At 45.9% G+C, this 70,782-nt stretch overlaps 2 protein-coding genes across 5 annotated transcripts in view; both read left to right on the forward strand.

The window, feature by feature from the left end:
• Window positions 1-2,957: 2,957 nt before the first annotated feature.
• Window positions 2,958-42,721, forward strand: LOC121436595 (E3 ubiquitin-protein transferase MAEA). Of its 4 annotated transcripts, none has more exons than XM_041636623.1 (10): window positions 3,404-3,503; window positions 4,450-4,636; window positions 26,820-27,002; window positions 27,917-28,120; window positions 30,825-30,947; window positions 34,626-34,702; window positions 38,182-38,290; window positions 39,947-40,080; window positions 41,016-41,211; window positions 41,690-42,721. In XM_041636623.1, the coding sequence occupies exons 3-10, from the start codon at window positions 26,895-26,897 to the stop codon at window positions 41,783-41,785; spliced, it is 1,047 nt and encodes a 348-aa protein (XP_041492557.1). In that variant the 5' UTR covers window positions 3,404-3,503; window positions 4,450-4,636; window positions 26,820-26,894; the 3' UTR covers window positions 41,786-42,721. The 4 variants fall into 4 exon arrangements, with proteins under 4 accessions (XP_041492559.1, XP_041492556.1, XP_041492557.1 ...); XM_041636624.1 differs by having other exon boundaries at window positions 3,423-3,503; window positions 4,484-4,636; XM_041636625.1 differs by lacking the exons at window positions 3,404-3,503; window positions 4,450-4,636 and adding an exon at window positions 2,958-3,103.
• A 6,278-nt stretch (window positions 42,722-48,999) lies between these two features.
• LOC121436465 (UV-stimulated scaffold protein A-like) overlaps window positions 49,000-70,782 on the forward strand; it is a 36,333-nt gene continuing 14,550 nt past the window's right edge. Inside the window, exons 1-7 of the mRNA XM_041636399.1 lie at window positions 49,000-49,112; window positions 55,099-55,429; window positions 56,527-56,647; window positions 57,443-57,838; window positions 58,797-58,909; window positions 59,134-59,262; window positions 70,132-70,237. Of these exons, the coding sequence (XP_041492333.1) occupies window positions 49,015-49,112; window positions 55,099-55,429; window positions 56,527-56,647; window positions 57,443-57,838; window positions 58,797-58,909; window positions 59,134-59,262; window positions 70,132-70,237 (1,294 nt within the window). The 5' untranslated portion in view covers window positions 49,000-49,014. The remainder of the gene's footprint in view (window positions 49,113-55,098; window positions 55,430-56,526; window positions 56,648-57,442; window positions 57,839-58,796; window positions 58,910-59,133; window positions 59,263-70,131; window positions 70,238-70,782) is intronic.

The following is a 70,782-nucleotide window of genomic DNA, read 5'->3' on the forward strand; positions in this document are numbered from 1 at the left end:
TTGAATGTATTATAGTTTAGGGGCCTGGTTTCTCAGTCTTTGACGACCATGAGGAGACATTTTCCTTCCCCACGTATTCCCTGTCATCATGCTCTGACCCATCACACGAGGCCTAGAGGCAGAGGAGCCAGAAAAAAAAAACAACTCAAACATTTTATCATTCAGAGAAAAATAGTTCCAGTGCAATTTTATCTTCAAATACAGGAAACTCTGGAGCAGAGGTTCTCAACCTATGCGTCATGACCCTTTTGGGGGTCACATACCAGATATCCTGTGTATCAGATATTTATGATTCCTAACAGTAGCAAAATTACAGTTATGAAGTAGCAGCAAAATAATTTTATGGTTGGGGGTCAGCACAACATGAGGAACTGTAATACAGAGTTGCAGCATTAGGAAGGCTGAGAACCACTGGTCTAGAGTGAAGGATCCAAGCAGACTGTGTAAGGTCTACAGCTTCAGTGTGCAAACGGTCACTTTACTGTTGCTGAACATTCCTGATTAAGTTCAAACATGATGGCTTGGTACAGAGATGAGCAGCTAGGAATCAGACAGCCCCTGGTAGGAAGACAAAGAGGTAAAAGAGGCTCCAAGTAGATCACTCTACTTTGTTTGTTTGTTTTTGTTTTTCAAGACTGGGTTTCTAGCCGGGCGATGGTGGCGCATGCCTTTAATCCCAGCACTCGGAAGGCAGAGGCAGGCGGATCTCTGTGAGTTCGAGACCAGCCTGGTCTACAGAGCTAGTTCCAGGACAGGCTCCAAAACCACAGAGAAACCCTGTCTTGAAAAACCAAAAAAAAAAAAAAAAAAAAAAAACAACAACAACAACAACAAAAAAAAAAAACCCAGACTGCCTCTGCCTCCTGAGTGCTGGGATTAAAGGCGTGCACCACCGGCGGCGGCAGATCACTCTACTTTTTACTTAAATTTCTAAGATGGCTGACTTCCTGTTTCTTCTCCCTCTTTAAAGACAAAGGCGTGTCCCCTGACTCCCACAGAGGAGTTGGGTGAGACTTTCAAATCTCCCACTGGAGAGCTCCTGTGGTGGGAACCAATCTGCTTCCCTATATTTGGATCATACAATCCCCTGCCAGAGCCCAAATCAGCCAAAGGAGAAAGGGAACTCGCTCCATTCCCAAATACAAAATCCCCTATCATCTGAGCAGACTCTGGCGCCATCTTTTGGCTTCCTCCCTACTACGGAGAGCCGTGTCTTTTTGTGTTTGTCTATGTGCTTCTGCTTTCAACAAACTTGGTTGAGTCCTGAGACCTTGCTTACCCTGCCTTTTTATTCTTTAAATTAACAGTATAAGAATTCATTCCTACAACCCTAGACACATCATCCTGACAGCATCAGAGAAGAAGTCTGTTTTGGGTTAGCTTTAAATTCATGAATTGGCCTCTAAGAGGGCAGTGGTGCAGCAAATATTTCAGCACTGAACACAAACGTGACCACAGCAGAATCAGACAGGATGGCTACAGAGAAGAGTGTGGAATATGGACTGGAGGACTGGGGACTTCTGTGCCTCAGGGTCTCTGATTTCTCCATCATCTCAGGCCAGATAGGACTAATTCTAAGACTAAAGACTATCCAGTGGCGGGGGTGGGGAGAAGATACCATCTGGGAAGGAACCCAGAGCCTTCTCGAGAATCAAAAATGGTCCTAGCTTTTGATCAGCTTGTGTGAGGGGAAAAAACAAAACAAAACAAAACAAAAAAAAAAACATTCAGTAGCTGCAGAGTTGAGATGTGAGCAATTTATTCAAAGCAATGTCTCAGTATTCAAAAGAATCTGCATGAGCAGAGTCTGCGCAGTGCGCGCACACACACGGACTAACATTGTCCTCAGCTCTCAATCCCCTGCTAAAATGGGAAGCCCTTCTAAGATGCTTCTTCCCTCCCAGCTGTGACAAACTGTGACTGAAGTTCTCACGCATCATCCAGCAGGTTCTCCCTTCACTGAACGACACCACCAGAAGTCCTTTCTTTTCTAATGCTGCACCTAATGTCTAAAACATTCCTGAAGAATTGAGTTCTGAAAGGCGGTGGTAACACACATCTCTTATCCTAGCACTCGGTAGGCAGAGGCAGGCGGATCTCAGTGAATTTGAGGCCAGCCTGGTCTACAGAGTGAGTTCCAAAGTAGCCAGGACTATATGAAAGACCATGTCTCAAAGAACAAATACAAAACATAATTAAGTTCTATAAAACACAAAAGATGATTTAATGTAGAAGTCATTTCCTAATGAATGAAGCCTAACTTCATTTTTAATTTTCAAAGTAGGTGAGAGGGCTGGAGAGATGGCTCATGGGTTAAGAGCACTTCATCTTGTAGAGGACCCAGATTCAGTGCCTGGCACCTATGTGCTTGCAAACTTTCAATCCAACAACAGAAAGTGAAATGCAGAGAAAGGAATCTAATATGCCACATTCTGTACAGATAAAGGGGTTCAGTGACCTCAGGTTTATTGTCTGGCCACCAACCGTCAACTTTAAAATAGAGGAAGAACTTGAGCAGAGGTAAGAGTTATAATGACTAAACAATCCTGGTCAAGGTGTGGTCTGGTTGAGCATTAGTTTTCTGTGGAGTGGTTCAAAAGAACTCCTTATTGCCTGAGGGGACAAGCTGATTCGCAGGTAATCACTACTTGTGCTTTAGGGTGCAGCCTAAGTCACAAATAATTACCCTCACTTGGGGGCCCTGGAAGGTCAACGTTGTTCAGTTTCCGTTCCTTGCTAGATGTTAACTCAATACCATTGCTCCAGGAATCCAACTTGACAGTCACTGGACACTCTAGGTGCCTTTCGGACCCGATTCAAGGAGTCAACATTTTTTAACAAAACCAGTTGCCGAGCGTTCCTTATTGGTATCACCTGCAGGAAAGCCCAGCTGCTCGCAGGCCCCGTCCTACTCTATGGTAAACATCCACTTTTATCTTTCATTAGGAAGCCTGTGTAAGGACTCCAGCTCTGCTAATCCATGAAAATGGAGACGAAGGAAAGTAGTTCCCGGATGGCAAAAACCGCACCTCTGAGTGACCACCAATAGATGATGGCCACCAAGCACTGAGACAGGGCCAGTGGCCACTACCAGAAGTGACCGGTGAGTGGGCAGGGGTGTGGGCGTTTACAAGACAGCTACCTAACGCGCGCTACCCAGCCCCAACCGCCAAAATGCACACGGCGTAGGTGTCTAGGCTACCTAAGCCCGCATCAGCGGACTAGGCCGGCTGACAATTCAATGAGGAAGCCGCTCTCTAGAGTCGTCGACGATTGGTCGAGCCCGTGGACGGTGACTGGCCCGGGACTTCTTCCTCTCGAGCGGTCCAGTGACATGATTGGTGCAGGCGCTCAGCCGCTCCGCCTGCCCCCGCGCGTCGCACGTCACTACCCGGCGTGCCGCGTACCCGCCTCCTCCGCTCGGCCGGCCCAAGATGGCGGTGCAGGAGTCGGCGGCCCAGCTGTCCATGACCCTGAAGGTGCAGGAGTACCCGACCCTCAAGGTGCGTTCTGGGCGCGGCCAGAGCCGCTTCCGCACCTTCGAAGGCGCCGTGGGGGCGCAGAGGCTGGGGCGCGGCGGGAGCCGCTTCTCCAGGGGCTGCACGGCCGGGGGCGGGGTCGGGGGCGGTGGGGCTGTGGCTCTCCGGGGCGTCAGGCAGGGGCCGGGGCCTTTCGGCGGGGCCCCCGGGAGCTCTCTGCGTCCTGGGGACCTGATGGCGCTGGGCGGCGGGGTCTGAGGACCCCCGAGGTCCGGGCGACGGCGCCTGAGCCCCGCCTTCCGCCTAGACTCTAGAGGCTGCGGGCATTCCGTGTGCGGGCAGCAGGGCTACGGCCGAGGCTGCGGGCACTGGAGAATTAGGGGCCCCTGGTCGCGGGCGTGGGTCGCGGCGGTACCCGGCGTCCTTCCGGAAGCTCGGCCTGGGGCGTGGCGGGCATGCCTTGGTGCTAATTAGGGGGCCAGTGGGGAGCATTGGCGACCCGGTGGCACCCTGCCTCGCTGGCCGTCCCCAGCGCAGCTCTTGCCCTTGGTTTCCGGGGCGTGACCTTGGGTGGTCGCTGCGCCAGTGCGTTCCTCTAGGACAAATGTTCACTCCCTGATGGACGACTGGTAGTGGCTCTTCGGTTAAAAGGGGGTTTGATGGTGGCGGATGGACTGGCGGTGAAGCACCGGGGAAGAAAGCCTTCGGAGAACAAATCGGGTAGTTTTTAGGAAGGCCGGCCGAGCCTTGGGGTTCTACATTCCTCCAGAGGGCCGGGCAGCTTTCTTCTGGAGCGCTTGGCAACGTGTCTATCTCTGTGGTGACCGAGCGGTTGCCGTGTGGCTTGGCGGTGGGTGGGTAGTTTAGCCGAGATTGAAGAGCACAGGTTCTAAGCTCGGCTGCCTGCTTGTGCTTAGGGAGCCCCGGAGTGCGTATGGGAGGCACCTGATTGCTGGCATTCTCTCATCAGATGTAAGCCCTAGGGAGCGTTTGTTTCCCACTAGGGTGAAGTGAGCGATCACGTATTGCACACGGACGTCTTGGCATTCACTGGAAGTTATCTGCTGTCATTGTCCCTGTGACATCTGACTGCTCTGGTGTAGTTGGTCTTCACAGGAGGGCAGAAGCAAGGCCCTGCTGCTCCTCTTCAGCAGTAGGTGAGCAGCCATATTTAATTGCTGTTTTGTATCCCATGCTTTATTCGCCCAAGGAAAGGAGCAAACAATGCTGGCATCCCAGCCTCTTCGCCACACCTTCAAAACGAAGGGTTATGGGGGGTGGGGGGGACAGACTCGTGACAAACTTAGGTCTTGTGCGTGCTAAGCAAATGTTCTGCTACTGCACTATACCCTTAGGCCTTGTTTTTTTTGTTTGTTTAAAGCAGGCTTCTGTTGGCCTTGAACTCTCAATTCTCTTTGTACTTCCTCCTGAGTGCTGGGACTGTAGTTAGGCGCAGTTTTCTGGCATTGTTGGATTTCTGTTGATTGACAGATGGAAACCCTGCAGCTCCTAGTTGGCTGTACCTGGGAACTGCTATCAGTGGACCTGTAACCACTTTGGGGCCTAGTCAGGGCCTACAGGCCTGTTGCAAGGAAGTTGCTTTGGGAGAACGTGGTTTTCTGCTTTGGCTGGTGAATTTAAGACCCACAGACAGGAAGGGTTTCCAGAGCTCCCTCTCTGGCCTACTGAATGCCTTAGGCAGTGAAATGGATGGCCAGGAAAGGATTCTCCCAGTCTTACATCTTCTGGTGATCATGAGTGCACTTTGCATTCCAAAGCAGTTGTACAGCTTCTGAGTAAAATGATTACGTGGATCCTCATGCAGGTACAGAGAGGTGGTGGTGTCGTTAAACAAGATTGCTGTCTCTTTCTTTTTTGGAAGAGTGACAATAAGCAAAGATTTGTGGGTAGAAATGCTACTTCCTCCAGGAAAAAAATAACACTTCCCTCCAAGTCCTTTAGGTCCTAGCATATAATTTCTGTTCTGTTGACAGTGTGTCTTTGCTTTGTTAATGTTTTTCCTATAAGTTACTATTGCTTGTTTGTTCTTTGTTTTTTGAGATGGGCTCTCATACCGTCTTGGCTGGCCTGCAATTCACTGGGTAGCTAAGGATGACCTTGAATTTCGGCCGCTCCTGGCTCCAGAGTGCTGGGATTTCAGGCATGTGTACCACACCCACTTTATGCAGTGATGGATATCAGATCCAGGACTTTCTGCACGGTTGGCAAGTACTGTGCCAACTGAGCTACATTTTTTGCTTCATTTTTTTTTTGTCATTTTTTTCAAGAGTAATTAATGCTGGGTACTGGGAAGTTTTAGAGCTTTGATTTAGAAGTATGTATTGGCACAGAATCGATCAGGATGCCAGGAGAAATGTATTTGTGGACAGTCTTAGGAACGTCCAGGTGCAGGTGTGACATGGTGCGTTGGGATCCACAGGAAGTGAGGACTGGGGGCTGGAGGGCTCCTGAACAGTCGTGGGAACGGAGTATACTAGATAGACCTTTACACTTTTTTATTCACTGAAAAATTCGTAATTTATATATTTTTATCATTGACAGATTTTTTTACCTGCCAAGCAAGGCCTCCTCAGATGTGCAGGCTTGACAACTGTAGGTGGGCTTAAGCAGTAGACTAAGATGTCTATTGTGCAGTCTCAGGCCCCTGGCAGGAACTCTTTTTCTGTTTTTCCTTTCTCTTCGTTTTCCTTTGAGGTGCTATTGCTGACATGCCCTGAGCATGACTCTTTCCTGTTCCTATATTTCCTCCATAGTGGTGAACTGATACAGGCTTCTTTTATAGCCCTTGGAACCTTTAGGCTTAATTTCCCAGTTTCTGGGGCCAGGAATTTCAGGATGCTTCCTAGTATCTCTAACCTCTGCCCACCAGGTGTAGGAGTGTCTTCAGAATACCTCCAGACATCACCAGGTTGCCCTGGGTACAAAGTCACCAGCATGAGGATCTCTGGACTGAATGTTGCTTTAGGGGACTTGTTTCTGTGTTCTTCAAAAGCTCTGGAAATGTGGTTCATAAGACATCCTCTAGTATTCTGACTGCAGAATTTTCTGCTGAAGTCTGTTCTGATGCCAGTTTGTAAATGACAGCCCTTTGAAGCAAGGGGAAACTGGGATTTGTGGCTCAACGTCTTAAGTTTAGATCCCTTGTTTGATTTAAGTTTTAAGCAATCTTTAGTTACAGAAGATTTTTCTTCCTTCAAATTACTCTACTGAAGACACCACTCCATCAGTATTCCTACTTCCCTCCAGATAGCTGTGGCCTAGTGCCATGCCAACCTTCTCTGCTCATCACCTAAGTCAGGAAGCAGCTGTTCAGTCCAGTGGCAGGAGCTGAAAACACTGGGACAGCCAGCTCTGACCCCAGCTCCTTCCTGAATCTCACCTGCTGTCCCTTTCCGCTTTTGGACAGCTAGTCAGGTGTCTAGCTCCTGCAGTTAGTTCTCTTAGACACACAGACACAGCTGCTGATCTGTTCTGTGCTTTACAGAAGCCTAGGTGTGTTTTTGAGCATAAACTCATGTGTTCTTGGAATTTTTACAGGAATAGTTAAAATTTCAGTCTTGAATTTGATAAAAGACTGGTGGACCAATTACTGCTTTGCTAATTCATATCTTGAAATATCACACAGAAAGTGTGATACAAGCCCTGTATTATAACTTAGAGCACTTTTGCAAACTTGGTTTTGGCTGGATTGGAAGGATCATCAAGTATTAAAGCTGCGGATAATCATAAAAGTTTGACTTGAGACAGGCACACACTGCATTAGGTAGTAGGTATAGCAGTATCCTACAACAGTCTAGATCTTCTAATATGCAGATTTGAAGCTGCTTTTCTCAGTGGGCAGGCTATATGATACTAAGAGTACTTGGTGCATTCTTTTTGCACTCTTAAGTACTTGGTAAATTGTAATCTGCTTACTCCTTTATGCACCAAACCCTGCCAGATCTTCAGCGTGCTCTCTATTCTAGTCTGAAGCGTCCTCCTTTTAGAACCTGCCATCCATTGGTGGGCCCACCTGGATTCCTTTTGTTCTTTAAGAACTCTGCCTGATGCTCAAGTGTTCCCACCTCTCACTCACCTTGTCTTTGATTTGTTGGACATTTGAGTGAATGAATCTGTTTCAGATGGGTGTCCCATTGGTGTACCTCTGTGTTTCTGAAAGGTGGGTGCCCACTGAGATTAGAAAGGCTTGAATTCCATGATAACTTCTGGGTTTTTATTGCTGTTTGGTTGTTATCTTAAACAGATTTTTTAATTAGGAAAACAAAACACTTTGTAATACCTAGTTCTCTGTGGTGGGTGGATCATGATAGAGGAATTGCTAAGTTGAGGCACCGATAATATGGCTCAGTAGGTAAAGGCACCTGCTGCCTGCCAAACCCGATGACCTGATTTTGATCCCTGGAACTCATGTAGTTGAAGAAGAAACCAGTTTCCCAAAAGTTGTACTGTGTTCTCATATACTGTATTAACACTCATGCTTCTACACACATGTACAGACATAAAAAATAAACTTCTGTTTTTGTTTGTTTTGAGATAGGGTTTCTCCACGCAGCCCTGGCTATCCTGGGATACTCTGTAGACCAGATTAGCCTTGAATTTAGAGATTTGCCTGCCTCTGCCTCCCTAGTGCTGGGATTAAAGGCTTGTGCCACCACCCTCTGGCATTAACTTTTTTTTTCTTTCTATTTTTAAAGATACCAGTGAAACCAATGTGAAATTGAGTAGTGGAAGGGGACTGGGCTCCTGTGACTGACAGCCTGAGCCAGTGATCATGGAAATAATAGCTGGTGCTGCAAAGCCTTGTGAACTGTGTAAAGTCTTGGCTGACATTGCCCCAGAGGCCTGCAGTCCAAGAAGAAAGGAGACTGACTGACCTGTATAGTCAGTGTATGTATCCATCTGTGGAAGTCCCATGACTACCAGTCTCATGGGACTGTGTCAGAGTTCAGACTCTGCTGGTGGTGTGCAGTTACAGAATCGTTAGACGTCGGAACCATTTGAAAACTTCAAGAGAGTTATTCACTGTTGTCACAACTAGTAATTATTTGGCAGAATGTGTCTAAATGGAGAAAACTCTGATTTTTTTTTTTTTGGTTTGTTTGTTTTTTAAAGGTGTGGGCCTGGCTTAACTTTCCTGACTGTGAACCTCTGGTGCTACCCATTACCTACCTCTATCCCAGGTTATCCTTCCTCATGTCCTATCATCCATCCTTCCATCCATTCATCCATCTTGAGCCAAGGTCTCTGTAGGCCCAACTGTCATGTACCTTGCCATGTAGACCAGGCTGGCCTCCAACTCATACCCTGTCCCCCAGCCTCTTCCTCCTTTTAGATACTCTTTCCTACCCATCTGTCTTCTCAGACCTTTCCCAGCTCAATTGCCCATGCCTATCTTGACAGTTGTGGGTCCATGTGCCCCACACTAGATCTTCAAAGTGTCTACTGGTGTTCCTTCCTGTCCCCTCCCTACTGGGTTGGTCTGCCAGTTTTTAGACAAGAACTATTGCTGCTCTCTCTACCTTCTTCTCTTCTTCCTGCCTTCATACTGTTGAACCACATGTTTCTTCAGGTTTTCTTCTTTCTTTCTGGGCAGTCTATGGTTCTTTTACTGTTTCTTCAATCTTCTTTTTACTAGCTTTTTGGTGTCACCAGTTAACCCTGAGAGGTGGCCTTAGTGCATGCATCATCACTGCCCAGCTGATTTTTGGGTATTTGGGATAGTCTCACTGTATAGCTCTGGCTGCTTTGGAACTCGCTCTGTAGACCAAGCTGGCCTGAAGCTCAAGAGATCCTCCTACCTCTGCCTCCCCCAGTACTGGGATTAAAGGTGTGCGCCACCATAATAACCATCTTAATTACTCATTTTTAAAGATTGATTTTTAATTATGTTAGGTGTTTGTGTGTCTGCATGTTGGTATGAACATATGAGTGCACATTCTCTGAGAAGGCTGAAAGTATCAGATTCCCATATCTAGAGCTACATTTTCCAGTCTTGTCATGGGTGCTGGGAACGAAGCCTCAGATCCTCTGGAGCAGCAAGTGCTCTTAATCGCCGAGCCATTTCTGAAGCCCCCACCCCCAGTTTTGGTTTCTTTATAGTGTTAGTCACAGTTCTACAGAATTATCTACACTTATGTCTTTTTTCTTTTCCTTCTCTTTCTGTCAGACATCTCCTTTAGAATATGTTTTAGTAAGCCTTGTGGTGGTGGTGAATGGCTTTAATCCCAGCACTTGGGAGGCAGAGACAGGCAAATCTCTGTGAGTTTGAGGCCAGCCTGGTACCTGGTCTACAGAGCGAGTTCCAGAACAGGCTCCAAAGCTACATAGAAACCCTGTCTTAAAAGAATATGTTTTGATCACTGCCATATTCCTAGCACATCCAAGAGTACCTGGCACAGAGTCACTATAAACAGCCATTGGCCAAATTAATTTCTTTACTGTCTGGTTGGAAAATTCCTTAAAATTTTATGTCACTTTTGTGCATTTATTTGAATTCCAGAATGCAAGCATATGCATCCTTCCTTGTTTCGTTTTGTATCTGTTCTCTAACCTACTTTTGCTCTGGAATTGCAACATCGACCTCCTGCCCCTAGATGTCCAGCATTCTTACTGCTAAATTTCAGCCTAGAGTCAGCCATCTGTGGATTCTGCGTTGATTCAAGCAGTTGCCCCGCTTCTGAAGGCCCGGACAGCTCACTTGGAGGGTCTCTTGCACACAAGTACTTTCACCTTAAACTCTTCTGCTTGTGCCACTCCCCATGGGCTGTGCTCAATACTTGGTTTCCATTGTGGCCTGCCTGCCTATGCCCATTGTCTTGTTCTGATGATTAGAAATAAGTTATCTGTCCCCTATCCTTGCCCATCTCCATCTCTCACAATTAAAAGATGTACAAATAATGACTGCCTTTTAGTTATCCAGTGAGCAAATTGTCACATTCTCTCTTAGCTTATCTTGTTTACTATCTCTGGAGTAGCCTCACCTCTGCTTTTGCCCACATTGCCCTTGGTCATGCTATAACTATATTTATAGTGCTTAGACCCTATGCTGTGACCATGTGTCCATCTATAGCAACCTATCAGCAGGTATCCTGGTGTTCTACTTGACCTCCATAGTCTTGAGGCACATTCCTGTTTGGCTTCCACAGTAGCCACTTGCCTGACTTTCCCAGGCTCACAGCTGACTCTCATTCTTTATGGGGCAGCACCCAAGCTCGACCCTGGTAGTTGGGATCTTAGTGATCACATGAGTGATAACTGTAATGACGCTGTAACATGCAAAGACAGTTGTTAAAAACTTCCCAATTGTGAAAAAGCCCAGTACTGGATAGCTACATGCTAAAACACTCCGCAATATCTAAATCTAAGCTCCCAGCACTTGGGAAATGGAAGCAGGAAAATCAGGAGATCAAGAAGAGACTGTAGTCAGTCTGGGCTGGCTGACATTCCTCAAACCAGTAGAATCGCACATTAATGTCAAATGAGTTCTCCCAGAAATGCAAAGTTAGCTCACCTTGTGGAAATCAGTATAATGGACATATTAATGGAATAAAGGACAAAAACTACACCATCATCTAAGTGAATACAAAGTAAAATCTTTTCAAGATGAAAATACCAACTTTCTCAACCCAATAAAAAGTCTTCAAAAAAGCAATTAACATAATGCCTAGTGGTCAGAGACTGAAAGCTTCCCCTAAGATACAGGACAGATGTCACTCCTCAGCACTTCATTTAACTTTGGCCTGGAAATTGTGGTCAGGGCAGACAGACAAGAAGCCATATCTTGGAGACTGGAAAGGAAAAAGCAAGACTATCTGCAGATGACATGATCATGCAAGCTGAAGGAATGCCCACCAACACACAAGCTATTAGACTTGATGAGTTAGTTCATTGTTGTTGCAGAATACAAAAGCAATATATAAGAATAAGTATATTATATTTTGTATTTCTGTACCTTAGAAGGGAGCAGCCTAAAAGGAAATTAAGAAAATTTGATTTACTGTTGTACCAAAATAATACAATATGTAAGAATAAGGCAGGATTGTTAGGATAGCATTACTGCCTGAATTAATGTGCAGACTCAACATGATCTACATCAAAATCTCAGCTGGCATTTTTGTAGAAATTAGCAAGCTGTTTGTAAATCAACAGTATGACTCAGGAACCCAGACTAGTCAAGGCAACCTGATAAGCAGCAGTTAAGAACTTGGAATTTTGGGTTTCAAACTTCTTATGGAGATGTAAGATTGCATGATATTGGCAAAAGAATAGACATAGCAAGAGGGGTGGTGGTGGCACATGCCTTTAATCCAAGCACTTGGGAGTGGGAGGCAGAGGCAGACAGATCTCTGTGAATTTTAGGCCCTACTGGTCCAAGAAGACCAGAGCTACACAGAGAAACTCTGTCTCAAAACATAAACAAAACAAAACAAAAAAAAGAATAGATATAGCTACCAAAATTAAAGTAGGCATTTGTTTGTACATTGCTGAGGATTGAACCCAACACTTTACTCTTTACACACAAAGCCAAGCACTGTACCAATACTGCACTACACACTCAGCTTTTTTTAAAAACAGAATCCATCTTTTTTTTTTAGAATACTTATTTATTATGTATACAATATTCTGTCTGTGTATATGTCTGTAGACCAGAAGAGGGCACCAGACCTCATTACAGATGGTTGTGAGCCACCATGTGGTTGCTGGGAATTGAACTCAGGACCTTTGGAAGAGTAGGCAATGCTCTTAACCACTGAGCCATCTCTCTAGCCCCACATTCAGCTTTTAACCCATATATTTAGAGTAATTTATTTTAGCAAGTATGTCAAGACAGATCAAGAATAGTGTTTTCAACAAGTGCTGAAAATAACTGGGTTTTCACAAACAAAATGTAGTTGGGTCCCTATATTACAAAATATCCAAGAGCTAAAAATAAGTCAAAAGAACTAAATGAAAGTTCTAAAATTATAAAGCTTCTAGCACAATATACAAGATAACTCTAACCTTGAGTTAGTCTGTGGTTTCTTAACACCTGAGCACAAGGAGCCCCAAATAAAAGACTGGTTTGTGGGAAGCTGCGAAAATGAAAAGACTGTCATTCAAAGTAAGTGTGCCCATGTCCAACCCCTAAAAAATGTATGCTGAAGCCCCAGTCCTTGTGGTGTAATCTTTGAGAATGGTTCAATTTGGAACAGATAAAATGTGCTATATATAGCCAAGGATGAGGAACTTTTTTTTTTAGTTTAGCATTTTTGCTTTAAACATACCTCATCCAAGTTTTATTTGTTTATTTTGTTTGTTTGTTTGTTTGTTTGTTTTTCGAGACAGGGTTTCTCTGTATAACAGCCCTGGCTGTCCTGGAACTAGCTCTTGTAGACCAGGCTGGCATCAAACTCACAGGGATTCACCTGCCTCTTCCTCCCGAGTGCTGGGATTAAAGGCGTGCGCCACCACCACCTGGCCCCAAGTTTTATTTTTAACCTCTTGTCACATTTGCAATTTTTAAATATTTTAAAAGTTGTGTGTATGAATATTTTGCCTGCATTTATGTAAGTGTACCCTGTGTGCCTGGTGCCTATGGAGTCCAGAAGAGAGTGAAGGATCAACTACAACTGGATACAGACAGTTGTGAACCACCTCGTGGGTGCTGGAAACCAATCCCATGTCTTCTGCAAGAGCAGCAAGTACTTGTAACTGTTGAGCCATTTCCAGTCCTCCATTTGCAATTTTTAAAATTCTTTGATGTATTCATGTGTGTGTATATATATATATGTGTGTGTGTGTGTGTGTGTGTGTGTTCATTTTTACCTTCCCTATCCTCTGATTCTCCTAATCAGTACTAAATCTACTTTCTTTCAACAAGTCCCTTACTTAATCTCGTTTTATATTTTGTGAACCAGTGAGTATAGAGTTACTTGCAGGAGGATGGATGGGGGTTATCTATTGGAGCATGGGCAACAGTGCTATATACCACTGAAGAAATAACACCCATTCCTCCAGCAACCTCTAGTTGCCAGTAGCTCCTCAAGGAGTGGTGTGGCCTCGTGAGCCCCTTTGCAGTCCATAATGGAATGCTGATGGGCCCCATCGTGACCACAGCTGCTGTGAGCTCGTAAGTACAACCACCATGTCATGTCCAGAAAACTGTTTCACAGCCCTCTCCCCATCCTGTGGCAGTTACATTCTTTCTACTCCCTCTTGAGTATGCCTCGAGCTTTGGAGGGAGTGGCACAGATGTCCCATTTGGGATCCAGCACAGGACGGTCATGTACTTTCAACACTTTGATCAGTTATGAGTCTTGTTAAACTGTTGCTCACTACACAGAGAAGCTTCTCTGACCAATACTGAGAGCATCACTCGTCTATAGTTAATAAATACTTAAGCAGTTTGACAGCTTGACCACAAAACAGCCTTAATAGGTTCCCTAAAAGGAAACCAGCCATAGACTTTTGACCAGGTTTACAGTACCAAATGTGAATTCCTCCTGTGTAGTAGATCTAAAATCCAATCAGAAAATGGTTGGTTACTAACCCTCATAACGTTCATACTGCTATTGCAAAAGTGGTCAACTCTTTGCTGGCAGGCTTCATAGCTGAGTAAGTTTGTTGATGGCTATTTTTCCTCTCCTAGCAGCCTGTGTAGCACCTTCCAACACTGTGAAAGTTATCCAGAAAGAAGGAAGTTTCCAAGTCCTGGCACCAAAGTGTGTGGTGTTTTCAGCAATGGGGTCATAACCATCCAATTCTGATTGGCAGCCTTGAACAATGGCAGTAAAGTAGCCTGTATTGTTTTAGGGACCTCTCGCACTTCAGTGGCCAACAACTTAGGGGAGGCACTCCACACCTGGTACTAGGATTTTTATTTAATTTATGGCTTTGGGAGCAGTATAATTTACCCATGCAGGGTGACTACATTCAAACCTTTTTTTTTTTTTTCTTTTTTTAAGACAGGGCTTCTCTGTGTAACAGCCCTGGCTGTCCTGGACTAGCTCTTGTAGACCAGGCTGGCCTCAAACTCACAGAGATCCACCTGCCTCTGCCTCCTGAGTGCTGGAATTAAAGGTGTGTGCACCACTGCCTGGTTCAAACTTCTTTTAATTACAGTTTTCAATTAGCTTACAAAATAGGTTTTCATATGACTTTTTAATACTCAATTTGATTACCCTTCCCCCACCCCTTCTCTTCCCCATCCCTCCTTACACCTTTTTACCTGTATTTTCCCTGTTTACTGTCATATCACATGTGTTCTATCAACTGATCGTCTTCTTCCATTCTCCTGCTCTTCCTTGTAAGTGCTGGGATTACAGGCATGTGCCACCATAGCTGGTTTGATGTGATGCTTGAGATGGAGCATAGGACTTTGTGCATGCTAGTCAAGCATTGTACTGTGAGTGACACTAATCCCAGCCTGGATTATTGTGTTTTTTGTTTGCATTCATTTATTTTGTATGTACATGTATGGGCATGCATGAGTAGAGAGAACAGCTTTCAGGAGCCAGTTCTCCTTGTATGAGGTTCCAGGCATCGAACTCAGGTCGCAGGCTTGGGAACAAGTCCTTTTGCCCACTGAGCTGTGTTCCTACTCTCTAATGTTTTCATATGAAGATAATTGGCTAAAGCACTCTGCATATATACCAAAAGAAAATGTGGGGTTATAGCAAGCAAGAGAATTTTTGCTAGATCCAGCACTGCCAGGACCTTGCTCCAAGATTTTCAGCCTTTTTAACTTCTATAGTTGAGTGTATAAGCTGAGCTGACCAAGATAATTGTTCACAAAATAGGAAGAAACATTTGCAAATCACCGATCTGATAAGAGCACGTGTTGAGCTATATGAAGAAATCTTACTGTTGAGTAATGACTTAAATTTTAAAAATGAGCAGACATGGTAGATAAAGCAAAGTTCTCACTATGCAGACTTGAGGACCTGAGTTCAGATCCCAGGACCCCCCGCATAAAGCCTTGTTACGGAAGGCTACCTGTAGCCCACCTGTAATCCTAGCATGTGGAAGACTGAGGCAGGGTATCCCAAAACAGCTGGCTGTCTCTAGACTAGTCAAATTGACAAGCTCTGGATTGGGCAGGAAACCCTACCCCAATAAAATAGAGACACCATAAATGTCAACCTCTGGCCTGTACACACACTTGTGCATATGCACCTACATGCATTCCAAAAACAAAAACAATTTGAAGACTTTCTCCAGAAAAGATCCACAGATAGCCAGTAAGCACATAAGAAGGTGCTCAGTGTCTTTAGTAATCAAGGAAATGCAAACCAAAGCCACTGGGACACACTACTTCCTTCTGCTATAATGGGGTGGGGAGATGTGGAGAAATCGGAAACCTTCAGGTGCTGTTGATGGGAGTGAAAAACAATGGTGCCTCCTTTTGAAACACCCTAGGCATTAGGTAGTTGCTGTCTATACAAGGTACAAAAACTTTCACAATCTTATTCATAATTGCCCCAAAGTACATGCAGTCTTAATGTGTGTGCATAACAGTTATTAATACAGGATTGCTCATCATCTAGAAAGAGAGCAAAGCACTGGTATATGCCACATCATGATCAGTCTCAGAAACAACAACAACCAAAAATAGACAGACAAAACCTGTTGTTCCATTTGTGTGAGATTTCAAGAACAGAGACGGAGTCATGGCCTATGCTTGTGTCTTGAGGAATGGCCGTGATGTGGTTATGAAAACACTCTCTTATAGATGGTGGTAATGGTTTCACAACCTTGCAATTACAATCAAACCTCCTAAGTGTTATCTTTTGAAGAGGGTCTTAGAGTATGTGAATTACATAAATAGTAACAACATTCCTTTTTTAAAATTGTAAGTGTTGGCTTGACTGACAAATGAAGTGGCCTCATGGCCAGATCTGTTGGTTGGCTAGGGTACACAACGCTCTGCATACATGAGCAGTTGTTTTAAAGTCTGTTCAGTGACCAGGTTAGGAAGCCAGGCATGGTCTGTGACTCACATCATCTCCACCTGTGTCCCTTCCTCATCAGTGATGTGAAGCCCAGACTCAGAGGAGTTGCCCATCACATATATGTACTACATTCTTTCAGGGCCGCTGTGAACTTGTGTGTCTGGAGAGCACTGGGAATGTTACATGCTCTGAGTTAAGATGAATCTGGTTTTAAAGACTTAGTACAAAGTGGGGGATGGGCACCGTGTACCAGCTGGATACAGATTGGGGTCCTAAGTGTTCTGTTCAGTTCTTCAGCTGATTGGATGAGACCCGCACCAGAGAGGCCATCAGTTTTACTGAGGACTGACTTACTCATCCAGAAACATGCTCACAGACACCCAAAGTCTGTGGCCAAATCAAGATTCTGCCTAGGAATAACCACTTTTCTTTTACAGTTTTCCTTTATATTTCCTGGTCACAAAAAACCAGCATTGTAGGTCTTCCATATGTCGTTTTGGATGGCATTCCTGCTGATACTCTGGCCTGTTTTGAGAATAGGATTTTTGCTATTCTCATTTTAAATTGTTTGTAAGCACTCCACATTTCCCCTGAAAGGAGTCATGCTAGATGTGTATATTCCAGGGGCTTCCTTCCAGTCTGGCTTCTGTTCTCTTTCCTAGGTTGTTGTCTACAGAGCAGAAGTTTGGGTTTGGTAAAGAGCGTTGATGAGTTTTTCTTCACAGGTTGTGTGGTTTGTGTCATTTACAAAGCTTGTGTCCTCTTAAAGATCATGACAATGTCTTGTTTCTTCCTCAAATGATTAATAGAAAGTGTCAGCTCCTATTTTTGGATATGTGATCTGCTTCAGAGTGGTCTTGATAGATGTATTACGCATGGCTTAGTTTTCACTACTTTGAGGGGAGTTTCCAGTCCTGCTATTGTCATAATGACTACAATTTCCCTTGGCCTTGTGGCTGGACATGTATGGTTGATGTTGGACTCTATTTGTGGTTTCTCCACTCTCATTTGGTCTATCTCTAAGCTCAGACCAGCACCTTGTTAAGGGAATCACAAAGGTTTATAGTTACTTCTTTTTGTTGTGGTTTGGTTTGGTCTATGGTAATGGTGTTGACATGGGATCTTATGCAGCCCAAGCTCAAACTCACTAACCTTCTGCCTTGGATTCCATGCCACCATGCTAAGCTATAGTATTAAGTCTTGATATCACGTACCATTGCTCATATTATATCAAAATTGTTAGTTGGTTTCTTTTGCCTCAGACTTACTATGTAGTCAGAAAGGATCTAATCTTGAACTTCTTATCCTCCTGCTTCCTCTTCCTGAGTGCTAGGATTGCAGGTGTGCACCACCACCATGCAGTTTGTGTATGCACTGTTGGGGAACAAATTCAGGGTTTCGTGTACTCTGGAAAGCATTGTTTGTCCCAACTGAGCCACATTCCACCCTGAAATTTAAACTTTTTTTTTTTTTTTTTTTTTTGGTTTTTCGAGACAGGGTTTCTCTGTGGCTTTGGAGCCTGTCCTGGAACTCGCTCTGTAGACCAGGCTGGTCTCGAACTCACAGAGATCCGCCTGCCTCTGCCTCCCGAGTGCTGGGATTAAAGGTGTGCGCCACCACCGCCCGGCTTAAACATTTTTTTGTAGTAAAAGCACAACATAGAATTGTTAAAGTGTACAGTGTGTGCGCTCTTACTTGTGTGTACCCTCATGGTGCATGAGGTCTCTGGAAAATTCAGTCTTATAGAACTGAAGTTCTGCCATTAGAGAATTACTGTGCATCCTACTTTTTTCTCTGAGAGCTTGTAGTTTTTAAGAGTCTTGTTTAGTAGACTTTGATCTTTTTGGGAGTCTTGTTCAATGACAGTTTTGTCATTTTGTGGTTAGCTCGTCTTACTTAACATGATGTCCTCAGGTTTCATCCATATTTTGGTATGTGGCAGGACTTTCCACTGTAAGGCTGAATTATATGTATATGCTGCATTTTCTTCATTCATTTGTCAGTGAATACCCAGATGGCTGCTGTTGGGGTTGTAGTAAACATGGTATGCAAACATCTTGTAGATTTGATGCACACTCAGAAGTGGGCCTGCTATCATATGTGGTTGTCTGTAGTTGGCATTTTCTTTGGCTACCAACCAACTCCCAAATAGACACTTAGTATTAATTATGAATGCTCAGCCTTAGCTTAGGCTTGTCCCACTAGCTTTTTTTAACTTAATTTAACCTGTTTCTATTCATCTATGTTTTGCCTCAGGGCTTTTCACCTTTCCTTTATTCTGTATGTCCTGCTTTCCTGCTTTGTCTATGTCTGGCTGGGTGGCCCCTAGTGTCTCCCTGTCATCATCTTTCTTTTCTTTATTCTCCCCTGAGCCTAAATTCCTTCTACTTACTCTCCCTGCCTGGAAGTTCCTATTCCTCCTCCCTAGCTACTGGCCATGTAACTTTTTATTAAACCAGTCAGGTGCCTTAGGCAGGCAAGGTAAAACAGCAACACATCTTTATATAGTTAAACAAATGCAACTTTTGTTTTGTTTTTTGTTTTTTTCAAGCTTTCTCTATAGCTTTGGAGCCTGTCCTGGAACTCACTCTGTAGACCAGGCTAGCTTCGAACTCACAGATATCAGCCTGCCTCTACCACCCAAGTGCTGGGATTAAAGACGTGCGCCACCACTGCCCAGCTATACAACACATCTTTACATAGTTAGACAAATATTTTGCAACACAAATGCAACTCATCTTTGCGTAGTTAAATATTACACATTTCCCCCTTGTCTAAATAAAAAGAAAGGTTTTAGCTTTAACATAGTAAAACTATACTCAATAAGAACACTTATAAAGTAAGAATTGTATTTACAATATCCAGTCCATTTGCACTTGACAAATTCAGAGAAAATACTCCATTATCTGTCCTATCTTGGTGAATCCAAAGTTGTGTATCTAATTTACTTTCTATCCTAACTCGTATTACCATCCCCAAATGATCTTTTTAGACCTCAAGTCATTTTCTTAGATAAAAGTTTAAGCTTTTATGTTTCTCAACCTTTTAGACTTTACATTTCTTATGTAAGTTTCTTTTCTGAATTTGGTAACAAGAAAAACTGTAACTATCTCTTCTTCAACTCCATCAGAGACCCAAGAAGGATATATTACATGAGTAAACAGGAAGTGCAGAACAAGCAACTTCCAAAATTATAGAAACGAGAGCAACTGGCTGCCTGGACAGTCGCCCAGAGTTTCTCTGCAACATTGGGGCATCCATCTTTGGCTTCCAGGCCTAGAATATCTGACAGACTTTTATATGAAACATTAATTTGAAGGACTGCTGTATCTTATCTTGACCAAGTTTAGGGGTCTTTTTCCTTTGTGTTTTTCCTGTCCAGTTTGTATAGTATACTGTCTGTATTTGAGGCAAGGGCAGTTTCTTGCTCAAATGGCTAGCTTTACCACAATGAATGTGAGCTCCATATTATGGAGGTTCTTCTATACTCATCATCCTTTTATTAAGAAGATTGGTGCTGCCAGGAGCAACGTGTCTGACTGTCATGAAAAGCATTAGGTTATTAAACATCTTAAATGCCATATTCTGTAGGTCTCTGAAATGTTTGAACATCGTCTGTCTATCTAAAATATATCTCTGTTTAACCTTGTAAACATACCTAATGTAACTACAAGCTTGATTATTATAGATAAGTAACTACTAACCTGTATTTTTTAATTATCCTAAACAGAAATAATAGCTTTCAAGGACTAGAACTTTATATTACATTTTTAAATGAGCTGCATAGATAGCTTAAACAAGAGTAGAAAAATATATATGGTATGTCAAAAATAACCTTAAATTTGTATCCATATACATACATCCATTCCAGTGTGTAAAATATTTGAGATGAATAGTTAGTTGTCTTTAGTCCTATATTCCTGTATTCCCACTAAATGATAACAAACATCCATAACCCACCGAATGACCAAAACCATCTATCCCACTTCTTGGGGATGTAGGCATTTTGTTCTCTAGACTCCTTCCTGTTGCCAGAGGGTGACAGCATCCCCAGGGGATCCTGAGAAAATTGAGATAATGGTCAAATCCTAAGAAAACTAGCAGTAACGTTTTTTAATCTAGTCTCTGTGTAATGGGAAAGTGCAAGGCTTATCTGAAGTCCTGGCTAGAGTAGTCTGTGAGGCTGGACCATCTCAACTGTCTGCCTTGAAGTTGTTGTGACTGCAGAACTCTGAGGAGACCGCAACAATTGTTCATGGTAATCCTCTGGTAGTTCACCATTAACGGTGCCATTCCTGTCCTCACCAGCAAGACACTTTGCTAATACATGGTGTGGTTTCAGTGTGGTTTTGTTGTTATTTAGAGACGAGGTCTGTGTGCCTGCCTCTGCTCTCCTCAGTGCCATCATGCCTGGCTACATTTTATTTTGGTAAAAGCCATCCTAACAGATATGAATGAGGCAATGCTTCATTGTGGTTTTAATTTGTATTTTTCCACTCGAGTGATAATAGCATCTTTTATTTGTTTACTTGTTTGTTTTTAGATTTCTTTTTTTGCTGAGCATGTGGCACATGTCTTTAATCCCAGCACTTGAGAGGCAGAGGCAGGCAGATCTCTGGGTTCAAGGCTACTCTGTTCTATAAAATAAGTTTCAGGACACCCATGGTTACATAGATAAACCCTGTCTCTAAAAACTAAAAGAAAAAAAATGTTTCCTTTTTAATCCCACTGTGTGTGTGTGTGTGTGTGTGTGTGAGAGAGAGAGAGAGAGAGAGAGAGAGGAGAGAGGAGAGAGATAATGATAATGGAAGGAGGGATGGAGGGATACAGGGATGCATATAGTACCCTTAGAGGCCAAAAGAAGGTGTTGATCTCTGGGAGCTGGAGCACAAGCTGGTTTGAGTTGCCTGGTGTGAGTTCTGGGAATGAGCCATGTCTCCTCCCCCCACACCCCATCATTTATATTCTTGCATAGCATCTTTAGAGACTTTACACACTTTTTTTTTTTTTGCTGAGTTTAAGAGATATTTTTCTTTTTTTTGAGACAGGATCTTTCTATGTATCTTAGGTGTCCTTGGAATGTGATGTGTATCACCTAGACAGGCTTTGTACTTATATTCCTACCTTCACCTCCAAGTACCAGTAATGCAAGTGTTAGACACGTGGCTTATATACCATCCTGCAGGTTGTTCTTTATGCTGTTGTTTTCTGCTACTTGTAAACATCCTTGCTGCCTCATTTGTCTTTTTTGTGAAGAGTATATATTTAGTATTTTGCCTTATTTCCGCAGTTTTTCCTTAAAGTCTATTACATGTATAGGCATGTTAGTTACCATCTTTTTTAGTATCATGTCCTGTGTCTGTTGTCTTCCCTTATAGATTTCCTGTTTCGCCTTATTGAATACTGTCTTGAGACATTTTCCTCCCAGAGAAAATTTGTGCTTGCTGAACTTTTCAGACTTGCGTATCTAGAAATGTCTTTAGACTGTCCTTATCTGTGAGTGGTGATTTAGCTTGGGTCTTAATTCTGCTGTTCATTCTCCAGAGCCCTTTGGAACTTACAGTTTGGAATTACCTGGCATAACTCAATAAGGGGAGCATTTGTGTCTGGAAAGGGGCAGAGAAAAGAGGACTGGTTTCCAGGTCTGGGAAAGGTATGGGTAAAAGGAAGAAGCTGGTTTGGAAGCTCCTTCTTGATTGTTGACTATACTATGAGACATGTTCTAAGAGGCCCTGAGAGTAGTCAGCTACTTTACTCATTCTCTAGTCTTAGATGAGATGCAGGCACCTGGCCTAGGCCCTAGGAGGAGCAGACCATTATGCTGGAGTCTGGGGAGGGGGAAGGTAAGCTAAAGAAGGGAGTAAAGAGGGGTGCCTGACAAGCATGTGTCTAAGTCTAGCCAAGGAAAGTTGACACTAGGCTCTTCTAAGGTTAGACTCAGGCGTGATGGCTGGCTGGGAAGAGATGTTCAATGCAGAACCCCAGAAGGACACTCAGCTGACAGTATTAGGAACTGTCACAGTACCTTTCAGGTCTATGCCATCATATTAGCCCAACACAGACAACCATTATGGGTTAATGCAGGATGTAAGAGTTAATAAGAGGTCTGAGCTATTGTAGACTGTTGTGATCCAGCTGCCCTCACTCCCCATGACCGGCAGGGGAACTTCCTTGTGGTCTGTAATTGACAAGGATGTTTGTGTTCTTTCTGGCCGGTGGGTCTCTACAGAAGGAGTAGAGGTATAAAAGGTTGCTGGGCAAAATACAGGTTGCTGTTCTTCCACCTAAAAAGAAGCCTCCATGTCTCAATCCCGGCGCACGCACACACACACACACACCCCCACCCCCACCCCCCACCAGTCTCGGCTATCCAGGCTGCACTGGCCGCAGCAGTAGACCTCTGTGTGTTTCTTTGAGACTGATCAGCTGAGGGTCCAGGCAGGACAGAAACTTCAGTCAACATGTGAACCATTTGCAGTGCAAGCCATATGCTGTGCAGCCTTCCTGTAGATTCCACATGGACATGGTGGTTTTGTTCACACCTCACTTCAATATACTCAGTCTTGGATTTTATTTTCTCAAAAGATTCTCAACAAAGCCATGGACTTAGAATAGATGACTATCTACCATCTCTCTAGATAACAGATGGACACCCTGAACTGATGGGGTTTTGCTGTCATTACCTGTGTTGGTAGACCATCTCAGTAAGTATGGAGCAACGTAGATGTGTTAGTCCCAGCAGTCAGCTGATCTGCTGACATATTTTATAACACTTGAAACCTGCAGGTGTTATATGCTAGGTTTCACTCAGGCATGGGGCGTAAGACTTGGCAGAATTCTGATTCTATTGAGAGTCTATTCACATCACCCAGTGCCACCTAGATGGAGCTTTATGCACAAGTTTATAATTACATTTTTATATTTATTGGAATATAGTTTTAATGTGTGGCAGATGGTATTGTGTAGCTTGGGTTTTGTTTTTGTTTTCATTTTAATTTTTATTAACTTGGTGTTGCTGTATTGAAGGAAAGTGTGGGTCCAGGTCAGAAGAGCAACTGTCTAAAGGATCGCCAGCAAAGGGAGAAAAGGTAGAGTGAGGGGGCTAGTGGGACTCCTTTGCTCACTCAGTGCTCCTGCCTTGTAGTCAGATGTTTTTGTTTTGATTTTTAAAGAGTTGCTTATATAATTTTATATGTATATCTGAGTGTATGGATGTATACCATGTGCATGTAGGTTCCTGAGGATGCCTCAAGAGCATGTCACATCCCTGAAGCTAGAATCACCGCAGTTGTGAGTCACCTGATATTGGTGAGGTGAACTGAACCCAGGTCCTCTATAAGAGCACCAAGTGCTTTTAACAGCTAAGCAACACCTGGTGGAATTTGTTAGATGATAACCCATGACCACAGCTGGGAACTGGTGTTTTCCCTCTTGGAAGCTCAGTATTTTTTTTCGTATACTTAGGACTGAATCCCAGAGCCTGGCAGTACATGCAGGTGTGAGTCTATGTTTCACACTATGGCAACAGCTCATTCTTCTGATAGCATTGCTCCTGACAGAGGAGTTTTAGCGAATGCTGCTTTCATTTGTCTTGACTTTATAACTTTGTATTTTGATATAATGTTAGGCAAAACTAAACCCTTTTCCTTTGGCCATAAAGAACAGGAACCTGTGTCTGCAGCCTACTGGTAGTATTTGTTTTCTCTTGTTATTGCACAGAATAGGCTTGCTAGCAAGACATTCTTCAGGCATCCAGCAACACCCAGAGAAAGTATTCCTGGCCACAGGTTGGGCTGTGTTGGGGCCGGGGAAGCTAGGTACATGAAGCCTCTAACTACATACTCTGCTCTTTGGTGGGCTGGAATGCATTGTGGTTGAAGAATATGCGATTGATTTGCCTGCCAGAATTCTACCTCCTTGCAGGATAATCCTTAAATTGGGTGGCATGTAGGAGAGTTGGACCGGGCAAAGGTGCCAAGTGCTATGGTGGCTCAGGGACTTGGTGGCTGCCAAAGTCTCACACCGGGTCTTATGTCTTTCTACTTTCCCATTAGGTTCTTCCTAAGAGTCTGCAGTAGTAGGAAGGCATTGGACAAAAACAATTTTGAATACATCTCTCCATTGAATAGATAGGAATAGAGGAATCTCTTTTGCGTGTGTGCGTGCATGCATGCGTATCCACACATATCCCACTTCCCCCCTCCCCTTTGGTGAGAAGTGCTGAATCCTCAGGAGAACATATCCATGAAGACAAACAGTGTTGGCTGAGCAAGGTAATGCAGGGTACCTTGGCCACCCATACTGTGACAGGCTGACTATTTAGGAAGCGAATCACAGAGCCCCCAGAGAGGATGCTACAGCCTGTGCTATTCTACCTGGCCCAGAAGCTGTACTGGCCACACGAGTCTCTTGTTTCTTATTACCCTGTTGAGACATTTGCTATTTGACAACTTCTCCATGTTCATTTCCAACACTGCAGGATTTCCTCGCTCACCAGCAAGAGCTCACTGCCATTTTGCTGTACCTTCCTCACATGTCTCGACTAGTGGAATTTACCTCTTGTACCAGTGAAGCCTTAGGTTAGATAGGAATGGGTACACATTGCATGTTCCTGCCTGAAGCTGCCTGCCTGGGGAGTAACAGTCAACACAGGACTAGAGAAAAGTGGGTTTGGGATTGGGGGAAGTAAACCTAGTCCTTTCCCCATGTCTGTCGTTGTCTTTATGTTACCTGCTCTTAAATAGCCTAGGTTTCATAGTGAACCATGTCTAGGTCTCTGTTTACATTCCTGCCTTTATCAAGCCTCACCATAATCTTAATGGCTGGCTGGTGCAGGGTCCATGAGTTTGCCCGTGTTGCTAAGTGGGTTTAAGATCACAGGTGAGCTGGGTATTGAGTGTGGTGGTGCACATCTTTAATCCTTTCACTATGGAGGCTGGATTTCTATGAGTTCCAGGGTAGCCTGGTGTACAGTTTCAGGACAACCAGGACTAAACATTGAAACCTTGTCTCAAAAAAGAAAATAGCTAGCTAGCTAGATAAAAAAAAAAAAAAAAAAATTTCCTGCAGGTGAGTTTGCTGTAACAGCAAAGTTGATCCTAGCAGTACTTGACAGCAGTACTTGTAGCCTCGCTTGCCATAGAGGTGGGGCATTGCTCAGGTACAGCTTAGTGTGTTATGTCCACAGTCATGGGCCAGGAAATGAGAGAAAAGTGTGACAGTGATGTTATAAGGAGGCCGCTTGTTCGTTCCCAGCTGCTCAGCAGCTTAGACCCAAAATAATCACACAGAAACTATAATATTTAAAACACTGCTTGGCCTATTAGCTCTAGCTTTTTATTGGCTAACTCTTACATATTAATTTAACCCATTTCTAGTAATCTATGTATTGCCACATGGCTGTGGCTTACCGGGTAAAGTTCCATCTGGCGTCTGTCTCTGGTGGGGCTACATGGCTTCTCTCTGACTCCACCCTCTTCAGCATTCAATTTAGTTTACCCCACCTACCTCTATTCCCTGCGCAGGCCCAAGACAGTTTTCTGTATTAACCAATGGTATTCACAGCATACAGAGGGGAATCCCACATCACAGTGATTTTCTGGAAAGACAGAAAAATCATAGTGACTTGACAATTCTTTGCATAGTGCTTACTTTGTAATTTTTCTGTAGGAAATGGTAGTTTTGGTTTTTTTTACAATTAGGATAATATTTTTTCATGGAGGAGAAATGTTAATGTGCGTTTTTAATTTCACATGAAATATGATGACTTCACATTAACCTGAATGATATGAAGGTCTTTGGACTCACCCTGCCCTACCCAGTGTAGTGTTTACCTCCAGTTTCCTATGACTTGATGGGAAGCCCCTTTCTCTCATCTTCTTTTTTTTTTTTTTTTTGGTTTTTCGAGACAGGGTTTCTCTGTGGTTTTGGAGCCTGTCCTGGAACTAGCTCTTGTAGACCAGGCTGGTCTCGAACTCACAGAGATCCGCCTGCCTCTGCCTCCCAAGTGCTGGGATTAAAGGCGTGCGCCACCACCGCCCGGCTCTCATCTTCTTTTTTAACTGTTTGTTTTTCTAGATAAAAACTTTGCTGTTATTTTGTCTGTATACACTTACTTTTTTTTTCTTTTTTGTGAAAAAAATGTTGCTTAGCATTATTCAAAGACCAGGGCAGCATGTGTCTTGGTGTCAGTCTCAATTCCAGGCTCTGGAGCATGTCTAGTCATGCTTTGTGGGTCCTGGTCCAGGATGCTGGGAGATGTTTTTAGAGCTCAGGGTCTTAGACTTAGCACGGCCTTTGCTGCATGTGAAGGAGACCCATGTGCTGTGCCTGGGGTGTATCTGTGCACTGAATGTCAGGGCTGAGATTCTTTCTGCCTTTTCTTGTCTAGGTGCCCTATGAGACACTGAATAAACGCTTCCGAGCTGCCCAGAAAAACATTGATCGGGAGACCAGCCACGTCACCATGGTGGTAGCTGAGCTTGAGAAGACCTTGAGTAGTTGCCCAGCTGTGGACTCTGTGGTCAGCCTACTGGATGGTGTGGTGGAGAAGCTGAGTGTCCTCAAGAGGAAGGTTTGTCTTCTGGGAATGGCTGGGAGATCAAGACTTAGGCAAACTGTGGAAAGGATGTTTAGGCCTCATGCTGCTAGATAGAGAACTGAAAGTGTCCTAAGCCCCACCTATGAGGAAGCTAGGGCTTGCAGACACTGATATTTCATCCCAGAACTTCCTGGAACTGTCAAAATGACCTAGCCACTGAGAATGACCTTTAAAGATTTGAGTAGTCCTTCAAAACAGTTTCTCAAAGGGGTTAGAGAACTCAGGCAACAGAAGAGAATCGTCAGTCCCAGTCCCAGGTAGGGGTCAGATGTAAGAAAAGGCCAGGGACTGCACCTGTCTAGGAGCATTGTCTGAGCATGAGAGGGTTATATTAAAAGTCAGACCAAACATGACACATGCTTTTAATCCCCACATTCAGGAGGCAGAGCCAGAAGGATTTTTGTGAGTTTGAACGACAATCCTGGTTTACATAGCAAGCTCCATACTACTAGCTAGGGCTACACAGTTGGACCCTATCTCAAAGTAATGAGTCACTTTATAGTCAATAATAAGACAAGGAAAGTACAATAAATTTCAAATTTTAAGCATCTGACAATATAGCTTAAACCCAAAAAGATATGCATGCATTTTAAGCCCTCCCCCTTTTTTTTTTTAAGGGAAATTGGGCCTCAAATGTGCTCAGCAAGTATGTGAGTGAGGTAGTGGGTGGTATGCCATGTCCCTCTTAATAATTACTGTCTCACACAAATTCACCCCAGACAGATGTAGAGCCTGATTTCTTCTTTTTCTACCATATAGTCCAACAACATCTTAGTTTTACCTTTCCTTGCTTGTCTTCTTGCAAGTATTCAGAAGAGGTTGTAAATACGTATGTTTTCATTGCTGCTGGTAGGCCAATCATCTCAAGTGTGTTTGCTGTGACTTAGGCAGTAGAGTCCATCCAAGCTGAGGATGAGAGTGCCAAGCTCTGCAAACGTAGGATTGAGCACCTCAAGGAGCACAGCAGTGACCAGCCAGCAGCAGCCAGCATGTGGAAACGGAAGCGCATGGACCGCATGATGGTGGAGCATCTCCTGCGCTGTGGCTACTACAACACAGCTGTGAAATTGGCTCGCCAGAGTGGCATCGAGGTGGGCTCTTTGAACTCTTGATCCCCTGCTTAGGAGTGAATATCATCGCATTCCATTCTGTTTCTACCTCTTATGGTGCCCCAACAGTCACTGAAGATCACAGGATAAAATTAACTTGCTTTTAGCCAACTTGAACTCGTTGGCCTTGTGGTGCCTAAGGAGGCATGAAGGTTGGTGTTCTTGACAGGAGCTCCCTGGAGTCAGTGACATGCCCATTTAGCCAGGGGAAGGTATTGCTGCTTTCTTACCCCTGACCAGTGACCACTGTTTATAGCCACTGCCACTAGACATTGAATACCCAGCCTGTGGATGGCCACCAGAGTGTGTCACTGAACCCATGGGTGGTCACATGTTTTTTCTTGTTATTTTTTTTGTAAACCATTATTATTTTAAATTTTTTATTAAATTTATCATACATGGGCTGGAGAGATGGCTCAGTGGTTAAGAGCATTACCTGCTCTTCCAAAGGTCCTGAGTTCAATTCCCGGCAACCACATGGTGGCTCACAACCATCTGGAATGAGGTCTAGTGCCCTCTTCTGGCTTGCAGACATACACACAGACAGAATATTGTATACATGATAAATAAATAAATATTTAAAAAAAAAATTTATCATACATGTTATGACACGTGTAGAAGTTAGAGGACAACTTTTGGAAGTCAGTTTTCTCTCTGCCATGTGAGTCCTTGGATTGAACTTGGGTTGTCAGGCTTGGTGGCAAGCATCTTGTTCCAACTGTGCTATTTCACATCATCCAGACCATTAGTTTTAATTGCTTTGGTATTAGCTCTAGTCTGCTTCTTGCGATAGTTTATCTTGAAATAGGAATAGTAGGAGTCTTATTACGATTTCTTTTACTTTAAAGGCTGTGTTGTGTCTGCACCATGTTCAACAGCAAGTTCCACATGCTCTGCTCAGCCATGTCTCTAGAAGGAGCTTCCCATAATTTCCACTTTCTCCCGTCAATGGTCATTTCCTGTATATGTAGTGTCCAGTGCTTGGGATATGATGCTAACTGGGACCGTTGTCATGGGATTTGTCAGAAGAAACATCTGGTCCCTGTAGATTCTGGCCAGAGCCTACATACTACACATGACTCAGCTAGGAATCAGCAGTTCTGTGCTCTTACTCTACTTGTTATCAATATGTTTTGTTGGAATATAGCCCAGAAATTGTGTCTTCAGGCTGATGAGACGGTTCAGCAAGTAAAGGCACACTTGTCAAAAGTAATTTTGATCCTGTGAACTACATAGTGGGAAGAAAGAACTAGCTCCTGCAAGTCATTTTCCATCCTCCATATATCTGCCCACTGGTATACAAATCAGTGTGATTTTTAAAATTTCCATTTTCTTCAGGTAGCTTCCCTGCTTTTCTCATAATGTGTGTACATCTCATTGTCTCAGCCTCTCAATTCTTGCTAATCTTGTTGGACACTTTTTTTTTAATATTTACTTATTTATTATGTATACAATGTTCTGTCTGTGTGTATGCCTGCAGGCCAGAAGAGGGCACCAGACCCCTTTACAGATGGTTGTGAGCCACCATGTGGTTGCTGGGAATTGAACTCAGGACCTTTGGAAGAGCAGGCAATGCTCTTAACCTCTGAGCCATCTCTCCAGCCCCCTCTTGTTGGACACTTTAATGAAGAGCGACCCTGACCTTGTACGAACCCTCCAGACTCAGCAGATTTTCTGTCTTTGGCCCTTTTTTAAAGAGCATAGGGACTGGGGAGAGTATTATATCACACACACACACACACACTCACTGTGGAGGCATTGTGCCCTATGCTGAGGACTTGAAGAAGGTTGTACACTGGTTTGTGGTTTGTTTGGGGTATAACTTTTGTTGCTGTACCAAAATGCCTGACAAAAGTAACTTAAGAAAGGTTTAATTTGCCGGGCGGTGGTGGCGCACGCCTTTAATCCCAGCACTTGGGAGGCAGAGGCAGGCGGATCTCTGTGAGTTCGAAACCAGCCTGGTCTACAAGAGCTAGTTCCAGGACAGGCTCCAAAAAAACCACAGAGAAACCCTGTCTCGAAAAAACCAAAAAAAAAAAAAAAAAAAAAAAAAAGAAAGGTTTAATTTGAGAGTTACAGGAGATAGTCCATCATGCCAGAGAAGGCATGGCAACAGAAGCAGGAGGCAGCTGTTTGTGTGTGTACATAGTTAGGAAGTAGAGATGATTACCGTTACTCAGTTTGCATTCTCTGTTTTCAGACTTGATACTTGTTGGCCCCTGGAATAGTACAACCCACATTTACCATGAATCTTCCTGCCTTTAAAATTTACCTAAGCTAGGTGGTCCCTTACAGATATGCTGAGATTAATTTCCATGGTGATTCTAAATCTCATCAAATTGACAAGGTTAACCACAGAGTGCCTGTACCCTGTACTATCTATAACAGTCTGGTTATGATCCTTGTTGATCTTTCTTTATTACAACAGGATGGGTCTGGTTCCCCTAACCAGTAGGCATCTGCCACATGTAAGCTTCCCAGTCATCACAGACCATTTCTGCTCCTGGAATCTATTCCCTGGGTACTCTATATGAGCAGTGCCCCAGACAGGTCGAACCGGAGGCATGGGTGCAGTAGGGCCAAGCCAAAACTCTGGTTGGGAGGCTGGGGTGAAGAGGGTAGAAATCAGTTGCCCCTGCTTGTAGGCCACAGGCATGTTGTGACCTGAGCTGCCCCTTCCTCTAAGGACCTTGTGAATATCGAGATGTTCCTGACAGCCAAAGAAGTAGAAGAATCCTTGGAGAGGCGTGAGACAGCCACCTGCCTTGCCTGGTGCCATGATAACAAGTCCCGACTCCGGAAGATGAAGGTATGTGGGCTTTCCCAGTTGGACTTCTGGTGAGGATGGGTCTCTATTGAAAGAGAGGCCAAAGTTGAGTAGCTGTGCCTCCTCTCCAGGACCATCATGCCCTCACCTGCTTACAACCTTTTGGTTTGGTGATGATTTGTAAGATGTTGTTGGATGTAAGGTGGGGTTCAAGGTGTTTGGGTGTTGGTGCTTTACCTTTAGGTAAAAACCCTGCTTCTTGTGTTGGTTTGGTTCATGCCCACTGCACTTATGAGTTGAGACAGCTGTGGGTTCCCCACTTAGTCAGATAGGGGCTACACAACTCTGGGGTGTGATGTTCTACTGAATGTACACTTCGTACTTTTAAAACATTCTTTCAAAGTGAAACACAGACCACAGACCTTAAACCTGCTCACTGAAAATTATCGTCTTAGGGCTTTGTAGCAGAAATGTGTTAGTTTTCATTAGTAGCCCCTGCTTCCACCAGAGGAGCTGTATTGTAGACTGCTGCTTTAATCCATCGGGTTGAGTTTGTTGGGGTCATGTAGTAACCAGCCAGGAGTGACACTCTGCCACTCAGGACTGCCAAAGTGAGCATGAGATGAAGATGGAACAAAAGAGCAGAACCACCGGTGAGGATCTTGGTACAGAAACCCCCAAAGGAAAGCCAGAATGGTTCGTTGCATAATAGTCTGACCTACTCAGTTTCCACCTTCACTCCCTCCCACAGAAAACACTGGGCTTTTATCTTTCATGAAGTGATCTCACAAGCTTTGACCTCTCTAGGCAGTGTGTCTACAAACTTGTTGAATTTACTATGTGGACCAGGGGTGGACACTCTGGGTAGGCAGAGCCTGAGAAATTGAGGTGCTGATTGAGTGCTGAACTGGTAAGCATTACCTTAGTACCTAAGCAGTGAGATAGAAGGGAATGTTAGGGGTGTCCATAAACACACTGTGAAGGTGCCTAGTGATAGGGTTGCCCATCACATCACATTATACTATCTGTATAATTCGAATGAGCACATGAACACATGCTCTCTCCTCCTATCGGAGAAATAGTGGAGGAGCCACACTGCACTGAAGTCCCACAAATCAGACACACTGATCTGGATGGGAAAAGAAACATCTCAGATGCAGTTTCACTAAATTAGAAATATAACAGGGCACCAAGATAAGATCTGTAAATTAGCTTTGGTCTCTAGACTAGACAGGACACTGAAAGAACAACCTGGAAGCCTTTTGTCTAGAAGTCACACAGAATGGTAAATTCAGAGTCTCCAGCTGCTGTAGAGTGAACAGGGTGGCCCGTCATTTCACTATATGACTTGGTAGATACATGTTTTAGATTTAGATCTGGAGGCTTAATTTGCATGACAAACTGGCACTTTGTATATTGGTAAGGTATTTGAAAGTTAATTGTTAGGGAATATTGCTCCTAAATAATAAAGGCAGATTTAAGGTATATGCTTTATGAAACAAAACTTTCCACTGAGCTGTGGTGGTGGTGCACACCTTTGATCCTAGCACTCAGGAGGCAGAGGCCCGTAGATCTCTGAATTTGAATTTAAGGCCAGCCTAGTCTACAAAGTGAGTCTGCAAAGCTGTCTACAGGACAGCCAGAACTGTTACATGGAGAAACGCTGTCAGGGTTGGGAGGAGGGGTACTGCTTTTCCTTTAATACCTGTACAGTGGTCTCATCCTACTGTTAAACATCCTCCTGGTGCCCACCAACTATAGGAGGAACAGTGTTACTCTGCAACTTAATGGGGCTCTAATGTGCAGGTTCACCTTTCAGTCCTGCTTTGTTTCCTGGTTTTAAAGGGAGCAGAGCACTCACATGTATCTCTTCGTCAGTGGGGCCAGGCTGCTCCTAGGGAGCCTTGAGTACCCTGTCTTTTCCTGATAAGCCTGCCACCCACCACTCAGTCAGGACAGCACCTGCTCTGGCTTGAAATGTACTGTTTCCAGCCTGCTTGACCCTCAGCCTGGGCACGGGAGGGCCCCAGTGCAGGGATTAGAGGAGTGGATATCTCTGTCATCTTCCTGCACAGAATTGTCAGGCTGTGGTTACACTGTGTTGGTGGAATAGAGTCAAAGCAGCTGGAGATGGAGTATGCTTTGCTGATGTTACATTGAAATGGGCCATGGGGATTGGGTACATAGAGGAGGCTAGGTGGGAAAGGATGTGGCACTGGAGAATTAAGTCTTAGATGTTCAGGAATGATTTATTTGCCATGTGAAGTCTGTGCTGTTGTAATACGGTTCTTTGAAATCGGTGACCTATGATGAATAGTCTTAGACTAGTTTTTCATATCCTCATTACTGCTTTCTGTTAGGAAGTGTTTTATGTGTCCTGAAGCTATGCTGAAGGTTTTGAGTATCTTTTAGGAGGACATTGCCTCAGGCTAACCTCAAATTTACTGAGGCCTCAGCCTCCTAGGTGCTGGTTTTACAGGTGGCTCTGTACATGCTGGGCAAGTGTTCCACTGTCCGGTGCTCGTTGCCTGGGGATCTTTAGATTATTACTTGCAAAGAAAGGTGCTTTCTGTGTAAGGTAATTAATATTCCTACTGGCTAGCCTCCAGTCACAGGAACTTCTGCCTGCATTGGATTGTAGTGCTGGTTTTAGAGTCAGCTTTGAGCTTCTATGTAGACGGCATCTACCAGCATACCCTGTACTGTCCCCAAGAGCCGTTGTGGTGCTGCTCTCAGATCTTCCTTACAACTGCAAATCTTAAAGCTTCTGCATTTATGGATGCACCCATTCTCTGGTCTTCTGATCCACCAGCCTGGACCTTTGAGTCTTGACAGGAACATTAGCTTCCTTGGACTTATTGCTCCAGGTATTTTTTTCCTTCTCTCCTAGGGCCTTTGTACTATCCCCGTTTCTGCCTGGAACCCTCCTGGTCATCTTTTCAGCCTTCCATCTTTTGTTGTTGTCTTAGTGTTCCGTGTCAGCACCTTTGAGGTTCCACCTTCTTGCTACCTCATACCCACTTGGCACTGTTCCCTTCTACCAGATATCAGTCTTAGATAAAACAACTTGTGGACATTTTTACAGAGCAACCACCAGGTTGGGCAGCATGGCTTACAGTACAGACAAGAAGTGTGCTGAGTTGAAGCCTGGTGGAGGTGGTAGAGAGGAAACTTTAAGACAAGGTCTCTTTACATAGCTCTGGCTGTCCTGAACTACTCACTATGTAAACCAGGTGGTCTTTAATTCACAGGGATCTGCCTGTCTCTGCCTCCTGAGTGCTGGGATTAAAAGTGTGCGCATGCCCAGCTAGAGGAAGAATGGAGGAAGAATTGCTTTATGGTATTCATAGACAATAGGATCTTGACTGTAGGGGACCTGGAAAACTCTCTAGGGAGTTGGCAGGATTTCCTCATACAGTCACTTAACTTTACCCCGTGTACTCTGGGAGCTAAAACAATCCCTGTCTGCTGCCCATACAGATGCCACATGACTGCCTTCGGGTATTGAACTCACCATCTGACTAATGCATTAGTCCTACTGGAAGAGGACTGTTGTCCATTAGAATAGAGACTCTGGCCATAGCATTGCTTCTCAGTGCCCATGGGAGGCCCTGAGTTTTGATGATAGAATCTGTGGAACCTGTAGATCCTGGTGCCCGGGCGCCTAGGCCATCTCACTGCTGACAGGTGACACCTAACCCTGTCTGTCTTTGCCCTCAGAGCTGCCTGGAGTTCAGCCTCAGGATTCAGGAGTTCATTGAACTTGTTCGGCAGAACAAACGCCTGGATGCTGTGAGGTAAGAGGCCATACACAAGGTTCTATTCATTAGGACAGGACACTCGGTTGCTGTTGCTCTTTCCCTGTCCTCTGAGAAGGAAACACATGTTGGGGCACTTCTCATCTGATGGCTTCAGTCCTACATGCCAACTACATTTTTGTGTTCTAAGCCAGGGATTGAAGTCCCCTGCTCCACAGACAATTTCATGTAGCAGTTCAGACCCTCAGAGTTGTCAAGTAAGCTAGATTGGCGTCCCAACCACCTATGTAAACCTGTGATCAAGGCTCTGGGGCCTATCTTCTCCACCTGGGACATAATCATGAACTTTAACAGGTTTGCCTCAAGGGGCTGTTCCTTGGTCAGTTCACACTTCCTTGGTCTGGTGTTTTCTTCGTGGCCATCTTAAAGCATGCTTGCATCAGGAAGTATACCTTAGGGCTTTCTACAGACATAGCTGAGCTTCCAGGGTCTATCTCTGCCCTAAGAGGACGTATGCTTCTACTTGGGAGGTCCCTAGTGGCTCTCTAGCAGTCCAGCATAAGACTCGCCCTTTTTTGCCTGGAGTGTTACGAAGAGTACCATGTGCCAGTTTTTACTCCTTTCCTTGAACCACTTGCTTTCAGTAAGCTTTGTAAAGCCTTCCTGGTGCCTACTAGGCGTCTGGTCAGTGCCTGTAGCTGGGGTTATCCAATTCTAGCTTTGCCAAGGCTCCTGCCCAGTTAGTCCTGGAGTGTGAGCAGGGAGGAACACTGAAACAGTGAAAACATGGCCTGCTGCTCCCTAGACATGTTCTGAGCTGGTGGCATCTCCCAGCATAGGCACTGAAGGAATATATCTTCCAGAAGGTGTCTGTCTGTGATGCAACGCTGAGACTCAGCAGTGACATGTCCCACCAGAGAAGCCTGGGTTGGGAGCAGAGTCCTGTTGGTCCAGCCCAGACTTAGCTTTTAGTGAGCCCAGGACTGCTATTCCTTGGGAGCGTGGGAAGGTGAAGGTAGGTATGATAGAGCTGTGGACCTTACTAGCTGCTTTCACTTCACCTTAACTCATACATTGTAAAGGGAAAACATGAGATGCCTACATGTGTGTATGCTCTCCATTGATTGGCAGGGATTAGAAAAATAAGATAAAAAAGAACACAGAATATATAGCATCAGGAGGGAGTTCCGGTGAATGCTGAAAAATCACCTGCATTTAGTTCCCATTTCTTAAATACCCCAACTCCAAAAGGAAGGAGTAAGATAGAAAAAACAAAACAAAAAAAAACCTGCATTAACATGAGACAAGGAATGAACAGATCAGTTGAAGGACTGCGAGCTGCATTCTTAGTTAAACGTTCTGTTGGCCAAAACCGGACAAGTTAACGCTCACACCCAAGACCACAACATTCTGTAGGTAAACCACTCCCTGTGTGGAATCCATTGTTATTTCTCGAAGGGAGTAGGAATCTAGTTGGATCCTTAGACTTTTGTTTGAAGTAGAAACAGATCTACTTTTTTAAAACCTGAAATACTAGGTCTGGCTATTAGCCACACCTGTTTTCTGAACTGTTAACAATAACCAACTCTCTGACCTTTAGTCAAAGCAGAATGGACCTGTCAGTTGGTTCCCCTTCTTTCTAACCCGTGAGCTGTAGACAAGTGCTCTACCATTAAGTTAATTTCTCCTCTTCTCATTTCTTTTATAAGAGCCCTGGTCATTCCAGGAGTGGTGGTATATGCTTCCAATCCTAGTACTTAGAAGGCAGAGGCAAGTGGATCCTTGTGAATTTGGGGACAGCCTGGTCTACATAACAAGTTCTAGGCTAGCTAGGGCTACATATAGTAAGACCCTATCTCAAAAAAAAAAAAAAAACACATTTTGCTGCCTAGTCCTCAACTTCCTGAGCAACCCGGAGTTTTGGGAGGGGCACTGTACCTGCTGCCTGAGACTTGAGGCTTGACCTGTGTCAACTACAATGTTACAGGGATTGTCACTCTCCTCAGACTGGGGCTGGCTGGTTGGTTCAGGTGTGTCAGTCTCTGGGTATCTCACATTTATGTTTGCAAAGAAAAATTTGGTGTTGCTGTACGCCAGTTGCTAGTTTTACCACTGTGATGTATTCTTGAGGCAAACAACTTCAAAGGTGAAAAGGTTCATTTTCACTCTGTCTTCTGTCAGTTGGTCTCACTGTGTGGCACCTGTATGATGGCAGAAGTATATAGTGAAGACAGCCGCTTAATTCACAGCAACCAGGAAACACAGTGGCAAGGGGCCAGTGTGCACTATCCCTTGAAGAACACACCCAAGTGACCTAACTTCCTCCAGTGGGCTCCACCTTCTAAACTTTGGTATCTCAAATCATGCCATAGCTGACAGCCAAGCTTTCAACCTATAGCTCTTGGGGGACAATAAAAAGCCAAACTCTGTTTTGTTTTTCTTTTACTGTTGGAGATACTCATTAAAGCAAAATTGGTTCTTTTCCCCTGGGATTAGGATGTCAGAGTCCTACACCTGGTATTGGTCTCGACTCACTGCTTCTGTTGAGTGGGAAGCTATGTGAGTAGTTGGTTGTATCCTTAACCTAGGCATACCTCCCACTTCTCTGGCTTTGTGGCCATCTTGCTACTTCCTGGTGACTGCTTGGTGACATTGTCTGCTAATTTTATCCTCTATCTAACCATACATACCCATTCTTACCCCAAGGCTGCCTCAGGTTCCCAGGACTTTCTATCTCTTTTCCTGACTTAGCACAGGGCTGACCTACATGGTGACTTGATTCTAGGGGTTCTGCTGTGTCACTGTCCACTGGTTAAAGGGACTGGTTCTGCAGGAGGGACTCAGGGTATAGAGGCTATGACAGTGAGTGAGGCCTTGTGGGAAGATAGGAAGCTTTACATCTTAAGGGCTAGTGGCCAGCGGAGGAAAGTTCCATATTCCTCCTGGCTGCCCAGCCCTTTCAGGTATATTTTGGCCCAGTCCTGAGACAGCCATGTGTATCACATGTGAAAGCCCACAGTGTGTGTTTGCTTGTACATGATGGGCTAGACAAGCCTTGGAGTCCATCTGTGGGCCCCAGTTGCTCCAAACAACTTAGAATTAAAGATGTTGGACTCAAGTCCCTGGGCCTGAGGTAAGCACTCAGGGCAAATGGAACTACTTGAAGGCTCAGGCAATAATTCTAGCACTAATTGAACCCATTTTCTGATATCTTGACCCCTCAGGCCCTGCCCAGCACATCTTCTGGGATGGGATTCCTTTATGCCAGATTATGAAGGACCTGCTAGTCTAGATCCTTTCAGTTGGAGTTCTGGGGCTCAGAGAGTTGGCTTAGCAGGTAAAGGAAGGCACTTGCCTCTCAGCCTGGCAACCTTAGTATAACCTCTGAGATCCACATGGTAGAAGGAAATACCTAACTCTCACAAGTCGTCTTTTAACCTCTGAGTTGATTGTCTAAGTGATTAATGATTGAAAATCTGGGAATACAAACTTAAATGTGCCGAAATGTTGTTTTTCAGACATGCAAGAAAGCACTTCAGTCAGGCTGAAGGGAGCCAGCTGGATGAGGTTCGCCAGGTCATGGGCATGTTGGCCTTCCCTCCAGATACACACATCTCCCCATATAAGGTAATGTTCATGACCCTGGCATCTAGGTTTCTACTGGTCCTTGGAGTCAGTGGTCCACTGGGATGGATTAGAGGATGCTAGCCAGCTCCTGAGGGCCCATCCATTGTCCCTTCTTCACACCTCATAGCCTGTCCTACCCAGCTGTGCTTCTCTTGCTTTATTCCCATCCAGCCGATGCAAAGTTTGGGGCAAAGGTGAGGAGGTTTCAACCTGGCAGCTCTGGGGTCTTCACTCCCTGCCACACCTCCATGGTGCTCTCTTCCCGTAGTCTTTTGCCATATCCACAGCCTGTCTCCTGCTCTGCTCTCCCTCGCCTCCTTGCTGTTTTTGTAAGGCCAGAGTTCTGGGTCTAAAGGGCATTAGAGTCTGGTCATGGTGGTGTTCTTGCCCTTCCTGGGCTGTGCCTGGTCTTTTCCCTTGGTGCAGGCCTCTTGTTTTCAACCCCCTGTTCTCTAGCCTGTGGTGAGGGAGGTCTGGGAGAGGATCATGTTCCATTGCTCAGACAGCTTTGTACAAACTTCAGCCCACGTCAGGGTATCTGTGCCTAGCCCTGACTGAGCAGCCTGTTTACCTCTTTTGAGTATAGCCTCACCAAGCCAAGACCTCTGAAGGCATTAGGTACAGGCTTGGCTCATAGAGTTCTGTACTTTGAGACTGGCTTTTGTCAGAGGCTTTTGTGTCTGCCCTGCAGCCTCACCCACAGTGCCAGCATGCCTGAGTAGACCCAGTTGGTGCCGTTTTGAAGCTACTGGATTTGCTCTGAGCCCTAGTAAACCCACCCAGCTTTGAGGAATGGAGCATCATGTACTGAAATGCCATTAGACCAGAGTGTCAGGAATGTCTAAACTCATTTTTTAAACTGATGTTGTAAATTTCTTTTCACTGCATTGGAGGTTTGGTTTGGGCCTGAGGCATCTGAGTTAGAAGATGAACCATCTCTATCTGATGCAAGACCTCATAGTACAGGGAGGGGTGGAACATACCTGCTGTCCCACCAATGCGCACAAGGGAGAAAGCCTCCTCATGGGGTAACAAGAATAGCTTATCAAGTCCTGTCAGTGACAGAAATTTAGTGACCTGAAAGAGAAAGACCAAGATCATACTGAAAACCTTTGTCTTGGGGGCAGTCAGGCATTTAAGGGTACAGCAAGCTATAAAAAGAACTGAAAGAATGGCTTTTATAAATTAAGGAGGAAAAAACCAGGGTACTAGTGAGGAAGGCAGGGAGGAAGCTTCCTTCAGAGGAAAGTGGTGATCTGGCCCGATACCTAATCCCTTCTATGAGAGCGTCCCAGACTGGGCATACTCCTCTGTAGACTGCTTTTATAGAACAATTCTGAAAGCCATGTTTCTATAAAAAGGTGGAAGGGAAGTGTGTGGTATCCCTGGTGACAGTGAGGCTTCACATCTTGTGCTCTTGTGCATGTGCATTCCTTATGTGTGTCTAAGACACACGCATTAGCCAGACGTAGTTCTGAGCTTCAGTTTTATTCTGTGATTCTTTTTATAGTTGCAAGACCACAGGATACACACCAGGGAGTATTCTGGAATATTAAGCCAGCAGGGGCCTTGCAATGGCTACTGGAGCATCTGTATTGTCTGGGCCTCCCAGTAACTGCCAAGGGAGGGTCCCAGCATTTCCACGTTGTTTTTCAGGACCTTCTGGACCCAGCCCGGTGGCGGATGCTGATCCAGCAGTTTCGATATGACAACTACCGACTGCACCAGCTAGGAAACAGCTCCGTCTTCACCCTCACCCTGCAGGCTGGGCTCTCGGCAATAAAGACACCGTATCCTTTTTGCTCCACCTTGTCCTTTGGGGTAAAGGTTGAGAGGGCATAGGACCCGCAGCTTGGTCTTTTCTTGGTCTATCTACTCTTTGTGGCTTTTGCATCTCAAATACTGCCATGCACCTGATACTGACTTCCCAAGAGTCCTTAAGTCCTGAGCCCTGGTTGTCTAGCCAGCTTGATTCATAGTGGTCATGGCTCTGGCAAGTTAGCCTCCCTTCTTAGGAAGGACAAGAAAGGCTGATCCCTTCTTGCTTATATCTGACATACTAAACCCTTGTATGGCTCCCTCTTGTGTGGCTGACCTATTCCTTCCTGTGATGGACCATCCCCTATGGTAGATGTAGATTCTTGTCCTTTGTGTGGCTGACCTTCCCACATGTGTTTGACCCTCATCTCTTGTGGGTCTGTCCCTGCCCCCTCAGGTGAGTTGCTTACTTACATGTGGATGACTTGTATCTATTGTATGGCTAAACCCTACCTCTCTGGTTGAACCTGTCCCTTATATGCCTAACCTGATTGCTACATGTAGCCAACCCCATTCTGTGTGTGACTGGCTGTCCCACAAAGTAGTGGCTGTGTGTTGTGTTATGCTCCAAGCTGAGGCTCAAGGCCCATCCTTCTCACCATCTCTGGTGGACACTGGAGAACAAGCATGTGTTTGCCTGACATCTGACAGTCACCAGAATATCCTGTCTCACACTTGGGTGAGGTGCCAGCAAAGGTGCATGGTTCCACTGCTTGGCCATGCTAGTGGCTTGTCTTAAGTCAGGTGTTGGTAACCATTGTTATTGAATAGTATAGCATTTTTTTCACCTTGAGCCTTTGTTTTCTGCGTGGTGTCCCTATGACCATAAGGATGCCCTGTGTGTAGACAGTAGTGGTCACGACATGCCTGCCTTGTTGGTACAGCCTTTCCTTAACCGTGTGTACAGACAGTGCTACAAGGAGGATGGCAGCTCCAAGAGCCCCGACTGCCCTGTGTGCAGCCGCTCTCTGAACAAATTGGCGCAGCCCCTGCCCATGGCTCACTGTGCCAACTCCCGCCTGGTCTGCAAGATCTCTGGTGACGTGATGAATGAGAACAATCCACCCATGATGCTGCCTAATGGCTATGTCTATGGCTACAATGTGAGGGGCCCGGATGAGGAGGGCTGCGGGCTAGGTTGGGCTGGGCAAGGCAGCTGTGTGGAGGGTAAGGGGGAACCAGGGTTGGAGTAACATTACATTTGAACAACTTCAGGTTTCTTTGACAGGTGTGCATTCAAGTGACTTTGTAACATTAGGTGGCTTGAAGCTGAAGAGATAGCTCAGTAGTTAAGAGCATGTGTTATTCTCGTAGAGAACCCGGGTTTGGTTCCAAACATCTGCATGGTAACTCACAGCTGTCCATAACAAGTTCCACAGGATCTGACACCCTTTGCTGACTTTCAGAAGCATCAGGCACACATGTATACATACATGCAGGCAAAATACTTATAAAAGTTAAAAACTATAAAATTAGCTGATTAATCTATGGTAGCTTATTTGGGGGAATGGGCCCTAATTCAGATCTTTTTTGTGCTGGATTTTCTCATTTTAATGCCTAACTCTGGTCTTGTTTTTTCAGTCTCTGCTTTCTATCCGTCAAGATGATAAAGTTGTTTGCCCAAGAACCAAAGAAGTCTTCCACTTCTCCCAAGCTGAGAAAGTATACATCATGTAGGCCTTGCGTTGCCACGTGCACGCTTTTGGCCAGAGGCTGTGGTGGGTGGGAGCCATACCCTCCTACCCTGACCCATAACCCCGACCCCAGCCTGCCTCGGCATTTGTTTCTTGCGACCAAAGATCAGTGAGCAACGACAAATACTCTTAGGAAAAGAGGAAGTGAGATTTAATAAGTCTGTGCTTGAGAACAGCGTTTGATTGGTAGGATTTTGTAACATAAGTCGACTGATGCCTCTGCAAGTTCTTGCACCTCTCAGAGGAAACATTCTCTACAGTGTGACCTGAACACCAAGGAAATCCAGAGCATCTCAGAAGTAGGAATTGGTTCATCGGTTATTTCCCTGTGTTTCTCCATTTCCTTCCTTCCTTTTGCTAGTGATGGGACTCAGGGGAGCTTGAGGAACAGGCTGGTCCTTTGCCAACTCCTGTTGGCCACAGCCTGGGCAAGATGTTGGCCACACCAGGTTGGCTGCAGTGACTTGTGACGTGGTGCCAAGGCCTTTTCTGACTTCACTGTCTAGCTGCTGCCAAAGCACCATGCACCGTACACGCCTGGGCTGCTACTTGAGGAGGCTCCGCCTACATGGCCAGGGTGTCTGGGGCTGTGTCTGTGTACAGGTTCAGTATCTCACCTCCAGCACCGCCTTATCTCCTGCTTTGAGAATGTATTCACGGGAAAGCCACTGGACCGAGTTTCTGCAGAGGCCTTGCCAGGTGGTTCCGTAGTCCTAGAGTGTAAATGCTTTTCATTACAGAAACTGATAGTTGAGCTAAAGTAAGTACTGACGGGTTTTCAAAACAGATGAACCATTGTAATTCACACAAAACCATATTGTAGAGGTTTGTATCTAGCGCTTATTTTTGCATGTTGATGTTGATTAGCTAATTAACTGTAAATGTAAAGCGTGTTAATAAAATAGCTTTCTATTTCTCATTTTTTGTGTGAGGTATTTCTAAGACCTCCGGTCTCTTCCGCTCACCCTGCCAACCAGTAGGCTATACAGTACCTATATGGGACCTGGGTTTGCCCTATCACTAGAGTAAAGGGACTCAGCACACTGCTGGTCTACTATATACAACTTAGCCTGCTAACCTCCAAGGGGCTCTTCTGAAGAATGAGGGCATAAATATTAAGAGGCCTAAGGTAACAGCTTTCTCCTGCCGGCCTAGCCAGCGCCCACCTGGAGCTGGAGCATTGCAGGTTTTCTGAAGAACCACAGTGGATCTTGATAGCAATTCTTGTTGTCTGTTCTGGGATCTTAGGAGCCACTGTTGGGGCAAGGGTTCAAGCTGTAGACAACAGCAAGCAGGGGTCCTGAGTGTTCTCTTTGCTTCCCTATATTCAAGACATTGTATACACTTTTTCACTTCCCTCCATTCTGACTCTCCCTGCATGGCAGCTACATTGACCACATCACTCAGTTCTGCCAGCAGAGCCAAACACATGTACCTCAGTTCAAACGGTGGTAGGAGTAGGCTTTGCCTGTGGTACCTACTGCTTTCCAGTGCTCTCGGGAGCTACTCTGTTTGGGGGTCTCTCTGACCTAGCACCAGTTGACACCTCTAAACTGGAGCCGCAGCCTGTCTGGGCCTTCCACTTCTACCTATGGCACCAGTGACAGGTGGTAAAAGAATGATGTCAGAACTTTTTTTCTGTCCTTTCCTGCAAAGTAGCTGTCCTTTGGGTCAGTATGGCCATTGTCATCCCTGCACATGGCCTTCCTGCAATTAAACATGTTAACATTCTCTTGGGGAAAGGGGGAAGGTTCCAGAGGCTTTTCCCCTCTCAAAGATTATACAGGGTAAAACAGATATGGGAGTAAGGGTGTTATTGCTGCTTATAAGTTGCATGGGGAATTTCTTGGTCCATGTTCTGGAAGTAATCCAAATAAACACATTGGTTCACCAAGCTGGACTTAATGGCATTCAGTCTCTGGTCTGCTGGTGCCTTGGCTTTCTTGGTGTGGTATAAGTTCACATGTCCTGCTGTAGTGGCAGCTGTAGGACTCCTGCCTTGGGTGATAAGACATACAGCTCAAACTGAGCTATCTGCCTTGAGGGAGGGATGACACATGGGAAGGACATGCATGATAGCCTCTGATTAGGGCAGGGATAGTAGGACAAAATAAAGGTGGTGACTTCCAAGGTTTGTGTCTTGGTTGCTTTTACTGCTATAAGACATGGAGGCAGCCTATAGAAAAGTGTTTAATTTGAGGACTCGGCTCCAGAGCATTAGAGTCCATGACCATCATGGTGGAAAGCATGGCAGCAGGCAGCTGTGCAGGACAGCCACGAGGCAGAGAGATTAAGAACTAAACCCACCCCCAGTGACACCTCTTCCAAAAAGGCCACTCCTGATCCATCCTGAACAGTTCCAAGTGGAGACCAAGCATTCAAATGAGGGCCATTCTCATTTAAACCGCCGCAGTTTTATATGTGTATGGGTGTGTGTGCACAGGCCTGGAAACTAGAGAATAACTTTGTGTATCGCTCCTCCAGTGCATTCCCACTGCTGTGGAAGTAGGAGCTCTCACAAAATGGAAATCTCCGCTGCACCCTTAACGTGATGGTCAATGTTGCCTGCAGGTGACGACCTTGTATGGTGACCCGAGGCCCCACATTGAATTACATGTTGCTTGGACCCTACTAATAAGCAAAACTGGGGCCTTAGTGGATACTGGGACCAAGTGCACTTTAGTTTATGGCAACACCTAAAAGCAGCAGGAACAAACATCAGCAGCAGATGGGCACAGAGGTAAAGCAACACTCCAAAAAGACTAAGCTTACCCACTCTTGTATATCCCTCCCCTCTAAGAAAACAACATGGGACTGGAGAGTTGGCTCAGCAGTTAAGAGCACTGACTGCTTTTCCAGAGGATCTGGGTTCAATTCCCAGCAACCACATGCCAGCTCACAACTGTCTGTAACTCCAGTTCCAGGGCATCCAAAACCCTCAGGCCAATGTACATAAAATAAAATTAAATAAAAAGAAAATCTGGCGATGGGGGCTGAAGAGATGACTCAGTGCTTAAGAGCACTTGTTACACCATACACCAGCACTTGGGGGCAGAGGAAGGTGGATCACTGTGAGTTTCAAGGCCAGCCTGGCCTACAAGGGCTAGTTCCAGGAAAGCTAGAGCTGTTATACAGAGAAACCCTATTTTGAAAAAAAAGCAAACAAAGCACTTGTTGCTCTTGCAGAGCATCCAGGTTTGGTTCCCATCACCCACATGGTATCTTACAACCGTCTGTGCCTCCAGTTCCAGAGAATCCAATGCCTTCTAACGTAGGGCATCAGGTCACACATGGCGCACATACATGCATGTAACAAAATATTAAAAAATTAAAAACAAAACAGGAAGGGTAATACAGCTGGAGTGCACCTTGCACACAACCATTGGAGAATTAAGTATTTGAGTAAATTGGAGCCTATAAATAGATGATAGCTTACTGTGTCATCTCCAGACAAATTATGTGTATAGCGTTTGCTTGTTTGGTTATGCAGGTGTATGTGTACCACATGCATACAGTGCCCACAGGAGCCAGGAAAGGGGATCAGATCCCTTGAAGCTGGAGTTACACCTGTGAGCCACGATTCCCATGTAGGTGTTAGGTTAGAACTGAACCCAGGTTTTCTGCAAGAGAAGCAAGTGCCCTTAATTGCTGAGCCACCTCTCCAGCCTCCTCCCTCCCCCATGCCCTTTGAACATGGAAGTGTGGCTGAGGAGGCTAGGAGGATCATGGAGGGATAGATTTCAGAACGGTGCCTCCAGTCCATGCTGCTGTACTCAATAATTTGACAGAAAAACTGATGCAAGTGGTGGTTTTGCTTGCTTGTTTGTTTTGGGTTGGTTTTATTTTTTCCCCGAGATGGGGTTTCTTGATGTAGTTTTGGAACCTGCCCTGGAACTTACTCTGTAGACCAGGTTGGCCTCCAATTTACAGAGATCCATCTGCCTCTGCCTCAGCCTCCTAAGTGCTGGGATTAAAGGTGTGTGCCACCACTGGCCGACGTTGTTCTGTTTTTCTGTTTTTTGTTTTAGACCTTGCTGGCTTGTTTACTTTCCTCATAGTTGCTGAGTCCCAAGAGCAATTCTCCCTTATTTTGAGTGGAAGGCAGTGAAGCTTCAGAGCTCCTGCCAAACCTTTGTATAAAGGTCCCATTATTTAATGCTAGCCTCTGAGTGTCTTATGAGTGGCAGAACATCTAGGGGAACAGCAAAAACAACATTTAAACACTCTGAGTGAAGGTTATCTATGAAGAGGAAAAAAGAGCAAATACGTTGTTGAATGAAAATCTCAGTGCTGGGGTAAGCAACCTCTCTGTGTGTTGTTGGCCTGAGGACCAAAAAAGCCCCTCGTCCAGACTCTTGCCGTTGTTGCTGTTGGACAGAGTCTCCCTAAATAGCTCTGGCTGTCGTGGAGCTTACTATACAGACCAATCTGGCCTTGGATTTAAAAAGATCCGCCTGCATTTGCCTGCTGAATGTAAGAATTAACGTCGAGTCCTGGGATTAAAGGCATGTGCCAGCAGGCCTGTCTGACATGTCACTCTCCTGCTAGATTTAAGGCCACTGTTTGCTAACTGTTTCCTATTTGTTTCCTCTGTTCTTTGTTCTGTCTTTTTCACCTGTATTCATTTTACTTTAAATTGACCCCATTTTATCTTTGCGGTGATGTGCCGTTTTGTGTGTAGGATCAAATCTAGGGCCCCAGATATGCTGGGTCAGCGCTCTGTCAGTAAGCCACACTCCCAGCCTTGTGCACTAATTCACTGTTACTTCAAGGTTCATTTGATGGCAGTGGCATATTCTGAGAAATGGATATTAGGCAGTTACATTGTTTTGTGATAATAGCATACTTAAACAAAAGTCTGCTATGTCATTAGGTGTTGTATCGGACTGGCATTTGTTTATCAGAATGTACCTCCAAGTAGTATACCAATTTATGTAAGAACACAACTCTTGGACTATATACCACCATTTTCCCCTCCTTGTCACTTGAGTAACTGTGGTCATTTTTTTCCTGAATATTAAACTTCATAGTCTATTGAACTGTGGCTTATAAAAGGAATTTGAAAAGATTTCATCAGCTTTATCATTTACAGTTAGTTCTTCAATTACTTGACATCTAGAATCATTTCCTTCTCTGAAGGGACTCCTGCTGGCATGCTGGCATGCAACAGCTTGCTCCTGTTTGGAGGAAGCTCAGCTTTGGAAGGATGCTTTGCTGCACATGTGAACACATCTGGCTCGACTTTTCTTTTACTGCCCTAAAAGACATTCTGGTCGCCTAGATGGCTCAGCTGGTGAAGGCACTTCACCAGGCTAGGCAACTTGAGTTTGAGTGGTGAGAGAAGGAGCTCCCACAGGTTGTCCTGATTCCACAAGAGGACTCACCTTCTAACCTCCCCAATAAATAAATAATAAAAATAAATAAATGTAATAAAAACATCTTAAAGATAGTTCATCCTTTTTCATGAGGGGAGGGGGGCGGCAAACCTGTGACATACCTTTGTGTAAGGTGAGCGTGTGAAGTAGGGAAGCAGCAGGCCGCAATCATCACCCCACAAGTATACAGGGACTGGACCTAGCAGCGGCCACGAGGTGGTAGGAAGAGCTCAGATGCTGAACACATTCTAAAGTTGGGCTGCCAGGTCCTCATATACTGAACACAAGTGAGAAGAAAAGTCCAGTTGACTTGGGTCACTGGCCCAAATTCAGGGTGGGGCAATAGGCACACAGTCCATAAGTATAGTCAAAGAATAAATAAATAAATAAACAAACAAACAAACAAACAAATAAATAAATAATAAAAGATCGCGCTTCAGTACACACAAACTTGCTGATTGCTCTGTGGGTGGAGAACCCGGGCCTCAAAGTAGGGCAGATAGGGAAGACCCGTGAATGCCACTTCTTTGCTGGATGAAGCAGGAGCTAACAGAGAAAGTGCTGACTGCAAAAGGCAGAGCGGCGAGTTGCGAGAAGGATGAAGTGACAGTGGCCGGGATCTGTTCAACGGAGAGCTGGCCAGCAGACTGAAGCAGGGAGAGGTTGGCAAGAGTCAGTGACCTGGACATGGTGAAACTGTACGGAAGGGAGCAAGCAGCTCTAGCCGTGAGCCATAGCCTTTAAAATCATTCTACGCTGAGATAGAACTGACACTTAAAAATATCCGATCACTGCAACCACTACCCCGAGGCAGCCTTGCACTGTGCCTCCTCCGATGGCCCGGCCTGGGGGTGGACAGCTAGCTGACCCGGTCAGGGAGGCGGGCCGACCCCTCCCCACCGGACTTGCGCCCAGACTCTCTTCTGAGCTTTCTTAGCAGATGCGAGCCTCCTGGTGGCCAAGGAACTGATGCCCCGATCAAAACCTCTTTCTACGCCTGTGTTTCAGACTCCTGCCCGGATGCCACCTCCCCTTTAAGAACTTGCTGCGCCCTCGCGCCTCCTTTTTCTCGCGCGTAGTTCTAGAACTATCCCGCCCCCTGGAGGCGCGTCTGCGTCACCGCGTTGCTGGGCCCTCGCGCCTGCGCTGTGGGACCACCCGGGCAAATGACGGAGACTGGTGGGGGCCTTGTCTGAGAGGGGCGGAACAAGGGCGGTCGCCTCGCACGTCACGTTGACTTCCGCTCCTGAGCCTCCGGCCTTCGTGAATCTATGCTGCTGCGCTCTGGGGCCTGTGACAGGCATCTCCCTCCACCGGAAAGGGTGGACGAAGGGAGCTGCCGTTTCCGGCGATCTGTGTCACAGCGGCCCCGGAACAGTGGGATTAGATTTCCTGAGGCGGAGGGTCAGGCAGCTACTGCGGCGCACCGAGGCCCGCGGGGACGGATCGGTCGCCCCTGCAGTGGTCCAGAGGCTATCACTAGCAGAGAGAGTGTCCTGTGCGGCCAGCGTGCGAAGGCCAGTTTGAGTATAATTTAGTGACATTTTCCATTTAAGAGCCAGTACCGGCTTTGTTTCGACTCCCACACAGCTGACTGTAGACCGCCGGAGTTAGTGTCATCTTCAGAACCTTAGCTATTACCGTCAAAGGTCTTGTTGGCTTTCGGTGGCAATGAGCTGACTAGCCTCCTTCGCCTGGGGGACGTCCTACAGAGATACCCTAGGGCCCTTGCCATAGTCCCCACTACTTGTTGGGACCCAGTAAACTTTGTTGCTAAAACCAAAACTGTGAAGTACTGGATGTTAACCCAGCATCTCCGGGTCCCTCGTTTCTAGATATGGATCACAAACTTTCACAGTTGATAGAGGAGCTCACAACGTCAGGAGAAACCCAACTGAATGCTCAGAAAATGAAGGAACTGAAGAAAATTTGCAAGTATGTATTTAGGTTAAACGTGGGTCCAGTGAGCGCCCACACTGAACCCTTCTGTCTTCTTGTACATCTCTGCCGCCTCCTGCCTTCACCATGGAAAGCAGTTTTCTAACCACTGGGGCATGGAAGCACTTGCCTGTTGGGAGGTAGAGGCAGGAGGGTCATAAGTTCCTGGCCAGGATTGGCTACATAGTGAGACCTTGTGTCAGAAACTGTAAAGAACCACAAAAAGAGTTGCGGGGCTGTAATCTCCAGTGCGCATTAGTCCAGAATGTAGCACGGGTCTAAGCTTGACGCCTCTGATCATTTCTGTATGTTATGAAGCAATCATAGCATGTCAGTAACTCAGGGACAAACTCAGAAGCTTCAAGCATGCTAGGCAAACTGTGTCACTGAGCTACCCCTGCCTCTACTCTCCCTTTCTTTTTCCTTTCTTTTGAGACAGAGTCTTATGTAGCCTAGGTTGACCTCTTACAACGTAGCTAAGGCTGGCTGTGAACTTCTGATCTTCTGCCTCCACTTACTAGGTGTTCGGTTGGGATCTTAGGCATGTGCCGTCAGTGTTCTCCCTGTCCTTAAGGTTGTTGTTCCCATCTGTATTAGATGTAAACACCCTGCCTTGCCTCCGAAGGCAGTCATATTTAGTGAGGAAGCACACTTCCTTCATTGCCTTGGTCACAAAAGGAGAAAATTTAAGTGATTATTTAGAAAGTGCTAGAATATTTACATTTCGACAAAGCTTCTAGTCCAGGCCTGGTTTTGCTGCACACCCCAGGAAAGCTCTTCTGTCTGATTTACACAGGGTGTTGGAGAGAGAAAGACGACTGTGAGCATCTTTCTGTTTCCTGTAGAAGAGGCGGGGGCCATGCACCTGGGACTGTCCTGTTAACAATGAGCTTTACAGGACACCTCTGGAGGGGTTCCAGGTTTTTCTGTCTCAGAACAAAGACTTGAACAGAGACATGTGGATAGTAGCAAGTAAAGCAGGAAAATTTGTTAAGAATGAATACTCTTCCAAGGAGGAAGCTGGCTAGAGACGGGAGAGAGTTTAGCATCTCAAATATCCCTGGAATACAGAGAGCTCTTGTGTTATCTTATTGTGAACGTTCCCTGCTCTGTCTGTTGTGTTTCTACATGCATTCCTTGTCTGTGGTGGTTTGAATGAGAATGGCTCATATTTGAATGCTTGGTCTCCAGTTAGTGAAATGGTTCTGGAAGGATTAGGAGGTGTGGCCTTGTTGGAGGAGGCGTGTCCCTGGGGTGAGCATTGAGATTTTAAAAGCCCACACCATTCCTAGTTAGCTTTTTTTCTGCTGTTGTTTCATGTTGTCTCAAGATGGGAGCTCTCAGCTATTGCCCCAGCACTATGCCTGCCTGCCCGCCACCATACTTCCCACCATGATGATCATGGACTCACCCTCTGATACTGTAAGCCCCAGTAAGCTCTTTCTTCTGTAAGTCGCCTTGATTGTGGTGTCTTTTCATAACATTAGAAGAGTAACTAAGACAATGCCTCATTAGCATCTTAAATCCCCCGGGGGTGTGTTTCTAGTTTAGTAAGCTTTGTAGAAGGTCTTTGGGGTCTCACTTTCCACCTGATATCTATGGTTTTAGGAATCCTTTGGGAAAGCAAGGAAGCTAAAGAATGGCAATCTGATGGCTGTTAAGATATTGGTCAGTCCTCTGCAAGCCTGGCAGCCTGAGCTTAATCCTTCCTCCCAAGAGGAGGTGGAAGGAGAGAACCCACTCCACAGAGTTGTTGTCCTGCCATCTCTACACATGTGTGGTGGAATGCGCACCCACGCATGCTTCAAGAGTCAAACACACAACAATAATCTTTTAAGTTAAAAAAATGACCATCTAAGCTTCCATAACTACTTCCATATCTCAGGGCATGTAAGAGAAACCACAAAGCTGTTATCTAGTGACTGGGGAGGAGAATTCAGATTCTCCAGCTTAGTCTGAAATTGCTGTATCTTAGATGACAAGAATTAGAAAACAAAGGACTTAAAAATCAATGCCCAAACAAGAGTAATATGATTCCTACAGCCAATGGCCTTGAACTCATTTGCTTTCTGTTGCTGGGATAAACACCATGACCAAAAGTAACTTGGAGAGGAATTGTCTATTTCATCTTACATGTTATAGTCTGTTGGTTGTGGGGGGGGGGTTGCACAAAGATGGAGACAGACCACCAAAATCTAATAAACCAGAAGCAAACTTTATTCCAGAAACCAGATTCCAGTCTCTCTTAGCGTCCCGTATTGTTGTCTAAGTTCTCTGGGATTGTGGTTTGATGGCTGGTTTTCTTTGCTTTATGTTTACAAACCACTTATGACTGAGTACATGTGATAATTGTCTTTCTGTGTCTGGGTTACCTCACTCAAAATAATGTTTTCTAGCTCCATCCATTTTCCTGCAAAATTCAAGCTGTCGTTATTTTCTCTGCTGTGTAGTACTCCATTGTGTAAATGTTCCACGTTTGGCATTTATATTTTTAATGAGCTCGTGTCTGAGCATTCTGTGTCTGGTGTAGCATACAGGTAATCTGGATATCCACAGTTACAGTTTAGCTGAAGAAGTAACCTATGGATGTAGGAAGGTTCATGACTTTTTGGTGAGGACCTCAGTGGTATGCTTGTTATTTGACCATGTTTTGGGCAATTGCAAAGGTTGGGACCCAAAACAATAGTTCCTTTGACTTTTGAGCATTCCCATCAACCCTGGTTATGCACGGGTTTATTTAGGAAGGGATCCTGGATTATTGCTTAAGGCTGTGTTCAGTTACTTTTCTATTGCTGTCATAAAAACATTATGATCAGAAGAAGCAACTTGCAAGGGAAAAGGGTTCATTTTGTCTTAAAACTCTTGGGTCACATCCCACACTGAGGGAAATCAGGGCAGGAACTTGAAGTAGAAAGGAGGAAGGAACTGAAGCAGAATTCATTTAGGGGTACTGCTTACTGGCTTGCTCAGCCTGCTTTCGTTACAGTTTAGGACTACCTGCCCAGGAGTGGGTCACCCCCAGTGGGCTAGGCCCTCCTATATCAATATTAATCAAGAAAATGCCCCCACATACTTGCCTTCAGGAAGTCTAATGGAGACGTTGTGGTTTTTTTTTTCCAGATAACTCTAGCTTGTGTTAAGTTGACCAAAAAACAGACAAACAAACCCAATAATCAGGATATTCAGAGAACAAACCCCATATTTAACATTTCCCACCACATTAATAATTTCCTGAGGCATCTCAGTAGTTTCTACTGTTAGAGGAGGTATGTCACTGGGACAGGCTTTGAGGCTCCAAAAGTCTCCTGTTATCTCCAAGCTCTCTCTGCCTCCTGCCTGTGGTTTAAGGTGTGAGCCTTCAGCTATTGCTCCACCATTGTGGACTCTAACCCTCTGAAACTCTAAGCCCAAATTAAACCCTTTCTTCTTTAAGTGGCCTTTGTCATGGTGTCTTATCACAGCAATAGAGAAGTCGCTCAGACACAGAGAAACTTCTCTGGTTTTATCGTAGTTAACAGGTTTCTTAACTTTTCTTCCCTACAAGGAGGCTTTCAGTCACCAGCCTACACCTGTGGGTCCCTGCTGGGGTTGTATGATCCCAGTTAGTGGGTTCCTGATGTGGGAGGTGTTCACTCAGAATGCACAGAGGTGAGAGTTTGAGTAAATAACCTACTGGTATACTTCCTCTTTTTCTTCCTAGATCCTCTACTTTTTGTCAGGAGTACAAATAGTGAGGACCAAGTATAGATCCTTCCATCTTCTAACCAAACCTCTCACCCAGCCAGCCTATATTAAAACCAGAAGATGTTACAGTAAAATATTGGTCTCTTTTTCTTTAGGTTCTCAGGATTAATGTATTTCTTTGTCTGCATGTTTGAAATGTATTATTTTTCTATGTGTGCACACATTAGTGCACATGTGCATTCAAACAGGTGCATGCAGGTATGACTGCACTCATGTAGAAGTCAGAGGATGACTTGGTGGAGTTGGTTCTCTCTGTCCACCTTTATGTCGGTTCTAGGGATCTAACTCAAGATCTCCAGACATACCCAGCAAGCACACCCACTTGTTAAGTAATTTTGACAAAATCAAACAGAGTTTCAGTTCTTGAGGATACTTTGTAGCTGGGCAACCAAGGTAACAGAGGATGTATCTTAGGAGAGACAAGAAGCAGCCTCTGGGGGTAGAAAAATACATGCCTTTGACTTGTATGTAGACTTCTCAAGAGACTCAAAGGATTCAGATGTTCCCCAGTCCATCCATCACACATCACACTCGCTGGAATTCCAGGTGCAGGTGAGGCTCCAGCTTTTCTGTTTCTCATTCTTTTTTTATTTTTTATTTTTTTGTTTTTTTGGTTTTTCAAGACAAGGTTTCTCTGTAGTTTTGGAGCCTGTCCTGGAACTAGCTCTTGTAGACCAGGCTGGACTTGAACTCACAGTTATCCGCCTGCTTCTGCCTCCCCAGTGCTAGGATTAAAGGCGTGCGACACCATCGCCCGGCTGTTTCCCATTCTTAACTAGAGTTGGAACCAACTAGTGTTGTCTCTTCAGGGATCATGTGTTACTGGAGACTTCTCTCTGTCTCGTCTGCACCCACTGGACTGGTTTCTCTTCAGCTCACTGGTCCTGGTTATAATTGTTTGACTAGTGGCTTAGGCTATAACTGGCTACCTCTCACTTGTTAATTAACCCGTTTCTAATAGTCTGTATATCACCATGTGACCTTGTCATTATCTTAGGTGTTATGGCATCATGTTCTATCAGCTTCTCCCTGGCATTTCTCTTGACCCCACTTCTTTCTCTCTCCCTCTCTGCTTGGATTTTCTGCCTAGCTATATTCTATCCTGCCATAGGCCAGAGCAGGTTCTTCATTAGCCAATAGAAGGAATACATATTCACAGTGTACAGAAGGCTATTCCACATCCCACATCAATCATATCCTGCATTACCGTTCCTGAGATTGGAATGCAAGTCCCTGCTACAAGCACAATTCTTCCTACTTTGATGGAAAAAGGCTTCTTCTGAGAGTCTCTAAAAAGTTCCAAAGCACTTGACTGTTCTTTCAGAGGGCCCGGGTTCAATTCCTAGCACCCACATAGCAGCTCACAACTGTCTGTAACTGGGGACCATCAGGGTAGCTGTGTTTCAACAAAACTCATTGACATTTATTTTTTTTAATTATTTTATTTTATATGTATGGGTGTTTTGCCTGCATGTAGATTTGTGCACCATGTTCATGCCTACTACCCAGGGAGGCCTGAAGAGTGTGTAGGATCTCCTAGAACTAGAGTTAGAGATGGTCATAAGCCTCCATGTGACTGCTAGAAATCAAATCCAGGGCCTCTGGAAGAACATGTAGGTCTTTTAACCACTGTGCCGTCGCTGCAGCCTCTGACGTTTGATTCTTAATGTAATGTTCATATGTCAAAAAGTATTCTTGGGGCTGGAGAGATGGCTCAGCGGTTAAGAGCATTGCCTGCTCTTCCAAAGGTCCTGAGTTCAATTCCCAGCAACTACATGGTGGCTCACAACCATCTGTAATGGGGTCTGGTGCCCTCTTCTGGCCTGCAGGCATACACACAGACAGAATATTGTATATACAATAAATAAATAAATATTTTTTTTAAAAAAGTATTCTTTTATGTGTTTCAACCACAGTGTATCTTTGCAGTGCCCGACGTCCAGCTGAGGACCTCACACGTGCTAGCCATATGCTTTGCCACTGGGCCACATCAACAATGGCTTTAACTGTTTGAAAATGTACAGAGTTCTTGGTTCATGGGCAGTACAGAAACAGGACAGGAGTGGGCCACAGTTGGTGTTTAGACCCCGGTATGTCTTTTCAGCTTTAGAAGGGAAGAATAAACATTGAGTGCTAAGCACAGTCTCTGCCACTTGTAACTGTAGTGTCCCCACACAAAGAGTGATGCTTATTTGTCTTTCGTGAGTGAGCATTTGGTTAGGCTGACTTGTGCCCTTAGGTCTTCCGAGGAGCAGCTGAGCCATGCCTACCACCTGCTGAAGACACAGCTGACCCAGGACCATGCTGAGATCCGCCTCTCAGCCTTCCAGATCGTGGATGAGCTCTTCACCAGGTCTCATCAGTTCCGAGTGCTGCTTGTTTCTGACTTCCAGGAATTCCTGGAGCTCACACTGGGCACAGATAATGAACATCCCCTGCCACCCCCACGAGAGGCAGCTCAGAGGCTAAAGCAGGCAGCCATGCAGGCTGTGGAAGGTTGGAATGAGAAGTTTGGGGAGGCCTATAAGAAGCTAGCCTTGGGCTACCACTTCCTAAAACACATCAAAAAGGTAAGTGAGTCTTGGGCAGGACAGTCTGCTTTCCTGTGGTAGACAAGACTGGCCAACCAATGAGAGAAAGAGCTCTTTGCATTGAGGGTTTGGCAGGGTGCCCAGCCCAGGGTAGGCAAGACAGCTGGATCAGCATGCAATAGAATGGAGGATGCTCCCTAAAGGTCAGAACAGCTTTGGGGAAGAAAACTGCACCTAGCACCTGCCTGAGAGTGGAGCTAAGCCTGACGAATCATACTCCTAGATGCCTCTGCTTTAGGATGGGCTCCCCTTTCTGGAACATACTCTATTCTTGCCAGTAAGCCATGCTTATTTCTTGCCATGAGCTCTGACTAGTGCTGGGCTTAGTAAGACACCAGGTTCTGTTCTGCCTTCCACCCTCCTGTCACTGCCCAGATTCTGTCATGCCCCTGTCAGCAGCACAAGCGAATGACTGGACCTTCCTACATGGTTCTGGTTCTTGTATGGGTGTCACCTACTCTCTGGAGTGTAGGCGTAGACTGCTCTTATGTTTCCCGACTGCTCAGACCCAAATAATCACACAGAAACTATGTTAATTACAGCACTGCTTGGACAATAGCTTAGATGTATTCCTAGCTAGCTAAATTAACCCATTTCTATTATTCTGTGTATTGTCACGAGGCTGCGGCTTACTGGGTAAGGTTCCAGCATCTGTTTCCTTTGGCAGCTGTACGGCGTCCATTGACTCCACCTACTCTCTCCATATATCTCTCTTCGGACTTCCTGCCTGCCTGACTTTGCTCTGCTAAGCCATTGGCCAAAACAGCTTTATTCTTCAACCAATAAAAGCAACACATATACAGAAGGACATCCCACATCATTGGAGTTCACTACTGGGTGGTGTGTATGTTCTGGGCCTAGCTGATAACCCCTGGCCTGCAGTTAGAGGAGCATTCTGCTTCCCAACAGTGTTGAACTTGGCATTGGATGTAGAAGATGTGGCAGGATGAGTCAGCCTTGTTTGAAATGTTGTAGATTAGGAACCATCAAGTTGTGGCCTTGTGTTGATGGCACTGTGTCTTTTTGTACTTTGTGTTTGTTGTAGCTAATCCTAAACTTCCTTTTCAATTTCTCAGGTGGATTTTCGGGATGTCAATGCTAGGTCTTTGGCAGAAAGGAAGCGAGAAGAAGAGAAACAGAAGCACTTGGATAAAATCCACAAAGAAAGTGCTGAACGGGCTAAGAGAGAAATGGAAGGTAAGTTCCTAGGCTAAGCCCTTGAAACTGCCCAGTGGTCCCTTGTGCTTGTTCCCTAGTTGTTCTTTAATCTAGCCTGAGACCATGCAGGCAGGTTTGCAAGACAGAATGGTTCACGATGGTGTTGAACCATCACAGGCTGCCTGTAGTGCATGTGTCTCCTGGTGATTTGGTCTCCCTGTAACTATTTAGCGTAAGACTCTCTGAACAGAGGAGCTGGACATAGCTGTGACTTCAGGAAGGAGTCCACACTCTGTAGAGGCCTTCTTGCTGTTTCTTCTCATGTCTAGCATCTGTTCTTGCGAGTTCCGTTCCCCAGATCCTCATCCTTCCTGGGAGTCAGCCTGTTCTCGAGAGCAGGTCTTAGGTTCTTTCTGTGTCCAGAGCCTCTCACATACCCGTGTCCTGTGAAAACCCAGGCCTTGGGGAAGGCTATGGGGAGACAGCTGTGCTGTGAATGGCCCAGAGGGCTCCAAGAGGGGGGACCTGGTAAAGTGTGTAGTGGTGATGACCTCTCTGGGACCACCATTCTGAGTGGAAGGCTGGCCTGTGGGAGTGGTCACATAGGCTCCTGTGAACTGCCACACAACCGTGATCAGAGGTGTGCTCCAGAGACTGAGCTGTTTACACTAATAGTTTAATAAGTGGTTGGAAGTGTTCTGATTTCTGCACCAGCGCATTGGCTTTCCTTGGCGGCACTGTGATCTTCACTTTGGTGCCCTGGGGAGCAGTTATAGACATCTCTTGCTCTCTGGCTCGAGATGACAGAGTAAGCAAGTGTTTCCATGTCTGCAGAAATGTCTGCTGAAATTGGATACAGCCTGACAGAAGTGGAGAACTGCTTTAAACTGCTCGTGCCCTTGGACTTTGGCCCATACCCAGAGGATAAATTCTTTGCTGAGGCATCTGGCATAACAGAGGGCCATGTTCCTTGTGTCTTGAGCCCAGACCAGGCAACTTCTCGTGAGTCTGGTCTCCCTTTATCTCAGAATGAAGAGCAGCCATGCTGTAGCAAGGACCTGGTTGACTCTGCATACCATGTAGGATCTGCTGTTGGTCTGAAGGCACTGGCCCTAACAGCCACACAAGACCTCTCCAGGGATGAGGATGAGCACAGTGACCCAGAGGAGTTCCTGAGGAGCCATGGGCTAGGATCTCACAAGTACACACTGGATGTGGAACTCCCCTCAGGTAACTGACTGCTGGGGGTGTGCAGTGCCTCCATGCACTGCCCTGGCCTAGCAAGGTTTGCAGCTCCCTCCCTGGCACTGGGTTGTCTCAAGGTAGAACTGCAGTTCCTTGGGTTGGGCTATGAGGGATAGAGGGACCTCCATCTGGTTAGTCTTTCCTGTGTAACTCTTCTCTGAGTTTCTGCCACCATGGAATTCTCAGTCATTATAGTCCTATACTAATAAGGTTATGAGCAGGGATACAGACTCCATGGCAGATGTATGGGCATCTACCTGAAGGCCCACCAGGGGCACCTTCCTAGGATGAAAATGTGATCAAAGTATGATTTCTGGCTGTGTTTACAATGATGAGGGATGTGGCAGAGTTGTACCTGGCCCTAGCATTCCAGCCATGTGGGCACAGAGGGCTTACTTGTCCATCTCTTGATCTTGGTTGGGCCAGATGTCCTCACAGGTGCCATCTGTTCACCTTGTGGGATATTGTTGGGAGGGACTGGTGCTCTTCAGGATCCACAGCTCCAGGTTGATATCGCTGCTGTACTGCTCCTTGCCTTGGAAGCATACAAGTGCTAGTGAGGTCCTTTCTGAAGGCCTGCCTAGCAGGTGTTGTGAAGGAAATGAAGACCCTGTCAAGAAGAGGCAGAATGGCAGGGGTCACTGAGACCCTGGGACCCAGAGGTGGAGGCAGTCCTGAGAGAAGAGGAAAGAGAAGGTGACTGAGCAGTTTAGCCCTCTGGCTGGGAAGCCAGGGCTGGAGCAGTGGAACTGTGTGAAGGGCAGCCTCAGTGCAGAGCCAGAATGGTTGATACTGTCCCAGAGTTTTTCCACATGGTATGTTTCTCTCTCAGAGTTGACCAGTGTCTGGGACATGCTTGGAGTCACATTTCCAGTGGGTTTCATGGCTTCTGCTACATGACTGGCCTTAGCATCCATCTGTGACTTGCTTTGCCTTGTTTTAGATGGTCTGAAGGTGCAAGAGAATGAAGACAACCTTGCTGTCCTCCATGCTGCTAGAGATTCGCTCAAACTCATCCAGAACAAGTTTCTGCCAACTGTGTGCTCCTGGGTCCAGGTGAGGCTCAGTACCTGATCTTCAGCAGTGAACTTGGGTTCCAAGACCAGGCAAAGCAAGGATGTGGAAGGCGGGAACACTCACGTGGGTGGGGAATGAGCATTTCCTCTCTCCCTAGAACTTTGTCCCTTCCTAGAAGAAGGGGCTAGGCCATGGGTCTCCTGGCCAGACTAGGCTCTCTGGGGATGGGCTGGGAACTTTGAGTGTCATGCTTTGTTTTACAGCGGTTTACCCGTGCAGGGATCTACAGCGAACACTTAAAGCAGGCCATAGACCTGAAAATGAAATTGGAGCTTGCTCTGAAGAAGTGTGAGGAACTGAGCATCAAGCCTGAGAGAGAGCCGAAGAGTAGGGTGAGTTCACGCAGCTGAGGCTGAGAGGTCCCAGGAGTCTGCACTCAGCCATTTGAGCGGGCAGGCGTCACCAGCTTCAGAAGATTCTGGGCTTTTCCTTACTGAGTTCTTATGGTGGGAGTCCCAGATAAGTCTCTGTGGAGTAAGTTCATGGTGGCTGCATTCCTGTTGTTAGGATCTGTTCACCCTGTGTTATAGCCAAGGATACTTACAAAGTACTGAAAACCCATACTTCAAGGGCTCCTCCTGAGAGCCCGAAGAACTAGGCCAGGCCCTGGCTCAGTGTTTGTTAAGTGGGGGCTTCTCTGGAGTTGCTATCTAATAGGGAATCCTGTCTCTGGGCAGGCAGACAGAATGAAACCCTCAGAATGCTCTGGTGCAGTCAGGTGAGCATGGCTACTGTGCCCTTTGGGATGGGGACCTGAAGGCCACCTGTCTGTTGGATTGCATGTGGCCTCAAACCTGGATAGGCTAGGTTGTTTGTAGGCAAAAACAGGGTATTTTTGAGATTCAGGGGGCTGACAAGGTGCTGTATCTCCCTGAGTGAGGATCTGGTGTTGAAATAGAGCAGGGGAGCCGGGCGGTGGTGGCGCACGCCTTTAATCCCAGCACTCGGGAGGCAGAGAGGCAGGCGGATCTCTGTGAGTTCGAGGACAGCCTGGTCTACAAGAGCTAATTCCAGGACAGGAACCCAAAATCTATGGAGAAACCCTGTCTTGAAAAATCAAAAAAAAAAAAGAAAGAAAGAAAGAAAGAAAAAGAAAAAAAGAAATAGAACAGGGTACATGGGTTCTCTGGATGGGACCAGAGAGATGGGAGTCCCAGAAAGGGCCAGAGAGAGGTGTGGGGCGTGTGTTCAGGGTGCCTGGTAGTGGGTAAGGATTCAGTCCTGTAGTGGCTTAGGAGCCACAGAGGCCATCCATGCCAGGCACACTGGCAGTGTTGCTGTGCCTGGAAGAGGTGCTGCCCTTGGAGTGGGAATGGAGATCCTGGGCCTGAGGGCTTCATGGACCTGGGGTTTGTCACAAGTCACCACAGAGTGGGGAGGTGGCTGCTGCACTTGGGTAGATGGGTCCTGAGATTTTGGTTGGAAGACAGAAAACTGTCACAGTCCAAACTCTCTCTGTCACTTGTTCTCCCAGCTCCCAGCGGACAGTCATCACCCATCTTTCTCTCGGCTGCTTCTAATGAAAACGGTTTACGTTTATCTGTGGCAGTCAGGTCTCTCCTTGTAGCATGTAGGTCCACAGACAAGAGCCAGGTCCTTGGCAAGTGCCCTTCCCCGGCTGGAACATCTCAGTGACTCTTCCCAACTGGTTTCCAAACAGAGAAAATAGACGTTAGAACTGCCCCCATCCCCATGGAATTGTTTGAAACCTTGACCCTTAGTCTGGTCTCTGAACATAGCCTTAGAGCAGTGGTTCTCAACCTGTGGGTCACAACCCTTTCACAGGGTCAGATATCTTGCATATCAGGTGTTTACATTATGATTCATAACAGCAGCAAAATTATAGCTATGAAGTAATAACAAAATAATTTTATGGTTGGGGGTCAGCACAACATGAGGAAGTGTATTGAAGGGTCGCAGCATTAGGAGGTTAGCTAACCTGGTCAGTCTGACTTGTAAATTCTGTTTTGGAAGCTAGCTTTGAGGTGGAAACAACGCTGCCTTTACTGAGGAAAAGCTCAATTTTGAAGCCATCCACTGCTCCAGCCTAAAGCCAAGAGGACGCTCGCCTAACGTTTAGAGACCCTTTTGACCCCTTGTGGCAGCTGAAAGGGCAGTAGAAGAAGTGCTGGGACCAGATGGGGTAGGAGGGAGCTCCTGACTATTCTGCAGCTGCCGGCTGGTCCCAGCTTTGCTGAGGGTATGTGTGATGTGGGCCAGCAGAGGGCGACCTTGCTTCTCCTTCAGCTGGCCAGCCATTGCGATCGTGGCAATGATGGAAGTACTGTGCCACCCCGAGTCTGTCTGGCGGCTTTGGTATGTGGGTTACCATCTCGTGAGAGTTGCATTTGGTTGTGTCACTTACCAAGTCAGATTTATGAATCTTGAGCAATGTATGTCTACAGCAGAGAGCGTTTCTCCAGCCCTCACTGTAGCAGTCAGGAGGCGTTCATCTCTACACTCAGTGTCCAAAGTCTCAGGCTCCAGGCTTGGCCAAGACTGCGAAGTGGAAGGCCACCTCACTGTTCTGCTGTGTACCCCAGTCCCTCCCTGAAGATCTCAGTCAAACTAATTACTACACTATGTGGACAGTCACCTTGCTGATGGGCCTTGGCAGTGCAGGGACATCCTTGGGTAGCTGATGTTCCAGGGACTGGCCATAGAACTTTGAATGCTCTTGGGTAGCACAGAAGGGGTTTTCAAGGGCCTAAGTATTACTAGCTTGCACTACCTTACTGGGACCAGCAGCAGTGCTGGGGCTGGCAGGACTCTAAGCCCTGAGGGTCTTAGCAGTGTGGCTGTTCTCCTTGGCCTGAAGCTTTGTCGGGTTGACAGAACTGGGTGTTGTTGGGCACTGTTGTCTTAGCCATGTCTCTTGGCTCCATATTTCCTGAGTGCTGAATGACCGACTGCTGGAGGAGACCTGGGCAGTCTTCCTCTGGCCTACAGGACACTCTTTTTATTATTATTATTATTATTATTTTATTTATTTATTTATTTATTTATTTATTTATTAAAGATTTCTGTCTCTTCCCTGCCACCGCCTCCCATATCCCTCCCCTCCCCCAGTCAACTCCCCCTCTCTCATCAGCCCGAAGAGCAGACTGGGTTCCCTGCCCTGTGGAGAGTCCAAGGACCTCCCACCTCCTTCCAGGTCTAGTAAGGTGAACATCCAAACTGCCTAGGCTCCCACAAAGCCAGTACGTGCAGTAGGATCAAAACCCAGTGCCATTGTTCTTGACTTCTCAGCAGTCCTCATTGTCTGCTATGTTCAGCGAGTCCGGTTTTATCCCAGGCTTTCTCAGACCCAGTCCAGCTGGCCTTGGTGAGTTCCCGAAAGAACATCCCCATTGTCTCAGTGTGTGGGTGCACCCCTCGTGGTCCTGAGTTCCTTGTTCGTGCTCTCTCTCCTTCTGCTCCTGATTTGGACCTTGGGGTTTCTGTCCGGTGCTCCAATGTGGGACTCTGTCTCTATCTCCTTTCATCACCTGATGAAGGTTAATATCCAGGATGATGAGTATATGTTTTTCTTTGGGTTCACCTTCTTATTTAGCTTCTCTAGGATCACGAATTATAGGCTCAATGTCCTTTATTTATGGCTAGAAACCAAATATGAGTGAGTACATCCCATGTTCCTCTTTTTGGGTCTGGCTTACCTCACTCAGGATAGTGTTTTCTATTTCCGTCCATTTGCATGCAAAATTCAAGAAGTCCTTGTTTTTTACTGCTGAGTAGTACTCTAATATGTATATATTCCATACTTTCTTCATCCTACAGGACACTCTTGGTACCTTTGTGGGTAGTGAAGACATGCAGCCTGCTGGGTCAGAGCTCTATATTTAGTTCGGCCAGCAGTGGGTGCTGCAACTTCCATCCGCAGAGCCCAGGCAAGAAGCACCATTTTTCCTATGTGGCTTGTACCCATGTCTCTGTTACCTGAATAATAATGGCCATGCACTCAACACAACTCAGTGGAAGCTGGGCCTGGTGGTGAAACAGTGTGATCCAAATTACTTGAAAGGCTGAGGCAGGAGGATCATAACTTTAAGACCAGCTTGGGCTACAGAGTGATTTATAGGGCTGCCTAGGCAACTTAGTGAGCCCTTGTTTCAAAATAGAAAAAGACCTGGGGATTTAACTCAGTGGTAGCATGCTGCCTAGCGTGTTTGAGGCTCTAGGCTCAATCCCTGGTACTACACCAAGAAAGACTGAGTGGCTTGCCCTGACTCCCGCTAGCTGTCCTAAACCATCTGCTGTCCTAGCTTCCTGTTGTAGATCTGCCTTTGGTGTAAGGGGACATGGGCCCCAGGAGTCTGAGACCCAGCACTTTAACATTCCAAGGACGGTCTTCCTGTGGTACATGGTGGCCAGTCTTGGGTTGATGTGACGCTCAGGGCCTGTACTGTTTCCACTATCCCTTGTACCCAGTGACTCCTAGCCTGATCTTACCCAGATTAGTACATGTATCCTTGTGCATCTCAGCAGGCAGATGGTGACCATCACAGCTGAAGCCTGACTACTTTCACCTGTGCCTATAGGATCTGTTGTGAAGACAGGCCCTTCAGGGCGTTTTGGGGGGATCCTCTGACTCCTCTGGTCACACAGGTCAGCACACTAACCTAGACCGTCTGTGGGTTCGTCGGGCTGCCTGGGCCCAGTGAGGTGGCAGCCTGTGGACTGAGGGTGCCCTACCTTCAGAGGGAAGGCAGGTAGTGCTGTGTTCTGCTCTCAGTTAATGGACACTTCCTAGACCTGTCTCTGCAAACTGATTTTAACGAAAGGCACTGCTCTGAAATCCTTGGAGATTTCGCTTGCCGCAGCTGGAGAGCGAGTGAGGCGCTGCTTGTAGATGAAGTGATTGGCGGCTCCCGGACTGTGAGTGGCAGCGCCCAGGCTCAGGTGAGCACTGCTTCCCAGAATAGATACAGCGACTGCCTATCTACACATCGCCCGCCCTTCCTGCAGCTGGTGGGCAGCTCCTTGCAAGGCTGCTGCACCACAGTGTCTTGTGGGGGAGGGGCAGGGAGAGAGGGCTAATGAATGTCTATGTTAATTAGAGCTGTTTTAATTAGAAATCATGATGAGGTGTTCACTAATTTCCAAATAAAATTTACGGAGGGTTTAAATCATTTCCTAGTGTTTCCCCATTTAGCACGGGATTGGCATCGTTAACTCCTCATGTAGAACAGGCTGAGCAGGGAACACTAATTCAATAATGCATGATTTAAACATTTAAGAACTTCTAACAAATGTGTGAGATTGAAACAAATACAGTGCTACTGGTCATAAACAGCAGCCCAGATTTGGACAGGTCCAGGCTGTCTTTGGAAGGTTGGGTTGATGCAGGCTGTGCGGGGTAGTCCCCTTTCCTCCCTGGCATCTTGGAGTCCAGTCTCAGTTCCCATTTGAATGTTGCCATTGGTTTCTGCACAGTATTGCTTTCCTTTTGACATAGATGGTCTATCTTCAAAAATACTTAAACCAGTTTAAACATGTCTAAGCATTTGCTTTACAGAGTGTGTTCTCTTGAGCTCAGTTTGGTGGCAGACTGGGGATAAATCTTGACCCGATCAATGTGGAGGGCCATTTGGTGGAGTTAGTTTCCACCTGCTCTGTTACAGAAGAGCTGTAATAACCCATGGCGGCCTCATTATTTAAACTGATAAAAATCCTTTGAAAACTTTTAAATTGCCTGCCTTTTCATTATGGAGCTCTGATCATGGTTAGTTTGTGTTATGTAATTAACAAAATACGAATTCCCACCAGCTGGTGGTCAGAGCAGTGATTGCAGACATCAGTACGTCTGACTTATCAGCAGCTGCTCTTTCCTTCCTGGACTGTTGGTCTACCTGTTCCTGTGGTTATAAATGTGTCTTTGTGCACACCAGTCTTATGGGCCGTGTGGCAGCAGCCACCCTCATGGAACCACGGACTCATCTTCGCCCTCTCACAGCAATGGAAATCAAATCTGTTTGGTTCATGCTGTGCAGCCTTGCTCGCTTTCTGTGTTGGGTGCTGGGCAGCCTGCCTTTCAGATCAGCCAGCCTCCTTACCAGGCCCATGGGTGCTATGTCGGGAGCACACTCAAGCCCAGCTCCTCTCCTGCTGAGTGTTAAGAAAGCTCCCTAGGCTGTGCAGGATTTGCTTCTTGTAGGTGAAAAGGACAGAGGCAGAAAACCCAGGGAATGAAATGTTGAACCGTCAGGCACACCCTGGGAAAGCAGGGAAACTAAATCAGCCTTTGCGGGACCTTGTGCAGCAGCTGGGCCCGTAAACAGCCTTCCCGATGCTGTGCTCCCTCCATCACCCTGAAGGCCAGGCACGCACCCAGCAGCAGGGAGTGGGGAGGGCTTTGAGCATAAGTTCTTATGCTCACAGGGGTGGGAGAAAACAGTTCCACAGCCTGTTCACCAGCCTATACTCTCCCACGCCCTACTGCATGGATCTGGTCTTGGCTCTAGTGTCCAGCCCAATCATTTGTCTTTCCAGAATGAACTAGCTCTCAGTACCTTCTCATATGTTGTTTCTTTAGCTCCAGGAGTATTTCCTCCGTTTCACAGATGAGAAAGCAGTCTGGAGGAACTTGTTTGATCTTGGCCCTTCCTAAAGTCCCAGATGCAGAGTGGAAAGGCTGTCTGATGACTATGGCATCCACACCTTTGGGACAGGCCACACAGCATAGCATGGCCTCAAGTTCTCAGAGGCTGGCCACCTGCTTTCACCTGAGATGGCAGCCAAGGCACGGGGAGGGCCCTGTTCCAATCCTGGCAAGTGTTAGCTATGAGGACACACTCCTCCCCTGTGTGGTTGGCTTTCTCTGCACACTCCTGGGAAGAATGATTAGTGATTTCACACTTCATTGGATGTTAATGTGTGGAGTTCGCATAACCTCATTCATGATAACTCTCCCTGCCTCTGCACCACTCACACAACCTTGTCATTGGGAGCATGTGTATGTGGGTTCCCAGAGAAGCTTGTTTGAGAATACTCATTAGGAGCACTGTAAACCCAGAGCACCTGGCCTGTGTCCACCTAGGCTCCCAGGCCTCAATTTGATTGACTAGCTGCTTGTTTGGATCCAGCAGAGATTTCTAGTCTTAGCCTTGCTCTAGAAATGGACTTCCAGGCACATTCTAGGCACACTAAAAGCTCTTTGCCTCATGTTTTGTAGCAGGCTAGACTCAGCTCTTGAGCCCCAGTTCCAGGAAGCTCCCTGGCACTGGAGCTGTTGAGCATACTGGATTCTCAAGGGCAGGTTTCTATGGACTGTTCCACACTGTTTCAGATCAGGGGAGAGGAGGAGGAGAAATGCCCATCCCTGTGTGTCCTGCAGTGCTATTGTGAGATCCCTTGTGTACGTGGCCTCTATAGAAACGGTCATTCCAGAAAATGAAGTTTTGTTCCAGCGTAATGTTTGGACTTGACCATGTGTTCGAGTGCCCTGCCTGCATCTGGGCAGGTTTGACTCAGTGACCACCAGGTGCCTGTTCTGTGTTATCATGTGGTGAGCACCACTACACCCTCTGTCCTCTGAAGGTGCGTCCCTGGCAGCCGAGATGCACATGAGATATTGGCCTGGCCGGGCAATTTGCACGGCCTTCCAGGGAGGGCATTAGCATATAAATAGCAGATGCAATGACGGCCATCACAGCTGAGCACGTTTAATTTTTAGTTTATAAGATAGAATGGGTTTTTAAATGCATAGCCATCAAGCCGCTGAAAGACAAATGCAGTTTGGAACTCACTTGTCTGACGAGGCCTTACATCATTTTTTTTTAAAAGGGAAATAGACACACATAAAACTGAACAAAAGTGATTTCTTGGGTGAAAAGTAATTGAGATTGCGCACCAAGTTAATTAGATCGTACAAAATTTATTTAATGGTCTCAGCTGTATCTCTAGGCTGTGGGCTTGGCGGCCATGGCTTTCTGGATGTTGAGATGCTCTTCCCATTCCTTCGCAAATAATTAGCACTCACCACCCTACTTCTGTAAACTGATTGCGTTGTATATTTTAGCCATTTTATTGCTTGTTTAATTATGATCATGACGACTCATTTTTCTAAATCCTTTTAACCGTGGGTGAGAATCAATTTGTATAAAACCAGCAGTGCCCCCACCATGGCAACAGTAGTGGGTAAGTAAAAGCTTGTGTCTATCCTGTGGGTGGCTGAATTGGCCCTCTGTAGGGATCTGTAGTTCTCACCAGGGGGTGCAGCTTGGGAGAAGTCATCTGATTGGCTGGAAGGGTTTCTGACCACCACCCTATCCTCAAAGGCACCCAAGGGTTTCACCTGTCAGAAAATCACCTGTGCTGATGTGTGGCTCCCATGTGCAGATCTCATTAAGGATTGGTCTTTCCCCTGGCTTCATGCAGTTTGTGTTATATTGTTTCCCCAAAGTAGAAAACTTGGCCCTCACTTGGGATAAGAGTAAGTTGTTCTTGAGAGCATTTTAAAAGTCTGGCCTCATTTTGAAGATATTACCAGTCCTGACGCCTTTTTTTTTTTTTTAACCAGATATGAGCTCTTTCCCAGGACCCTTGGTGTTCAGCTGTTTTCTCCAGACCTCTCTGGATGCTGCCTTCTGTCTGACCTCCCATGTGACCTTAGAGGCAGGTTACTACCACAGTGGTCATGACCTCTTGAGATTCTAAAATAGTGAGTGGAGGCTGGTCACCTGAGGTTCCAGACTATCCCATGAAGGCCTTCTCCCCTCTGGGCTGTGTTACCTTTCCAGGGTACTGTCCCTTGTGGCCATTATGTTCCTGGCCAGACTCCTGAGCAGGTCACAGGAGTGTCCCAACAGCTAGGGCTCTGAGGTTTTCCACATCAGAGTAATTTCCCGTCCCTCAGGTATGGCCCATCTGTCTGCTGTCCTTGGTAACTTTGGCACCAAGGATTTGCATTATTGGTATTTACCAAATGTGGATTCAGACTTCATGTTAGTCTCACTTACGTATTAGTGGTGGCATCTCTAGATTCCAGTTGTTGCAGCGTGAGGACCCCATCTTCGAATAGTTGCAGAGTCAAGTATAGAAATGACTGGCATCTCTCTGTGGCCCCAGAGAAAGCCTGGGTCTTTTCAAGGCAAACGCATACAGTGGAAGAGCAGACAGCCAGAGGCCTTATCAGTACTAATTTAAGAACAAGAAAGAAGCCAGTGCTTCAAATTTAATCTTAAAAATAAACGATTTAGTTGGGGAGGAAGAAGATAAAATTCTAATAGTTACCTAAGCAGTTGAATATTTTTAGGGAATGCAATTTTGATAAAAAGTCCCCAGCAAAATTCAAGGGTGTGAGCAATAAGCATAATATTTTATGAAAATGACCCCCATATTTAAAACCTGGCACTATATGTTATGCATTGTAGCACCCAGCCCACATCTACCTTTTAGAAAATTAAAACACATAAATTCTGTTTAGTGTTTGATACGCACTGCACTAGCTGAGCCTGTAATGCCCTAAAACCTTGGGCTGCTTTCCACCTTTCATAAATTCCTGGGTAGATTCTATACAAAAATAATTTTCAGGTCCGTGGCTCATTGTTATTCAAACGTGATTGATCGTCGTCATTTGCTCAGCGCGGGAGTTAAGTGCCCCTGTCATTTCCAAAGAGTATAATTGGGACGTTTCACAGGTCAGCGGTGGAGACAGGCTTCCCTTTTGATCAGTGTTAGACTGATAACAAAAATTACAGTTTCCGATGATTAATGTCTCCCGTGCTTCCCAGATGCACGACTGTGGGCTGCACCAAAACAAAGTGCATTTGCATCTGATTATGCTCTCTCGGGCAGCAGTCGCCCAGACTGGGGCATGGGGCCAACAGGCACGGCCAGATGTGGCTGCTGATGGCTCCAGCAGCCCCAAGGTGGAGCTTGGCTCTACCTGGGCGGGCAGCGTGCTGAGCTAGGCCTTAGGCAGGTGCTGCTGTAGATGCCTCTGTGGTAGCTGTCATTTGCACAGCTTGGCTTCCAGTGCATGTGGCTCCTGACCTAAGAGTAGAAGCTACTCTTTAGATGTCCTTTCTCCCTTCAGGAGATAGACAGGACCATGGGAAACATCTGTGAATTCAAAGTTTCTGTTGGAAATGGTTTCTAAAAAGTTTTTCAAAGTTTTTCTTAAAACCCTATAAGGGTCCCACTAGTTGGCATTCACTTGACAAGGGTCCTCCTTGCCTCAACTCTGCCCTGGAGCTTTTGTTTGTTTGGTTGATTGGTTTGGTTTTTGTTTTGTTTTGTATTTTGACACAGGGTCTCTCTATTGTCCAGGAATTTTCTACATAAACCAGGTTGGCCTCTAACTCACAGAGATCCCCCTGCCTCTGCCTCCCAACAGCCCAGTCCACTCTCAGACATTGATGGATACTCAGTGCAGAGCTCCTGATGGTCAGTTAGGGCTCTATGGATTCTTACTGCAATTGAGTCTTCTCTTTATTTCAGCCCTTGTACATTCCCCTTCATTTCATACACAAACAAGCGCTGAGATTAAAGGTGGGCACCACCATGTCCAGTAAATTGCTCTGGAGATTTGGAAGCTGCAAGGGCATTGAAACTTGGGGCACATTCCAGGGGCATCACAGCTCAAGGGGCCACCACAATCTGAGGGGTATTACATACCTAGGGGCATGGACCTCCTTGTCCTGGTTAGCTGAGCCTGGCCCCCTAGTGTGACAGGTGGGCAATGGAGGAAGGTTGGGTTTCTATCCTGGGTGTGGAAGGTTCTGGAAGAACATGAGGTCACTGGGAGGTAGGGCGGGAAGAACGTCATCAGAGGATGTTTCTGCTGTGAGATTGGAGGAGCAGGAAGTCTGAGCCAGAGCTAGTACTATGACCTGTGTCCCTGGTGGCTTACTTGGGCATGGCAGAGCTGTAGGTGGGCTGGCACAGCATTAACTGAGGCTCTGCTGCCTGCTTACTGGGGATGGGGCAGCTGTCCAAGTGCTCGGCGGTGCAAACTGCAACAGGCACAAGAGAGTTGGTGGTGATTAAGGAATGGCTCCAGGTAGGAGCTAAGAAAAGGCACTGTAATTTAAGAATAAGAACAGCCTTAGAGACATTGTAATTAAAGACCATTCACATCTGATGGTGAAGTCCTAAACTAGAGAGATGACCCTATGGGAAGCAGCGCCTGCACACAGTCCATGGCCAACTGCTGTTGTCTAGAGCTGATGACCTCATTTGTGCTTGGGATGTATCCACAGACAGAAGCCCTGGAGGACAGCGAGGATGAGGACCAGGACTTTGTGGAAGTCCCAGAGAAAGAAGGTTATGAACCTCGAATCCCTGACCAACTCCGGGCTGAATATGGTGAGCTGTGGGCAAATGAGGGGCAAGACTGGGCATCAGGGGTACGGGGGAGACAAGTCCCCCATCTGGACAATGCCTCTAGGTTGTGACAATAACATAGGGAGCTTAGCCTTCAGCTTCCCTTGTACAGCTGTTGTATCAGTAATTGTTGCTTTATTTAACTTGGGGAGTTTTTCTTTTGTGCCCCGAGCCTCCCAGGGGCCAGGATATGGCAGGCTTCCACCACACAAGGTCTTCCGGGCCATCTGATGCTCTGATTGTGGGACAGGGTGCAGTCTATGGGGATGCCTTTGCTTACATAGGGCCTGTACCAGGGTGGAAGGGAGGCAGACACCATGCAAAACATCCCTTTGTGTCTTTGAAGTCACAGATGAGGCCTCTGACCCAGTACTGTCTGAACCCCATAGCAGGAATCAGCTTGTTGCACACAGCACCACTGTGACAGACAGGAATGCCCCATTTAAGATTTTTCTCTTTTCCAAGAACTCTAAAAGCCACACTCTGTGTCCTAGGCTTGTGCCCTCCAGAGAGAAATTTAAAGGGGA

This window comes from Microtus oregoni, unplaced genomic scaffold (assembly GCF_018167655.1).
Source record: "Microtus oregoni isolate MIOR12 unplaced genomic scaffold, Mior012 000049F_ref0000343, whole genome shotgun sequence".
Classification (NCBI taxonomy): Eukaryota; Metazoa; Chordata; class Mammalia; order Rodentia; family Cricetidae; genus Microtus; species Microtus oregoni.

Excerpts from the sequence above, each read along its gene's own strand:
- LOC121436595 (XM_041636622.1), top strand. The coding sequence starts at position 3,435 with ATGGCGGTGCAGGAGTCGGCGGCCCAGCTGTCCATGACCCTGAAGGTG. Across the intron at positions 34,703-38,181 it reads AAACGCCTGGATGCTGTGAG|ACATGCAAGAAAGCACTTCA; the intron begins GTAAGAGGCCAT and ends GTTGTTTTTCAG. Across the intron at positions 41,212-41,689 it reads GCTATGTCTATGGCTACAAT|TCTCTGCTTTCTATCCGTCA; the intron begins GTGAGGGGCCCG and ends TTGTTTTTTCAG.